General features: G+C 31.7%; 8 protein-coding genes and 2 pseudogenes across 13 annotated transcripts in view; 7 read left to right on the forward strand and 3 right to left on the reverse strand.

Moving 5' to 3' along the window:
• The first annotated feature begins 1,166 nt into the window (after positions 1-1,166).
• LOC105636726 (Octicosapeptide/Phox/Bem1p family protein) lies at positions 1,167-3,485 on the forward strand. Its single transcript, XM_012220068.4, has 2 exons — positions 1,167-2,362; positions 2,693-3,485. Exons 1-2 carry the CDS (start codon positions 1,188-1,190, stop codon positions 3,483-3,485), a joined length of 1,968 nt encoding a protein of 655 aa, XP_012075458.1. The 5' UTR covers positions 1,167-1,187.
• A 3,638-nt stretch (positions 3,486-7,123) lies between these two features.
• Positions 7,124-10,871, forward strand: LOC105636704 (UDP-Glycosyltransferase superfamily protein). 3 transcript variants are annotated; one of them, XM_089721182.1, is made up of 6 exons: positions 7,124-7,357; positions 7,434-8,294; positions 8,569-8,677; positions 9,398-9,533; positions 10,326-10,457; positions 10,671-10,871. In XM_089721182.1, the coding sequence occupies exons 1-5, from the start codon at positions 7,242-7,244 to the stop codon at positions 10,448-10,450; spliced, it is 1,347 nt and encodes a 448-aa protein (XP_089577308.1). In that variant the 5' UTR covers positions 7,124-7,241; the 3' UTR covers positions 10,451-10,457; positions 10,671-10,871. The 3 variants fall into 3 exon arrangements, with proteins under 3 accessions (XP_089577308.1, XP_089577307.1, XP_089577309.1); XM_089721181.1 differs by having other exon boundaries at positions 10,326-10,871; XM_089721183.1 differs by having other exon boundaries at positions 7,128-7,357; positions 10,329-10,871.
• Positions 10,872-17,371: 6,500 nt separating this feature from the next.
• On the forward strand, positions 17,372-21,061 carry LOC149496386 (uncharacterized). Its single transcript, XM_089721185.1, has 11 exons — positions 17,372-17,642; positions 17,728-17,808; positions 17,885-17,984; positions 18,056-18,181; positions 18,254-18,465; positions 18,581-18,683; positions 19,375-19,479; positions 19,576-19,746; positions 20,216-20,386; positions 20,485-20,585; positions 20,663-21,061. Exons 1-11 carry the CDS (start codon positions 17,424-17,426, stop codon positions 20,717-20,719), a joined length of 1,446 nt encoding a protein of 481 aa, XP_089577311.1. The 5' UTR covers positions 17,372-17,423; the 3' UTR covers positions 20,720-21,061.
• An 858-nt stretch (positions 21,062-21,919) lies between these two features.
• LOC149496387 (cytochrome P450 CYP749A22-like) lies at positions 21,920-24,426 on the reverse strand. The gene is made up of 5 exons (XM_089721184.1): positions 24,071-24,426; positions 23,764-23,990; positions 23,433-23,665; positions 22,940-23,327; positions 21,920-22,585 (listed from the first exon to the last, which is right to left on the reverse strand). The coding sequence occupies exons 1-5, from the start codon at positions 24,372-24,374 to the stop codon at positions 22,151-22,153; spliced, it is 1,587 nt and encodes a 528-aa protein (XP_089577310.1). The 5' UTR covers positions 24,375-24,426; the 3' UTR covers positions 21,920-22,150.
• A 6,072-nt stretch (positions 24,427-30,498) lies between these two features.
• Positions 30,499-33,770, forward strand: LOC105636707 (cytochrome P450 CYP749A22). The gene is made up of 5 exons (XM_012220047.4): positions 30,499-31,372; positions 31,452-31,681; positions 31,773-32,005; positions 32,118-32,496; positions 33,054-33,770. Exons 1-5 carry the CDS (start codon positions 31,075-31,077, stop codon positions 33,480-33,482), a joined length of 1,569 nt encoding a protein of 522 aa, XP_012075437.1. The 5' UTR covers positions 30,499-31,074; the 3' UTR covers positions 33,483-33,770.
• Positions 33,771-35,513: 1,743 nt separating this feature from the next.
• Positions 35,514-38,255, forward strand: LOC105636708 (cytochrome P450 709B2). Its single transcript, XM_012220048.3, has 5 exons — positions 35,514-35,796; positions 36,662-36,888; positions 37,004-37,260; positions 37,339-37,708; positions 37,793-38,255. The coding sequence occupies exons 1-5, from the start codon at positions 35,535-35,537 to the stop codon at positions 38,219-38,221; spliced, it is 1,545 nt and encodes a 514-aa protein (XP_012075438.1). The 5' UTR covers positions 35,514-35,534; the 3' UTR covers positions 38,222-38,255.
• A 2,323-nt stretch (positions 38,256-40,578) lies between these two features.
• LOC105636709 (cytochrome P450 CYP82J17-like) lies at positions 40,579-42,583 on the forward strand (annotated as a pseudogene). The gene is made up of 2 exons (XR_016320989.1): positions 40,579-41,752; positions 41,864-42,583. The product of XR_016320989.1 is annotated as a cytochrome P450 CYP82J17-like (transcript).
• Positions 42,584-43,016: 433 nt separating this feature from the next.
• On the forward strand, positions 43,017-53,189 carry LOC105636728 (LEAF RUST 10 DISEASE-RESISTANCE LOCUS RECEPTOR-LIKE PROTEIN KINASE-like 2.1). 2 transcript variants are annotated; one of them, XM_089721706.1, is made up of 3 exons: positions 43,017-44,033; positions 51,323-51,361; positions 51,934-53,189. In XM_089721706.1, exons 1-3 carry the CDS (start codon positions 43,256-43,258, stop codon positions 53,088-53,090), a joined length of 1,974 nt encoding a protein of 657 aa, XP_089577832.1. In that variant the 5' UTR covers positions 43,017-43,255; the 3' UTR covers positions 53,091-53,189. The 2 variants fall into 2 exon arrangements, with proteins under 2 accessions (XP_089577832.1, XP_089577833.1); XM_089721707.1 differs by lacking the exon at positions 43,017-44,033 and adding an exon at positions 48,881-49,872.
• A 128-nt stretch (positions 53,190-53,317) lies between these two features.
• On the reverse strand, positions 53,318-59,320 carry LOC149496388 (cytochrome P450 CYP749A22-like; annotated as a pseudogene). Its single transcript, XR_016320935.1, has 5 exons — positions 58,830-59,320; positions 54,935-55,149; positions 54,618-54,842; positions 54,121-54,507; positions 53,318-53,746 (listed from the first exon to the last, which is right to left on the reverse strand). The product of XR_016320935.1 is annotated as a cytochrome P450 CYP749A22-like (transcript).
• Positions 59,321-67,508: 8,188 nt separating this feature from the next.
• LOC105636712 (cytochrome P450 CYP749A22) overlaps positions 67,509-69,850 on the reverse strand; it is a 2,474-nt gene continuing 132 nt past the window's right edge. Inside the window, exons 1-5 of the mRNA XM_089721708.1 lie at positions 69,638-69,850; positions 69,318-69,547; positions 68,991-69,223; positions 68,494-68,881; positions 67,509-68,105 (exon numbers count right to left, since the gene is read on the reverse strand). The exon at positions 69,638-69,850 is cut by the window's right edge and continues 132 nt beyond it. Coding sequence (XP_089577834.1) covers positions 67,677-68,105; positions 68,494-68,881; positions 68,991-69,223; positions 69,318-69,547; positions 69,638-69,850 — 1,493 coding nt within the window. The 3' untranslated portion in view covers positions 67,509-67,676. The remainder of the gene's footprint in view (positions 68,106-68,493; positions 68,882-68,990; positions 69,224-69,317; positions 69,548-69,637) is intronic.

The raw sequence follows: 69,850 nt of genomic DNA on the forward strand, positions 1-69,850 counted from the left end.
AGATTTGACATGTCCGTTTTAATGGTGCATGAGGTATCTGCTCACCTTCCTTTGGAGATCTGACTAATTCCCGCTCGCCCTTGATGGAAAAGAGTTTACCTGAGGGAATTTACATTATGGAGGATCGAACTCATAATATAAATCATGGTGATTAATCCCGCAAATTCTCTTTGCTGCTTAGATATCCCGATTAGGTTACACACCACTATCAATTATGCTAATTATGAGAAGGGTTTATTATCTTAAGGGAGTAAATTTGAAAATATCAATAAATATTTACAGGAATTTTATAAACAAAAAAGATTAATTAAACCCCATTTTTTAATGTGTATCTACCATTGCTCCTGACTCTTTGAGAACCTCCGAATAGGAGATATATTTATTTTAAAAATCAGATATAAATCAAAATAATTATACTAATTCAATATAATTTTACAACAATTTTTTTGTGTAAATCACCGGTATCCGGATTCTATTATTAGGAATTAAATCCGAGAGCTCTTCCCACATGCTCAGTCTGCGTTGTCAACTGAACCATAACTCGTAGGTTATAATTTTACAATTTAATGGACGATAAGCTTATGTTTTTTATAATGTTGAGCTTATTGCACCTTAACTATATTCTTACCATGTAATTTTAAAAGTATATTGTCTGACATTCATCTCTTACTAAATCAATTTTTGATTAATAAAAAATTAATAATTTTCAACTTTATGAATTGGACTTGTATTATAAATTGATTTTTCATATATTTAACATCTATAAGTGATTTATAGAATAGAATTTTTAGCTAAAGATTCAAATTAAAATTTTCTTTTACAAATTATTAAAATTAAATATTATTATTGAATATAAATGGAAGTAATAAAAAAGAAACACTATGGTATAATATAATAATAATAATAATAATAATAATAAAAAGGGGATACATTAAGTTGATTGATGGATACACATCCTCTAAATTACTGGAAGTTGGCATTTAAATTGATGATGCATGGAACCTAGCAAGTGAGCCTCGAAATATTACAAAGCACAAACATTTATATATTTTTTTTTTCTCCAAAATTTGAAGTAACAAAATAAATAAATAAATCATTTAAGTATAAAACCATCAACTCTACTCTTTTTGCTTCCGATCTTCTCCTTCACTGTCCACCCAAACAGATTAGTCAAATCTCCACCGTTCATGGATCCTCCTCCCCTTTACCCTCCTGCCACCACCACAACCTCCACTACGCCGACCAGTATGCACCTGAACTATCCTGACTCCGTCGAGTCCTCTCCTCGGTCCCATACTGCTGAAATATTCAACGAGCCACTCCCACCAGTTCCCGGTGCCAAACTCCGCCTAATGTGCAGCTATGGCGGTCACATTATCCCTCGCCCACACGACAAATCCCTCTGCTACGTAGGCGGCGACACAAGAATGGTAGTCGTTGACCGCCACACATCTCTCTCTTCGTTAACCTCTCGCCTTTCCCGTACTCTTCTTGACGGACGTCCTTTCTCTCTAAAATACCAACTTCCACATGAAGACCTCGACTCTTTAGTATCGGTTACTACAGATGAAGATCTTGATAATATGGTTGAAGAATATGATCGTATAACTTCTTCTTGTTCATCAGCTTCAGCTCCTAATTCTCGTATTCGCTTGTTCATTTTCTTTACAAAGCCTGAAACCGCAGCTTCAATGGGTTCACTACTTGATGATGCCAAATCAGAAACATGGTTTGTTGACGCGCTTAACAATACTTGTTTAATTTCAAGAAATCTCTCCGACTCTGCTACCATTGATTGCTTAGTCAATCTTGATAATAATCACCGCAATCATGATTTGGAAGCGCAACTGGAAAGTAATAGCGATTTACAAGAAGCTATGCTGAATGAAATGACCATTCCTCGTGTTAATGAAATTCCAGTAGTACAACATGAACTGCCTGACTCACCTATGGTGGAAAATGGTTCCTCATCTTCTTCATCTCCTTCAATGTCGAATCTTCCACCTATTCGTGTTCGAGTGGAAGATTCTCTTCATAAAGCGGGAATAGAAGAACAATTTGCAAGGATGACTTTTGCGCAAGTTTTGCAGAAGCAAGATGATGGGTATGGTGGTGGTCTTATGTCTGCTGCTCCTCCTCCACTTCCTACTACTGTTGCCGTGGTTGGGACGGTGGCATCGATTAATCCGGCGGGTGGTTCTAGTGAGCATTTAAATAGGGTTTTATCTGACGATGATAGATCAGATCAGGGCACTGTGCCTGTTACATTTCGCAAACCACCATTGCCATTATTGCAGACCGTACAACACAAGGCTGTTGGTGCCTCTAGCTATAATCTGCCTTCGCCAGATTCGGTTGCAAGGTATGTACATAAATATCCAAATCTGTTTAATGTTCTTTTTCTTAATGATGGTTTCAAGATTAGGTAAAATCTTGAGGAAGGGAAACTTTGGTATGACTAATTGAATGAAACTGTATCAACACAAATTGTTCTATTTTAATATATATAAAGAAATTCTTGCTAAACGCACTAATTAATTACAAAAACAACAAAGCTTTATTGTCAAACTAGTTGGTATCGACTAAAATTCCTTTTATTTCCATTCCTATCTGTTCATAATTAAGTTTCTATTCCAAACTTCCCTCCAAGATCTATGATTGATCATCTCACTACATATATCTGTTTTTTCAGCGATACAAGCATAGCATCAGCTAATTCTTTCACAAAGCCTACGCATCATCAAGAACAAGCTCAAGTTGGATTAGGAGAAAACAGAAGTGCTATCAGTCCAGACACAAGATTAGACATTTCAGTTCCGATAACCTCTCAAATCCAAATCCAACAAGCTCAAAACGCCAGCTACACATCGCTAGCTCAATTTGATCAGCAACAACATTTAGTACACAACCCCAACTCCCATTTTATCCCACAGGCAGCAACAACACCATTACCAATGTCATCTTACTATCCAGTTTACGCTCCTCCTCCGCCGCAACCAATTGATCACCAGCAACAGTACCCTGTTTATATAATGCCCATATCACAAACGCAACCATACATGTCCATGCAGTCTAATATTATAGGTACAGCAACAACTTCTGCTACTGTAACAAGTAACAGAATTGCTGCATCTGCAGCTCATCCGCCGTTGTATCCCACAAAAGCTGCAGTTGCTACGGTGGCTAAGCCTGAAATGGCTGCAGGAGTTTATAGGACTGCGGTTACATCGACCCCACCATTAGTTCCTGCTCAGCAACAATATGTGGGCTATGCTCCATCGCAATCAATTGCTGTCGCTGCTAATTATGGTTTTGAATATGGTAAAGCTACAGCTGATCAAATGTATTACAATCAGATTCAAGCTGCTTCTCAATACCAAACTATGAACCCAGCTGCTGCTGTTGCGCTAGCAGATGCTTCAAATCAGTTGCCAATAACAAGCAATACCATGCACCCAATTGGAACCTCACAGCCACTGAATTAATACTATTATTATTTAATTTTTGAGGGGGATCAATATTCTGTACAATTAAATTGTTGGAAAATAATTAATACAATAATTAATAAATTTTACTTAATTGTTGTTAGACATTTATCTAATTACGTTTTTCAAATCACTGTTTACTGGAATGGACCAATATTTGACCTTTTAAAAAAAAAAAAAAAAAAAAAAAAAAAAAAAAAAGAGAGAATATTTGGGCTAAATTTGAGTAAATTATTTATTACTTAAATAAGAGAATATAATATGAATTTGTTTTTTATTCGTAAAGAGACTCAATCAGCCCAAAAGATAATTATGTGCTATAATCTACGTGATAAGAGTTAGCTCTTCCTTTATTCGGCGTATTAGCAAAAAATTTTGTGATAGAAAGGTCTTGAACCTGAAACCTTACACTTATCACGTAAATAATAAGATCAACTAGACACATTTGATAAAATTTCTTTCAAATTATATTAAAATAATTATATAATAAATTAGCTTCGTCAATCTACATTAACTAATCAGAATATTAAAATACTTGAATTTGCGTCAACTTATTACTTGAGCTATTAATTAATTTTAGTCAAGCTCAATTTTATTAAATTTAATTTAGGCACACAAAAATTTTCTTTTAAACATTTTATGTTGCAATTGAGTAATTATATATATGCATTGTATATGCAATTTTCTCATCTTCTGGATAAATGCGGAATGAGGATTTAGACTTTATTCGGCAATAATTTTTCATATAACATTTAGCGTTTTAATTAAGATTAAAATATTATTTCTACCATTTATAGTAATCGGTAATATAATATTTATATTAGTGTTTAGAATTTAAGGAAGCATATTTTGAAATATTATTCATTTTACCATTTGATGAGACGTTAGTTAAAGAACTGAAATCTAATAGTTAATTTTACCCAAAAGCCTTTAGTCTAGTTGATAAAGTTGAGGTTCTAAGACTCAAAGATTTTATGTCGAAATTCATGCTTTATAAAAAAGGAATAAATAGGTATCATGAGATTGTTTTCGGTGGAAAGAACTCGGGTCCCTTCAAGTGGGGAGCGCTTCCCCTTATACGGCAGATGCAGTAGAATTAAATAGGTGAATTTTACTTGCAAAATTGAACTGAAATGACAATTAACTCGAGTTACTTTTCAAAGAAAAATTAAATTAAAAACAATTTACAAAAAATAATAAGATGTTGATTGAAATGATAAGAGAATTGAAAGAATACCGATTGAAATAGTGAAAAATTTTTCAATTTTCGTAAGAGCAAAAACACAAGTTTTATTTTCGAAAAATATACTTTATTCAAAGAATAAAAAATCTTTAATCTTTATGGTCTAAAAAGATTATATATAAAAAAATAAAAAAGAAAAAAAAGCACAATTTACAAAGGCCATCTCGGCATGGGATATTTCAGACGTCTACTTCGTGGATAGACCTGCTTTTAGTCAGAACGCAAAAATCAAAAGGCAAATACTCCATGTAACGTTTGGTAAATGTAATACCGATTACATTAGATGAATATCTTTATAACTATTTCATTATGTTTTGCTGAAGGCCGAAGATATAATTAATTCATTCTTAAACTTTTAATTTTAACGTTGAATTTTATGGATGACTTAGTGTACATTTATGTTTATAAATTTTAGTATATCACATCTCTTTTTATAATATTAAAATAATAAAATTTCTTGGCAAATAGTATGATATTAAAATTATAATATTTATGGTGAAGTGTGTCTACGTCTATATATTAATATATAGACAGATTCACATTATCATAAATTTATTAAGTTTCTTTTTTTTGAAAGGAAAATTTATTAAATTTTCATATAACATGGAATCCAATCACCCACCAACATTTTCGACTAAAGGACAAAAATTGGTGTCAGATCCAGTTTAGGGAGCTGTTTCGATTTTCATTATGTACATTTTTTCACGTCTTCAAGAGTTTTTTTTTTTTGGCTGTATATGAAGTTTTAGTTTGCCATCAAAGAGTCTACATCCATCAAATTTAAATAATCTAATGACATGAAGTTATGATTTTCCACATTATTTTAATAAAATCATATTATTTATTAACTTACTTAATCTTATTCCATAATAAATTATTTTATTATTACTTTAAATAACTAATTAAGTATAATATTTTCTTAAACGGAACCACTTGTTTTATGCATGAGAGTATGTATTACTTCTCTTTTTATTTTTTTTTTATTGAGTATTTAGTTTTTGATCGGTATCATGGATCGGAGCATGGAGAAAAATAATGAAAATCTGGCTTTGGCTCATGATGAAGATTTGAGTTTGCACCTGTTACTTTAGAAGTACCTCAACATATTGATTATTCACTATGTCTAATGGACGCTTGCTTACTGATAGGCAAGTGAATTGCAGCGCAGCGACAAGTGCGTTGGCAAGTCTATGGAGATTGAGTTGAAGATACATTTATAAGATTGAGCCTAAGGTATTTTTATTTCAATTTTTTCATGTTGTGGATATAAGGAGAGTGTGGATTGGAGGACCTTGGAGGGCTAGTGGAGTATGAGTCTAAGAACAATAGTGGGGCTTAGAGACATTACATACAAATTAGAATTAAAATGGATGTTCATAAACCTATAAAGAGACGGGAGAAGTTCGAATGGTTCTCTGTATATTGTTTACTTTCATTTTAAAAAATTCTCAACCTTTTACTTCATTAGTGTTCATTTAAATGAGATGACCAATCAAATCACTATCTGATGAGTGATTATAAATTTCCTTAATCTTTTTAAAATATTAAATTGTATATTTGTGTTTAATGGTAAATGATAAATGTTTGGATACTATACGCTCGGAAGGTAATAAAAGCATCATCATCATCATCCTCGCCATCTTCGTCAAAAGCTCCTTCTCGTCCGTATCCATTCATACAGTATCCATAGGCATTGAACATCCAAAGGCTGTCTTCTTTCTTTTTCCCATTTTCGACTTACTGATTAGCACATACAATAAAAAAAGATCGATAACCCAGAAATTTTTTTTATTCCAAACGTTCATTATTGGCTCAAACATTGTGATTCAAATAGCCGATATTAATTTTTACAATGCAACAAAAACTAAAAACGAGTCAATCGTGTTCAAAGGCATAATTATAAATTATTATATATTACCATAAGTAATTTTAATTATTAGATTATAAAATTTTAAAAATTAGATAATATTTCATATATTTTTTAGTTTATAATTATTTTAGAGACAGAAAAAAATATCAATATTTTACTTGGCAACATATTAGTTACAATAAAAGTTTTTTTTATAAAACTTAGTTACATTAAAAGTATTAAAATTTAATAAAAATTATAAATATAAGCTAATACTTAATTAGTTTTTTAGTTTATTAATTATTTGTTTTATGATTTTTCTTTATTCGCTACGAATAGTAAAATTATATATTTGATTTATAAGCTTATTTTTAATTTTTGATATTATTATTAATGAATTATATTTTAATAAAATATAATAATCATCTATATAAAAAATTATTTTCATTATTTACTTTTCTTTGGAGGAGAGAAATTCTCTTTACTTTTATTAGAAATAGAAGTCCCGTGTTTTTTCTCGCGCGCACGTCAGCCACGTGTTGATCATGCGATTGTCAATTCTCTCTCTTTCCATTTTCTCTTCCACTTCCACTGACCAGTGAGAGATCAAACTTCTTTGTTTTCACACTAGACAAAACATAACTAATGCTCACTTCCATCTTCAATGGCCACTTTCCACCACCACTACAACCGCCACCACCTTCTCCTCCGTTCTCCTTATCCCTTCCCATCAAATTTTCCATTGTACCCTTCTCTTCTCTCTTTCCCCACCAAACCCAGGCAATTTTCTCTCTTTTGTAAAAATGTGTATATACTTTATTCTTCTTGTCTCTGAGATTATTTGTTTCTGTTGCAGGTCCCCACAGATTCTGTGTTGCATATCGATAAAGCATTCAAATGATACCCATGGCGTCGCCTTAAACGCTGCCCGAAGCCAACACCAACCCATAAGCAATCTCCGGGTGGTTTTTGCGGCGGGTGGGACCGGAGGACATATAATCCCGGCGGTGGCAATAGCAGATGAGCTCAAAACAGCAAAACCCAATGCCCAATTTCTTTTCGTAGGAACTCTGAACAGTATGGAAAGTGCCTCCATTCCTTCTGCTGGCTATCCTTTCTCTTCTATTCCACCTGTGAGGCTATATCGCCCACTATTTTCGCTGAGAAATCTTTCCCTTCCTTTTCATTTGATACAATCCACCATCCATAGCTTTAAGTTATTAAAGGAATTTAATCCCCATATTGTTATAGGGACAGGGGGTTATGTTTCTTTCCCTACTTGTGTTGCTGCTTTAATTAGAGGAATCAAGGTTGTGATTCAAGAACAGAACTCTGTTCCTGGCATTGCAAATTATATTCTTTCCTTTTTTGCTGAGATTGTTTTTGTGGCTTATAATTCTACAGTTGAGTGTTTTTCCAGGAAAAATAAGTGTTTGGTTAGTGGGAATCCTATAAGATTGTCTTTAAGGAAGTCCCTTTCAAAGGCAGTGGCTAGAAAGAAATTTTTTCCAAGTTCTGGTGGGAACGAGGAGGCTAAGGTTATTTTGGTGCTTGGAGGGTCTTTGGGTGCTAATACTATTAATATTGCTTTGTTGAACCTTTATAGTCAACTGTTGCTTGAACATGAGAATTGGTTTATTATATGGCAAACTGGGGTTGAGGCTTATAATGAAATGGAAAGCCTTGTTAGGAATCATCCACATTTGGTTTTGACTCAGTAAGTTCTTCTGCTTCTTTTGTTATGATTAATAAATTGATTATAATTCAATTAAATCTCTTATTTATTTATACACCATATGATATAATCTCTTGTTCAAAAGTGAAATCATAAAATAGGAGACCTGCAAAAAAGGTGAAATTCTTCAAGTTTTGTGCTTTAGCTAGTTTGGCAAGAAGTAGATTACTGGCTGTCACCCTTTTCTTATGTTTCAAGATTCAAAATTATGCATTTACACTCTCCTTGAATTTGATGTAGTTATGAAATTGTGTAGGTTCCTGCATTCCATGGATTTGGCATATACTGCTGCAGACCTTGTTGTGTCTAGAGCAGGTGCAATGACATGCTCTGAGATTTTAGCTACTGGGAAACCTGCTATTCTGGTAAATGAGAAGTTCTTCTCTTTTCTCTTTGGATTAGTGTTCATTGACATAACCCTCATTTTTCATTATGAGTAATGCAAATTAGCTAGAATTATGTTCGAGATGTTAGTATTTGGTGTTGTACTTAATCAGATGAAGCAAGATAGGTTTTCTAATTTGAAGGTTGAAACACAAAATCATCTAGTTTCCAAATTTTGCATACTTGTTGAGTCCATATAGCTGTAGAAATTGCTTGATAGTTTTTCTTGCTGTGATATTAATATAAAACTTCAGACAAAGAGGACGATGCAGTATACCAGATACTCAATTGCTCTGCTATTCTAAGCAATATATTAATTTAATAAGGACACTTCCTGTCAAATAAAAAGCTAGACTAAAGGATATCTTAGAACCTGCCAATCACATTGTTTATTATTTAGTATTAACTTGACAACTCATTCCACAATTTACTTTTATGGAGATGGTATTGCAAGAAACTGATGTAAGATGTGATTTAGGGGTAAGAGAAACTTAATCATCACCTGTTTGAAGTTCGTTGTATTCTTGTTACCAACTGTGACAGGTGTTCATTGCATTTCTAATGTGTTTAGATGAGGTAAAAATTCAAAACCTATTGACAGAATTCTTTATATAGTCATGTTAGGTAAAAGATGACATGGAATTTAATTTCAATGAGGACCTAAAGACCCCATTTATGCAATCTCTCTCTCTTCTTTGTAGATACCATCACCACTTGCAGAAGAAGGACATCAGTTGAAAAATGCTTCTCTAATGGCAGATGTAGCAGGTTCAAGGGTAATAACTGAAGATGAACTAGATTCAACCACCCTGGGAACAACAATTGAAGAGATATTAGGTAAGTTGAATATTTTTCTTATTGTGATGATACATTAAATTGTAGAGCCCTCTCAAGTCTCAATGTAATTGCCTGCTTGATCCTTTGTCATTCTTTCTAGAAGTTCAGGTCGTACCATTCCTTGATGTGATATCCTAAACTTTATTACGTCATTAATCAAGCTTTGTACTTTTTCGCCTTAAATCATGCCAAAGCTCTGGAATCCGTCTTGGTTGATAGCCACTACTTGCATAGTTGTTAGCCCATATATCATTTCTCAATCTCAACAAATAAATAAGTAAATTTGCATAATCTATAAATTGCACTTGTTAAGTTAGATTTGGTTACAAACACCTTATCAATTAATGAGAAAAATGAACGTATTCTCAAATGTATCTAGATGATGCATGATGAGATATAACATTAGAGAAATGGATTGAGGGACAAAAAATTTAGAGAAATGAGATAATATCTCATCAAGGTGCACTAGAAGGAGAAGAACGGAAGGATTACACTATCTTACCACTTGCTAAACAGCATTAGAGAAGTCCAAATCAATGCACTTGTGTGTTAGTTTACCTGCAATAGTTGAACTGTCTAACCAGTAACAAGCATCATATCGCATTCATATCAGTTGGCATTGAATTGAGTACAAATTGCTAAAATTTCTCATCGGTTTAACAGCGTCATTCAGTTCAAACATGTTTTTTTATGGAAATTTATTTATTCGTTTAAATTTGGCATTCCAGCCTAGTAAACTATAACTTGAATTATTTCTTTTTCTATTTGAAAATTGATCATATGGTGCTATAGCAGGAGATGAAACTGCAATGGCTGATATGTCAGAAAGGGCTCTCAAAGCTGCAAGGCCAGATGCCTCTGCAGAAATCGCACAGCGAATTCTTTCTCTAGTTGAGGCATCAACTAGGAGAAAGTAGCAATAAAGTTAGTTGGTGAATGAAAGAACTTATTCCTGTTTGATAAATTATCCTTGCTGTAAATCTTTCTTATGGTACAAGTACCTTCTCTGCTCTTAGCTTTTGCATTTTCAGACAGATCAAATGTTTGATGGAAGCTAAGAATGCATGATCGTCGTCTTAACAACGCTTAAGAGTTAATTGTTTCATTCGTTTAACTTCACAGTTGATGCTTCTACAGGCAGGTGTATCACAATTTCAGGCAGTTTGAAGAGAAAGAGGACTTGGTATTGGTTGTAGGGGTTGCAGTGCTTCTTTTCTCTGTTCAAATAAGCGAGATTGATTGGTTTTTCAGATAATTTTTATGATGCTTAGTTGAATATTTTTAATTTGTTCCTTAGTATTTTGTACTCTCTCTATACACCCGAGTTCTTGCTCGCTACTCCTTCCTTTCATTTTAATAGCAATATTTTATTTTTTTCACAAGATTTAAGAAAATGATTAGAATATATTAATTTTTTAAAAACACATATTAAAATGTCTAAATTGTCTTTTTCAAAATTAAAAATTTTCTACTTAATTTTACTACAAAATTAATGGAAATTGTATTTCATATTAAAGTACCACGACTAGAGTAGTGTAATTCCATTTCATTTTTACATGCATAATTAACTACACCTTTTAAATGTGCTATTGAAACTTCTGAAATAAATGGCTTCATATAATGTATGTGACTAAAATTTTAATTTAAGTACAATTAAGGTAACGAATAAAAAGAGAAAAATAAATATAAACGTAAAAATAAATTACATCTAAATAAATATAGATAAAATTTTAATAAATTTATTGATATATTTTAAAATTTTAAACAATCACTTAAATGGAATAAAGTAAAATGCCTCCTATTAAAGTGGAACGAGGGAGTTTCGTCGAAGCAAACTGGAGCAGAATCGAAAGGCCGAGTCTTATTTTACTTGTTATCTCCATATAGTTTGAAACTGAAGCCGGTCAGAATCTATTGTTCCAGCTGCAGCTCTAGTTAAAGAAAAGCCAAAACTGCACGATAAGCTCTAATCGTTCTGGAATTGTGAGAACCGGTTCGGTCTTGATTTCCAGCCTCATCGATTGAGAACTATTGGTTCACTGAACCGATCAATTTTTTATTTAAAAATTATTAAGAGTTTCTAAATAATATATTTATAGGGAATTTTTTAATATTAAGTTTAAAAGGAAGAATATGAATCCTTATTTTAGATTTCAGCAATTTACGGTCCATTTGAAATAAATAAATCATTATTGTAAAATTAATTTGTAAATAAATTTTAAATAGAATTTATTTAAAAATGAATTTATCATATTTAATATTCTATAATTTAAAAGAAGAAATTCAAACGACTTCTATAAAATTATATTTAGAATAAATTTTAAATAAAAATTAATTTATTTTTGTTTCATAAAACTCCTTTCACGTAATGTTGTGTTTAAAGTAAGATTTCTTTTACGAGACTTTCTTTCCAGACTTTGAAGCTTGACCCGTAATTTGTCGGCAGAAGCACAATGTTCCAAAAACTTACCTATTACTGTTATTTTATATCATTTTAGACACTCTTACACTTGTCTACTTGCACATTTATATAATGCCACGTTTATGCCCAACGCTTTACGCATTTCTATCACATGGCCTTTTACATTAAAAAAAAAAATACAATAAGATTTTTTTCTAATTTGAAAAATACAAATAGGTGGCCTTTATTTATATATATATCAATTTTCTCTATAGTTTAGTTTATTTCCGTTATATTATTAGTTGATTATATCTAATTTTGCATCTTTTATCGATAAAAAAATTACAGAGATTAAAATAGAGATATTAAAATATTGTATTAAAAAAATTGTGATAGATCTCTACAGTTTGAAAAATATAAAATAAAACAGATATCTTTATCATCATTGTATACTTTTTATTCTGATGGAAGTAAATTATAAAAAAACTTTAGTCAATTTTTAAAAGACATAATGGATATTATTGTATAAATAATCGTGATCATTGATTTTAAAAAGAAACAATCATCATTGTATTATTTGAATCTTTATAGTATTTCCATTTTTCAGCATTAAATGTCCTTTAGTTACGAAACTAATAAAAATTATCTAGATAAAAGAAAAAGATTTTTCATAATATCTTGCATGATTATATTTGTTAAAAAGAAAATAATGTAGTTTTAAAAATGTTATTTTTACACACAAATACGTATAGCTTAGTGGAAAGTGTATATACCGATAATAAATCCATTATTATTAGAAATATATAAATTGATCTTTGAACTTTGATAAATTAATCCAACGGCACCTCCAACTTTACGAGTTACCAATTATACATGTGAACTAAAAAATCTTGCACCAATTAAACATCTTGCCACACATTCCCATGTTGGCAATGGCGAGTGTATTATAAAGAAGCCCGAGTAGGATAAGTAAAGGAAAACGGGACCTAATTTCTTTTACACATCAACAATTTTAAAAAATAAGAAAATAATATTCTTTACAAAAACCTTTGTGAGTCCCCATTCTCTCCTCATACCCACCAAACCCATCCAAAAGCCTCCCCTCTCTCTCTCTCTCCTCTGTGTCTCAAACAACAATCCCATTCAGCCCTTTCTCTCTCGCCCTTTTTCCCTCTGTGTCGAAAGCAATAATCCCATTAAGTAAAAACAGAGCATTTTTTCAGGAAAATAATGCATTCTTTTCCCTCTCTCTTTCTCTCTCTCTCTCTCTCTCAAATCGACTCCAGCTTACTTTGACCCAAAATCCGATCTCGGAAGCGAAGCCATTTCTCATTCCTCCACTCCTCATCTCCCGCCATTGTTGACCAAATGTTCGCGAGCTATGTTGCCTTGTCTCGGATTCAAATCCTGCAATACTTTTGGATATTTGAAATGCTATATATAAACGAAAAGCTTTTCAAGCATATAATACTTGAAACGGTTGTGGTTTGTTGGTGAGAAAGCTATCTTCTTCTGTTTTTAACTTGATAAATAATTGTTGTTAATATTTTTGATAAATATTTATTGTTTGTCTGGATGCTTATACATGGCAAGGAACAGCCAAAAACTATTAATTTATTTGTTTATTTTGAGCCAAATGTATAAATATACTTTTGTACTTTAGGAAAAAAATCTTGGGTACCTTGAACTTTGGGAGACCTATTGTGTCCTTAAGTTACGAATTTTGCTAATAATGTATCTCTCTATACTAATAATAACAATTTTTTTTGTGTTTTTAGTATTTATGTGTAAGAGTTCACTTAATACGTGGTTAGTATAATTTTTAAAATAATAATTTCATATTTTTTAATAAGTGTTTGATTGATCTAATTTTAGAAGTTTGAGTATTCAATAAAATAATTTTTACAAATTAAAGTATTTGATCGATATAAATTTTAATAAATTAAAGTAAAAATTAAAAGTGTCATGAAATTTTTTATGTAAATACATAGATAAATTTATGCATTGGGCGTGCCATTTATTTCGATGCAATGATGAAATGCATGCCCGAATCCATAATTTTTTTTTTGAGGAATTACTCTGAAAAAGAAAAGAAAGATAGAAATTTGAGAAAGATTGACGTCTTGGGTCCCCTTTGGTAAAGGTCATGTTTTCGCTCCTCTCTTTACCCTCTAATTTGCATAGAACTACACATCCTGCCCAACATATTACATTGCATACTTGGCTTCAAGAGGCCTATCAAAATTTTAAACAGTAGCTCATGGGACCAGCGAGTCGAAATTGTGATACACGCGCAGTTGCCAGCGTGAAAAAAATATTTAATTGATGTAAAAGTTTTTACTTCAGTGCATAATTTGTCTTTCGTAAAATTAGAGATACTGTAAAATTAATTTATTAAAGTTTAGGAGACGATTTATGTATTTCACCATTATTATTATTATTTGTAGCTCTAAAGCGAATTTGGAAATATGAACTCATTACTGATATTTTATTAGATGATTTGAATCATGTGTTTTCATGATATCAAAGTAAATCAAATTTTATATTTCAAATAAAAAATCATAATAACTAGGAAAAATATTAGTATTAAAGTTTATTTAAGATAAATTATTATAAAATTCTTGAGATTTGATCCTAATTATTATTTTATTTTTACTGTTTAGAAAAATTTTAAAACTGTTACATTTTTAATCATGTAACTAATAAAAACAAAACTAAAAATGATATTTCATTATCTCAATAAAAGGAAAAAGATTTTTCACAATGTATTTCATGATTATATTTGTTAAAAATAAATACTTATAAAAATATTATTTAATTTGTTCTATTATTGTTTCTGAGCTTATTTCCCAGTAATAATATTTCTTCTTTTTTTTTTTAAATATATAGTTATTAAAATATAATTTTATATCATTATTATTTATACCTCAAACAACCATAAAGGCCAATTTTGAGGTAGGAATTCATTTCTAAATTTTTGTTAGATGATCTGGATAATGTGTAATTTAAATTTTATCTTTTAACATAACAACTTTTGAAAGATACTAGTTTAAAAATTTTGAAAGATACTAGTTGGTAGATTATGCAAAATCGCTGCATTTGAGCGTGTGGCATCATGGTTAGAGCTCTAGAAGACATAGTTGCTGATGCAAGCACTGCTTCAATTGCAGGCGCTGAAGTATTTATGTTTATCCTGACGCTAATTTTTACTTGTCAAAGTTAGCGTATCTTTCAATCTTCATGTTCATGAGCATATGATTATTTATCACGATTGTTTATTTGCTCACGCTCATAACCAAATAAGCAATCCGTGAAATTAGTTAATTTTACCTTTGAATTTTTGCTGTTTTTCTTTAATTTATTATGGATAATTATTATATTAGTTTTATCTCTGTATTATATTTGAAATTTTTTTTATTTTCATTATTCTATAATTTTATTAGATATTAAGAGGTAAAAATAAGCTAACTTCTGTTTTTTTAAGAGATACTTTGATATTTTCTATAATATTGATGTTTATTTCAATCAGTAAATATTGTATAATAATTAAAGTAAGCTAATTATTATTATATGTCGGCTTCTTTATATATATATATATATATATATAATAGATAATATTTTTATAATAATAATAATTAAATTATAATTTACCGTTAAGTAATTAAATTAAAATTAATATTTATCTATATGTACATTTGAATTGTTTGAATTGTAGATTTTAACTGAAACCTAGATAATTTTTTTAATTTAAGTAATTAAATTGAAAATAATATTTATCCATATTTATCAATATTAAATTATTTGAATCATAAACCTTGATGAGAAACAATATTTAAATTGTCTGAATTATAAACTTTAACTGAAGTCTAAATATGATTAATTGAATTTTTAATTATTCAAAATAAATTGATTGCATTATAATTTCTATAACACGACAATCTAATAAAGCAACATGCAATAAAATAGATCTTTTAATAATATAATAAGCACGATTTATAAAATACAACGATAGAACAATTCATAGAAAATTTTGGTTTTTGATTATTTTTTATTTATATTTATAAATTATAAATTACCAAAATAACCCACGCAAAGCGCAAACTTTCATCTAGTTATTATAAAATCCTTGAAATTTGATCAAAATTAATATTTTATTTTTATTGGTTAGAGAAATTATGACACTTTTGATATTTATGACTAGGTTTATAAATAAGCCGCACAGACCTAGAATTTGTCAAATTCAAAACTCACCTAATAAAATTAAGCTCAGCTCGAAGTTCGACAATTTTAGATTCGAATTCAACTTAAAAAAATTTTAAGCTCAAACTCAGTTCAATTTCGAGCTAAATATTGTTAGACTCAAGTTAGAACTTGATTCTAGCTGAGCTTAACAGCTCGCAAATCTGCTGAGTTTATTTACACTCTATTTACAACTATATAATTTTAAGGTTTTTTCAAAAGAAAAAAAAAACTAATTTGATGTTAATTTCCAGTGGAAAGATAAAACTCAAACTAAGAATGTCAAAATGAGTTGATGAGTTATATTCGTGTTGTATTTTGGCTTGACACGTTGATCCGATTAAAGTCAATATAAATATAGCTAAATACGAATACGGTGTGTTTTGTTAATTGAGTCAAATATCTAAATTTAAACATGATATAAGAAATTAAACGAGTTACATAAATACGATTTATATGAATATTTACTTAAATGGATGTATATCTGAACGTGAATACAACAATATATATAACATGTTTAATTAAACGGATTACACAAATATAATACATATTTTAATATTTTATTGAGACTATATATAGTAAGATTATTTTCTCCTTCATCAAACAAATTAAATATGTTCCCTAATAAATTCATAAGATGTCTGTTTAAAATTATGCTACAAATGAACCAATTCGTTTACAATATCAACCCGTTTGACTTTAAAGCTTAGTTTTAATGTGTTTATTTTATTTGTTAGATGAATAGTATTCTTGTGTAATGACTGATTTTGACACCTCAAGAGTCCCTTCTTAACTCGGCACACACTTATTAATTTCTCTACCAAATTTCCCTTAACTTTTGAAACCTTTAATTGCAATCTAATTACACAATTGCAAATATCAGATTTTGCAGTAAATTTTCCAAATCGTACAGATGGAGTAAATTCAGTTGAGTTTAAAGGACTTTATAGTAAGTTGGCTACTTATTGTTTTTTTAAAAGAAAAAACAAAAATATTTTTATTCAAATAAATTAGGCAAACGAAAATAAAAATCTCACATTGATTTTTATAAACATCTGTCAAACGAAAGCTATGCCACCGCGTCTCACGCCTACCTTCCCCACTAATACAACCCGACGGCATACCCTTCGCAAGGGCCCACACTATCCATTCTCCTAGAAATATACATTAAAAAATTATATATATTAATATTATTCTATTATTCTATTATAAACCAAAAACAAGAGGAAACAGAAAATAAAGAAACAGAAATGGTGGTTTTGCATTTCGATCTTCGGGTGACAACCTCCACATTTTCTTTCCTAAAAAACTCCGCCTACTCCAAACCGTGGCCACGGTCGCCACGGACGCTGAGGTTAAGAGCAGCGACGAAGAAGCCTGAGATCTGTACGGCCGATGAGTTACACTATGTTCCCGTTTCAACTTCCGATTGGAAACTTGCTCTTTGGCGCTACCTGCCTTCACCTAATGTATTAAATTTTAATTTCTATTTGAAATTTCTTTGCGATAGAAAGTCAGTTGAACGATTTTGATTCGATTTGATTTGTTTATCAGGCGCAGCGGCAAAGGAATCATCCTCTGTTATTATTATCAGGAGTTGGAACAAACGCTATTGGATATGATCTTTCCCCTGAGGTAATAATACTTTGGAGCCAAAATTACTTCGTTTTTAGCTTCTAAATCTTACTTTGATGATGGCCATTTGGTTCAGTCCTCTTTTGCTCGCTTCATGGCTGGCCAAGGATTTGACACGTGGATATTGGAAGTGCGAGGAGCTGGTTTGAGTTCATTGGAAGTGGAGTATGGTGAAGGTATGTAGAGCCTTTTGGCTTTTGTTTGTGATTGTAAGTGATCAATGACTAAAATAAGGATATTTCTGCAGATTCCGAGATTTCTTCATTTGAAGATGAAGGAGCTGATATAATTTCAAAATCTAACAAACCGACGTCAAGGTTATCAAAAAGATTTGTCCATTTATTTGAAAATCTGTCGGAGGCTTTTGATGAAGGTAACTGTTAATAGTATTTGGTGATTTAATTATGTATTACGAAGACGTTAAAAAGTTATTTTTACAAAGCAGGGGAAAAATCTGCTATTGCAATCCAGATTAAAGATTTTAGTAGAAAGATTGTGAATATTATTGAAGAAGGCCAGCAATCTGAAAAACCGCAATTTTTTGACTTCCAAGAACGGTTTTCTTCTACAATAGAGGATTTTCTCAAACAGCTCGACTTGATTGTGAAGTATGATTGGGATTTTGATCATTACCTGGAGGAGGATTTTCCTGCTGCGGTGAGGTGACATTTCTTGGTTGTGTTTAATTCAAATATTTATCTTTATTAATTATATGCATTCATCTAAATTGCAATTTGGATGGATATTAAAATCTTTAGCTGTTTCATCTCAGATGGACTACATAAGAACTCAGTGCAGACCAAAGGATGGCAAATTGCTTGCAATTGGGCACTCCATGGGTGGTATTCTGCTGTATGCCATGCTATCACGATATGGTAAGATGCCATGCCAAACCTATCCTTATATTTGCATGTTAATATTCATATCCTGTATTGCATACCGCAAAACAGAGTGCTATATAAACCATTTGCTATTGTATGTAACTTTTTTGCATTAATTTTTATTCTTTCTCTCTCAATTTTCCGGTTATCTTACTCTTCCATTTTTTTTTTCGTTTATAAATCATAGTTAAGAACTGTAGTCTTTGACTACAGTATTATTGAGGGATTAAGCATCTTTAACCATATGAATACTATACTCTTAGGTGTTATTAAATGAATATGTTTATGGCCTGTGATAGAAATCTTCTAGGTTCCTGAAATATTTTCTAAACATGTTTTCCACACATTAATGAGGGGTTGGCTCATCAAAATACTTTAGATCAGCTAAAGGAAAGTCATGGATGACAAAAGTTTGACCTGTAAAATCGAGCGTTTTATAGTGCGTATGAGTTTATTCTTAATGGAAGATACCATTTCAATGAAGACTTTTATATACTTTTATGCATCGAGGAAATTTGTGGTGAATGGTGATACCATAGTTTGAGAGTGTCTTTCGCAATGCATGTGTTGCATTTTGGTTTACTTTTGAAGTGCCTACAGTTTTATCTAAGTTGTTTTCTGTAATCATTTAGCTGTCTTGAGGTAGCATTGCTTCTTGTTTGATAAAACAATGTTATTTTACAAGGTTTTGAGGGAAAGGATCCGGGGCTGACATCTGTTGCAACTTTGGCTTCATCACTTGACTATACACCTTCAAAATCATCACTTAAGCTGCTCTTACCAGTGGCAAGTGATACTAATTGTTTGAAATAACCTTTTTTTTTCCCTGCATGCTGTAAATGAAAACAATGGGCAACTGATTTCAGTTCATTATGTCTGCAGGCAGACCCTGCAAAGGCACTCAATGTTCCTGCTATTCCAATTGGAGCATTGATGGCTGCTGCTCATCCTTTTGCCTCTCGTCCCCCTTACATATTGTCTTGGTTAAATCCTCAGATTTCTGCTCCAGGCATGATGCATCCACAATTGTTTGAAAAGCTTGTTATGAACAACTTCTGTAAGTACAAAAATCGATTGTATTTGACTTAATACATTTGTGAAAAAAATTACGTGGGAGTGTAAATGAACAATTTTCTTGTTGTAGCCAGGAGAGAATGATTTCCCATAACTACTATATTTTTATAGCATAATCATTAATTGGCAAAACTATTCCCAATTGGGTGGTGAGGCCTGACATATTATGAGTGCACAAGGCAGGTGCATGACCTTGAACAGTAAAATTAGTATATTATTGTTCTACTTAATTTGCAATCCTCAGTGGGATGCTATATTCCGCCTTAATCCTTTTGTTTGATCATCTTTAATACTTTCTAAAAGTGTTCAACAAATATCACTAGCTTAAATAATCAGATTCAATCTTCCAGTTAGAATTTAGGCCTTTTGCATGGAAATAATAAGCTAGCATTGCCATTTTCCAATGCTCCTTCTCTCTAACTACTGTGTTGCAATCTTATTGTCATCTACAGGCACAGTGCCTGCTAAGCTTCTCTTGCAGCTAACAACAGCATTTCAAGAGGGTGGATTAAGAAACCGGAATGGATCTTTCTTTTACAAGGATCATTTGTGCAAAAGTAAGGTACCAGTGTTGGCAATTGCTGCTGATCAAGATCTCATCTGTCCACCTGAAGCAGTATATGGTAGTTTGTTGCCTCATTTTATTTACATTCAACTTTCGATTTTTTAAGTCATAATTTCCATTTCTTATTTTCTGGCTATGGTGATGTCAATGGAGCAGAAACTGTAAAGGTCATCCCAGAGCATTTGATTACTTACAAAGTTTTTGGAGAGCCTTGGGGTCCACACTATGCTCACTATGATCTAGTGGGAGGTCGTATGGTATGAGTTAGTTTTATGATTCATTTTTGGAGATATTTAGATTTCGGAGCATTTTTTAACAATGTACGTTTCTGCAGGCTGCATATCAAGTGTATCCATGCATTATCAACTTCCTGAATCGTCACGATAAATGACGGATTTGTTCGACATATTCTTGAATTTTTGCTTCATTAGTTATTAATCCTTTTATAGGCAAAGAAGGATACAGATTTAGTGAATAATCTCTTAACTCCAGGCAAGGAGTCTCTTCAAAATTTATACTGCATGATCTGAATATAATCATGTTGACGCCTTATTGCAAATGAAATAGCAATAGTGATAATAGAGAACATAGAAGAGTCTTACATGTATGTGTACACGATGATTGCAGTAGGCTAGTAATTAGAAATGATATCAATGAAAAGGTTTTTGTACGTTTGACAACTTGTCTGTTTCAAGGGAACGGAAATGAGAAAAGTGAAATGCAATTTGCTTTATTCTGGTGCCTCGACAAGGAAATGAGAAGCAAAGGGAAATGCAGTTTATAATACAATTGTCATGACAAGAGCAATCTTTTGAAAAATTGAATCAGACCAGTTGATTGGATCAGTTAACTCATGAACCAACGGTTGGTCCAATTTGGTTGGACATTATCAGAAATGAAAAAACGAGGTCTACCGAGAAAAAAAGGGTAACCAGATTGACCATGAACTCGGTTTTCACTGTTTTGGGGAAAAAAAAAAAAAAGAAAACGGCTAAATCGAGATAACTGAGACTGGTACAGTAATCATTTGCTAAGTATGTCAACCATGGTTATTAAATCTGGTCTGATCTGGCAGATTACCTGAAAAACTGGTGAACCGGCTTCAAAGAGATCTTCTGATTTTTTCAATCGATAATTTAATTTATCATCAGATTTCAAGGTCTATCAATGCAAATTTTACTTGTAAACGCTGTGTTTTTGTAGCTATAATCCTCACTGTTAAATCCCAAAATGTAATGGTCACTTACGGTATTACAAATGGAAGACTTTTTTTACCAGTAAACAGTGCAGTAGCAGCCAAAAGAGCAGGGGCTAGTTTGGAGTCCAAATTAGGGTATTTATAGTGCATAGTAAAAACTTGCCTAGATGGGGTCTAAGATCCTATTGGACCAAACTAATGATATAGAAGATTTTCTAAAAAGTGTTCCAATTTTATCATTTTTTCCTCAACATTCGATCAAAAATACTTTCGTTTCAATAAGAATCCTCTGTTTTATTATTTTATTAGTAAATATATTACGTGCAAATGTTTTGGAAACAACTTAAGCCGAAGAAGATAATAACATTCGAACACCAAAGTTACAGCCAAGTATCACAGGTAAGAGCTTCATAGCATATAGAAGAACAACTTAAGCCGAAGAAGATAATAACATTCGAACACCAAAGTTACAGCCAAGTATCACAGGTAAGAGCTTCATAGCATATAGAAGAGTACACTACAAACATCTAGTTTACCAATTACGAAAGGTTGTAAATTTTAATAGCATTATATACCCAGAAACACTTGCATTTATTTAGTTACATGCTGGACAGTATATTCTCATTAAACTTGTAATGGATGGAACATGATTTTCATTCCATGTTCTGGGTATATAGTTAAGAGGGGAATAGGCGAGTGAACATAATTTGGTGATAAATTAAACCGGAAATGTTGCAGAATCATTGACAGTGTAATCTTAGCCTCTGTAAGTGCAAATTTGTCTCCCACACAGTGGCGGGGTCCCAAACTAAATGGAAGATAGCCATTGACATTGTTGTTTGTAGCTTTGGCCAAGCCTTCTGCAAATCTCTCTGGCTTGAAAAGATAAACATCTTCTCCCCATATTTCAGGATCATGGTGGACTGCAACGACTGGAACTTCGACTACTGTATTTGCAGGAACAACCAGATTCCCTATTTTGACTTCTCTCAGGGCTTCTTTTGCGATTGTAAGAATAGGAGGATATAGCCGGAGAGCTTCATTGTAAATCATGCTTACCTATAATGACAAAAGAGAATCAACAATTGAATCTTAAAGCTTCTCATACGATGACTAAGAGCACACTTAGTTATATTTGGTGCACTTGGAAATGAAACGAGAATGGAAATAGAATGTTTTGGTTATATTAAGAACTATACTTACGAGCAGATATTATTTCAATATAAATTCAAATTATTCAAATATTAAAATATAAAAAAATTTTAGATTCTTTGTGCACCAAAAAGAAAAGAAAAGAAAAGAAAAGGAATCCTAATATTTCAAGAATTGCAGTCATTTCCAGCTCCAAAGAAAACGAAAAATCGCATGTAAGCTTGAGGATATAAAAGCAGTTTTAAGATTTCCAGCACTTACAATTTTCAATTTTGAGAGGCTATCTGGGCTTGGATTTTTCTGGCCAAATAATTCAAAGACCTCTTTCCTGGCTTTCTCTTGCCAATCTGTGTGAATAGATAGAAGATAAAGAGTCCAGGTAAGTGAGGTTGCAACTGTTCCTTGTCCAGCAGCATAAAATATTTTACAGTCATCAATTATTTCTTCAACTGATATTCTATTTGTCTCATCAGAATCATTATTATCATGATGTGCCTTTAACAGTATTCCAAGAAAATCACTTCCAAAGCCATTAGATTGACTCATCATTGCTTCTTCTTCTCGTTTCTTTATCATATTCAAAATGGCATTGTGTATCCCGATATCTATCTTGTCCGATTCTATATCATCCCTGTTTTTCACAAGATATCTGGAAAGACAGAGAGTGAAATATATACATATATCAAGAAATTGAAAAGCATACTCAAAACCGACCAAATAAATTCAAGAACTGGCATATAGCAGAGGCAAGCACCTGATTCCAGGAATTCTTATTCGATATTTGTTTCTATCAATAATGAAAATTAACTGAGTTAGCATGTCAAATATACGCTGCCCTTCCAAGTAGCTGCTTCCAAAAGCAGTCCTGGAAATGATTTCTGAGGATAATAATATGAATTCTTGGAACACTTCATGTTCCTTTCCTTCATGATGTTTCCATCTTTCAATCATCATTTCCACACTTGTTATCATCGCAGGAAACATATTCTACAAAAGAAACCCACAAACACATGTATAGTTCATATTTATACGAGAACTTGAAAATTTTCTCTGTTATAAATGAAAAAAAGAAATTGATTATTTACTTTCAGGCATTCTGCATGAAAGGCATGATTAGATATTTTGCGAAGCTTTAGCCACTTTTCTGGTACCCTAGTTATTGCAATTCCATCCCCTAGTAGCTTCCGATTGTAATCATCGGGTATGGGTTTGTGAAATACTCCATATCTATTTTCCATCATATCTTTAATTAAGTTCGGTTCTGATATTTCCAAGAAAGCTTGAGCACCTTCCCACCAGAGGAAATTCTTCCCTGCAATAATTTTCTCAATAATTGAACACGCATATAATGATTTAGAAAAAAACCTTCAAGTAATGGAAAAAAATTGCTACCATAAAGCTTCATCCATGAATGCAAGTGTGGCAATATAGTGGGAAACACTTGGTGTGATGATAATTCCTTTTTTGTATCGGTCAAAGCTTTCTTGTTCATACGGAGAATCTCTTTGGTGTTGCCGTAGAAGAGCTTGTAAGAAGGGCCTTTTATTCCTTGAGACCTCATCATGGATTGTATGCGCATAGGAGTCCCCCATACTTTGTTAAAGAACTTGATTAAAAATGAGAGCAAGATCACACACGCAGTACAGCTTGAAATATAAGTTACCTGCAGGGTTTCCATTACAGAAGAACAAAGCATGCATTGATCATAAACTAAAAAACACTAACTATTATTTATAAACTCACTAGCTACTCCATATTGTAAACGTGTAATATAACTTGCTACGGACTCGTGGTATATATGAGGATAAGATAATAGTATGGATAAAATGATATTATTTCCATATGAGAGGTCACCGTTTAAATCACAATTCTTTTCATGATATAACGTGATATTATAACAATTCAAGATTTTATTCTTCATCGAAATCTATGTTTCTTTTCCATAGATTTTAGATATTTTTAAAATATCCATTTTTAACAAAGAATCAATTTTTCTGTAGTTTGGTTCATGAGTGGGCTTAGAGATGAAAACGAGAAGGGATTATAATAAAAGTATGGATAGTTATAAATGGATTAAAAATACAAATGGACCGATATTTATTTTTCAATTTATTTAGTTATATATAAAATACTTGTATCATTTAACAAAAATTAATAAAAAAAAATTTATTTATAACAACAAAGGAAAAATAAAAAATGGATGAAAATACTTTCATGTCATTGTCTCAATTAAGTTGTATCATGTCTTTAATGCTCATTCATGAACATTTTTTCCTTAACCGGAATCTTATTTATAAGGATAAGATCTTGTACACCATTATTTTAATATTGTTGATCAAAGAAAACAAATATATATAAAGGTGAAAGTTAAAAAGCTAGCACAATTAAATAAACACAACAACTAAAATTTACAAAAAACAACTAAAAAGATAACACAATATTCAGAGGAGAGAGCTCCACATAGGAGGAGAGATACTAAAGGTCTAATATTAATATCAAAATTAAGTTAAACTTTATTTGTTAAGAGGCTTTTACTATGGTACATAATTCAAAAATTCTGTACATCAAGTAAATATTTTACAAATAAAAGTTAAAAATTTTAAAAATTATTGATATTAGTGTCGAAATGTGTGTAATATTAAAATTTATAAGTTCAAGTGCACAATAGGTCATTCCTAAAATTCAGAGTACCATAAAATTAAAGTTATATAGTTAAGGGGTGAATTTATGTATTCAGCCATATTTGTGTGCATGATAACTTATTATAACAAGTAATATAACCTGTTGTATATGGATTTTTTTCATCCTTTCGATTTTTTTTAAATGTAATTCATTAATAATAATATTAATAATTACAAATAATCATATAGATCAAATATAAAACTTTATTATTAGTGACTAACAAAGTTCGCTGATCTTTAATAAACTAAAAGAATTCATATTCTTTTGAGTAATAAAACTAAAAGAATTCATATTCTTTTGAGTAATAAAACTAAAAGAATTCATATTCTTTTGAGTAATAAAACTAAAATTAAAAAATATAATATTAAATCTTTCGGCTTGGAGCTGATCTTGACAAAAAAATATAAATCTTCATAGCAGTACATAATCCTTTAATTGATTTGGATGTCAAAATAGTAATTCATTTGGATATTCTATAACTGTATTGTTTTTCTGAGAATTCATAACATACGATAAACACAGATGAGTTTTTGCCACTATGCATCAATAGCATCAATGGAGGAACATGCCGCACTACTAGACTCTATTGGTCGAAGATCCACACCTACAAATCAAGATCTAAAGTATCCAACCGAATAAAATCAAATATTATAATTTTATTTATAATAAATTATCATAAAGAACGGACTACCCTCATAAAGGAGGAACAAAAAAACTCTAAATATGTAGACACACCAATAATAATAAAAATAAAAATAAAAAAGACAGATCTATTATATGGAAAACAGATTTAAGTTTATTAAAGCAAAAGAAAGCGAAAAGGAGAGTAAAAAGTATGAGAGCGGTAGCCCCAAACTAAAAACTAGCTAGGGTTAAAATACTAGAGAGAAAAGAGAGAAAAATTAATTTTATATGTTTTTTTTTTCTCTCGTGAAAACTTCTTCTTGGTAAATACATATAAAACAATGTTATACACTATTATTTTTAATTATATTTATTTTCTAATTGTTTCTTCGAAACGTTATCTTTTTAATTCATACAAACCTGTTATTTTTCTCTCTATTCTTTCTCTATAAATTATTTATTTATTTATTTTAATAATTTTTTATGAAATTCATTTCAAAATTTTAGTGACATTCTATAGTTTTTGAAATATGTTATAATTTTAAAAATCAAGTGAAAGAGAACTTTAAAAAATAATTAAAATAAAAGGTAAAAATACATAAAAAAAAATTGTCCATGTATGTGATAGTATGTTAAGTGAGAGTCTAAATTATAAAGTAGTTACATACTAAGGTATAGTCTAGTAGTCTGGCAATAGATCCTGGAGGTTCGAACCCCTTAAATCTCCTAGTACTCAAAAAAAAAAAAAAAAAAAAAAAGATTACAAAGTCGCTAATTGAGGTCATGTCATTTGAACAGTGATAGTATTAAAATTATCTTTTACAATTAGCTTATTTTTTTATCTTTTTTATTTTGCGAAGGTATATTTAGCTTGTTTACAATATGAAAGAGAAAAAAGAATTATATATATATTAGATAAGAGAATTAATCATTTTAATTTATATTTTTGAAAAATATTGAATTGAAAACTTTTTTACTCATAAAACTAATTCTATATCTAATAATAATAAATTAAATAAAAATAGTAATGTTGTTATTTCTTAATACATTGTTGGCCTAACTTACAACTAGCAAGTATTCTTATTAGAATTAAATTCAACGGTTTATCTAAAAAAAATACTTAAATCCAATGGTTATAAAAACTTCTTTATTGACAGAGAGATATATATTCTATTCTCTACTGTAGTGTTACCCTTCTTAAGATCATAAATCTAACTCTTATGTTTATTAATTAAAATATACAATAACTAAAACATATAGAAAGGGAAAGTTACAAAATTATAGCACAATTAAACAAAAAAAGTTCACAAAAAAAAAAAAAACTAAAAAGATAAGTATTCAAAGGAATTATAACGCCCAATACTACTGCTTCGTTTGGGATAAATAAATTCAAATTATGAAATTCATTTGTAAATGAATTATAGTAGAATTCATTTATGAATTGAATTTTCATATTTATATTTGGTATGATTAATTTATAATATAAAATTCAATTGAATTCTATATAATCATGTGTGGAATAAATTAATACGTGAAAATTCATTAGCTTTTGTTTCCTAAAATATTCTTAAAATAATAATTTCATAAAAATAAATGGTAAATACCAACTATATTTATGTTTATCTTTTTTTTTTTTTTTTTTTTTTTTTTTTTTTTTTTTTTTTTTTTTTTTGAATACAAAGGAGGGCTTACACCCGGAAACAAAACTAATTAGAACCAACCAGCTGGGCCAAGTATAATACCCTGCATATCATCTCGTAGAACAACAACAACCTCATCAGGAGGGACATCAAAATACTGAAAATGCACCGCAGCAGAAACTGCCATGTTAGTTAGAACATCCCCTATCCTGTTCGCTTCTCAAAAATATTGGCTTAATTGGAGCTGCCAAGATCGCTGAAACGTGTCTTTAATACGTAAAATTAAGGAGTACCTAGAATTTAACAGAGAGTGCCCAGCACCATTTGCAAAATAGCCATCGAATCCATATTAACAATAACCTTCCTATAGCCAGCATCTCAAGCCATCCTAAGACCAAAAAACAACGCAGTGATTTCTGCAAGCATAGAATTATTGGTACCCATCCGTACAATAAAACCTAAAATCAATGATATAGCTGGAATGTGGATGGGTGGTTTGCCCGGTTTCATCAGTTGGAGCTTGTATGTCCTGTTGCAGCTTCTCCTCACCAGCTTTTGTTTATTACATGTTAGTGGATTTGGAAATGGAGAAATGAGGATGTTTTTCGAGGTCAGTATTATTCTTTGGATGCGAAATATTATTCTATTTCTTCCTATTTGGATAATATTTTATTTGCTTGGGATAAGAATGTGCGTCCTCTCCCTTCTTTACCTAAAACCATTAGGCATGTTGGATTGTCTTTTCCTAATTTAGAATGGGTGAAATTAAATGTGGATGAAGCCCTTTCAAAAAAAAAAAAAAAAAAAAAAAATGTGGATGGAGCTCCTAAGGGTAACCCAGATAGAGGAGGTGGGGTTAGATATGACCACTTTTCCAGAATCGCCGGTTTTGGTTCTAAAATTGCTGGTTTCGATTTTAAAAAAGGTGAAACTGAAACAAATCGCTTTTAGACAGTTTAAAAACCGCCGGCTCTAGTTCGGTTCCGGTTTGAACCGAATTTAGATAACTTTTTATAACCTTTTTAGTTTTCTTAGCTAAATAAGAAAATTTAGAACAAACAATAGTATTAAATTAAAAAAAAAAAGACTAAAAGAGTAAATTAATAGTTTTAAAATTTATTAAAAAATTATAACCGCACTAAACATAAATTTAAAATTCTTTACTAGTATTTAATTTCTATAAATTTAAACTGAGAGATATGTCAAAAATTGGACTTGTACTTAATTTATATTAGGAGAAAAGAAATGATAGGAGAAATTCAATGGAGTTTAGAGAAAAAGAATTGATATTGTGAAAAAAAGGAAGATTATTAAGGTATTTATAGTTAACATATAAATTTTTATTCGTAAAAATACCCTTCAAATTTTCTGTTTTTTTACATTATTGTTTAATTTATATGTAAAAAATATATATTATAAAGGGTAAAAAATTAAAAGTATTAAATGAGTAATTTTTTTTCTCTTTTTCAACTTATAATTTATAAGTTATATTTATATTAATAAATTTTAAGATGATGGTAAAGTTACTACATTTAATGATGAAAAATAAATTAATTTAACAAACAAAAATCATGTGTGAAGTGTGATATATATATATATATATATATATATTTTTAACGGTTTCAAATCGAAACCGCCGGTTTTAATTTCTAAATTTAAGTAATCGCAACAAAACCTTAAACTACCGGTTTTAATTATGGTTTGAAACTTTGAACCGTTGACCACGGTTTAGTTTCAATTTTGATCAATTTGATTTCGGTTCAATTCCAGTTTTGATTGATGCATTTTTGGTTCGGTTCCAGTTTGGAACCAAACCTTGTTCATGCCTAGGTAGGGCTGGGTTCCAGTTTGGAACCAAACCTTGTTCATGCCTAGGTAGGGCTGGGTTCTGCGCAATGGTGTTGGCAGGTGGTTAAAAAGGTTTTGCTGTACGAATATTTATGTTATGCTATATAATTTTTTATATTTTATTAAAATAAATATTTAAAATAAAAATAATATTAATAAAATTATTGCATTTAATTTAGTGATAAATGATATTTAACTTGAATCTTTCTTATCAATATTAAAAAATGTTAAAAAATATTAAAATAAAAGATGAAAAATATTAAAATAAAAACACAATAATAAGAAAAAAATTTTGTAAACAAAATAAATTTTTTAAATGGTTTTGGTCAAGTTTGATAAAATAAATAATTTAAATAAGTAAAAAAATTAAAAAATTGACTTTGTAGATAGATAATGGTAGTTTTGTCATAAAAAGTTAAATTGCTTAGTTTGTGGAATTCATTCTGAAATTCCACCTATTTTTGTGAAATTTGGTGTAATTATGTCTAATTCTAAGGAATTGAATTCCTAGAATTGAAATGACATTTTTTTTTTCATTTCAAACATAAAAATATGGATTTCTAAATAAATTTCACAAAATTTTGTGGAATTCAATTCTTCCAAACAAAGGGCAAAAGTAAACCTATATCTGTTATTGCAAAAAAAAAAAAAAAAAAAAAAAAAAAAATATATATATATATATATATATATATATATATATATATATATATATATATATATTTTGTAGATAATATTAGCCAAAAACATTGCTTGAAAGAGACTGGATTAGAGAATCTTTGGAATACCATTTCACATTAGCTACAGTACAATATAAGAAAGAGATAGTACACTTGCCAAAACAAGAAAGAATCAGCAATTTTCCAGCCACAAGTTGAGATACTAAAAAGGAAGTCTAGACAAGAGAGCCACCCCAATTCTTTGATCAAGAAGTGAAATTTAACACTTCATTCTTCTTGTCTAGAGCTAACCAAGCTTGTTCTTAAGTTAGCAGTAAAAATTAAATGGCCTTACTCTGTCTTCTTGTTAGCAGTAAAAATTAAATGGCCTTACTCTTTCTTCTTGTTGTGGACAAAGCAATCATTGTACCCAAGCTTGTGGATTTGCTGTAATGGATAGTGAGTACGTAGTTTCCTTTTGTTAGTGTTGGGTTGAAACCCATTAAACTGATTGAGTTTGTAAATCAAGGTTACCTACAGTAAATTGTATAAGTAAACCCAGAAGTCCTGTCAATAATTATCCTTGATAAAAAAAAAAAAATTGTTTGAATTTCTATTCTGATTTTTGAGTAGCGAGGAAAAGAAGCATAGATTTCAGTGAAGAAAAAAAAATCTTGAATTGTTATAAAAATTTTTCTTTCCTGACTTAAAAGAATTCTTATAACATTTGAACGGTGACCACTCACATGGAAATGACATCTTTTTTCCAATATCTTCTTGTCCAAATGTGTACCACAAGTGAGCACCAAGCTATAGGTTACACATCTGCAATATGAATCACATCTGAAATCTGTTTAATTGTCATTATGCTTAAGCCCTTCACACATCATGGACTAGCTAGCGAGTTTATAAATAATAGTTAGTGTTTTTAGTTTATAATCAATGCATGCTTGGTTCTGTCGTAATGGAAACTCTGCAGGCAATTTATATCTCAAGCTGTATTGTGTGTGTGATCTTGCTCTCATTTTTAATCAAGTTCTTCAACAAAGTATGGTGTACTCCTATGCGCATACAATCCATGATGAGGTCTCAAGGGATAAAAGGCCCTTCTTACAAACTCTTCTACGGCAACATCAAAGAGATTATCCATATGACAAAGAGAGCTTCGAGCAATTCCATGGAATTATCACACCAAGTGTTTCCCACTGTATTGCCACACTTCCAATCATGGATGAATCTTTATGGTAGCAATTTATTCTATTTCTTGAAGGCTTTTTTATAAAACATTATTTATGTGTTTGATGTTTGAGCAAATTATTGTAGGGAAGAATTTCCTCTGGTGGGAAGGTCCTCGAGCTCACTTGGTGTTCTCAGAACCTGAGCTTATAAAAGAGATATTTAACAATAAAGATGGAGCATTTTACAAACCCCAACCCGATAATGGTTACCTTCAGAAGCTATTAGGAGACGGACTTGCAATGACTAGGGTATCAGAAAAGTGGCTTAAGCTTCGTAAATTATCCAATCATGCTTTTCATGCAGAGAGCCTGAAAGTAAATAATCAAGTATTTGTTTTCATTGATAACAGAGAAATTTTTCAAGTACTCGTTGAAACATGAGTTGTGTATATGGTTTCTTCTGCAGAGTATGATTTCTGCAATGGTGACAAGTGTGGAAATGATGCTTGAAAGATGGGGACATCATGAAGGAAATGAAATTGACGTGTTCAAAGAATTCTTAGTCCTAGGCTCAGAAATTATTTGCAGGTCTGCCTTTGGAAGCAGCTACTCGGAAGGGCAGCGTACATTTGACAAAATAATCCAGTTGATTCTCATTATTGATAGAAACAAATATCGAATAAAAATTCCTGGAATTAGGTATAGTTCTTGCCTCTGCTATATACTAGTTCTTGAATTTATTGGGTTGGTTTTTTCTATATGCCTTCTAATTTCTTGATATAATTATAGATTTCGTTTTCTGTTGTTCCAGATATCTTATGAAAACCAGGGATGATGTCGAATCAGACAATATACAAAACGGCATACGAAATTCCATTATGAATATGATTAAGAAAAGAGAAGAAGCAGCAATGTTCAGTCAATCAAATGACTATGGAAGTGATTTTCTTGGATTGCTGTTAAAGGCACATCATGATTCTGATATGACAAAGAGACTAGCAGTTGAAGAAATAATTGATGAATGTAAATCCTTTTATCATGCTGGACAAGGAACAACTGCAACTTTACTTAGCTGGATTGTGTTTCTTCTAGCTGTTCACACAGATTGGCAAGCTAAAGCCAGGAAGGAGGTCATTGAATTATTTGGCCAGAAAAATCCAAGCCCAGATAGCCTCTCAAGAATGAAAATTGTAAGTGTTAGAAATCTTAAACCTTGTTCAAAGTAAGCTCGTTGCCTTTTTGTTTCCCTATGATTTTAATCGTAGGACTCTATCCATTTATTAACTCGACTGAACTTCCCAACCACGATTTTTTCTTTTTTTCGAGGTATTTTGCCTCAAAATAAGAAACTGTATTGATACTAGGTATCAAACAAAAATTGAATAAATAAATAGCATCAAAAAATAAATAGCGAATTTCATCATTATGGTTACTTCTTATGCTTTTAAATCCTCAAGCTTAAACGCCATTTTCATTTGCTCTGGAACTGGAAATGAATGCAATTCTTGAAATAGAATTCTTTTATTTTTGGTCCGCAAAGAATCTAAAATTTTTATATATTTTAATATTTGAATAATTAACTTGAATTTATATGAAATGATATCCAAGTATAGCTCTTAATATAACCAAAAGATTCTATTTCCATTCTCGTTTCATTTCCAAAGTGAACCAAATATAACTAAGTGGGCTCTTAGTCATCGTATGAGAATTTTAAGATTCAATTACTTCTCCTCTTTTGTCATTGTAGGTAAGCATGATTATCAATGAAGCTCTCAGGCTATATTCTCCAGTTGTTACCCTCCCAAGAGAAGTACGAAGGCAAGTCAGATTGGGGAATTTGTTTCTTCCTGCAAATATAATAATCGAAATTCCAGTCATTGCACTCCACCATGATCCTGAAATATGGGGAGAAGATGTTTATCTTTTCAAGCCAGAGAGATTTGCAGAAGGCTTGGCCAAAGCTACAAACAACAATGTGAATGCCTATCTTCCATTCAGTTTGGGACCTCGAAGCTGTGTGGGATACAACTTTGCAAATACAGAGACTAAGATTGCACTGTCAATGATTCTGCAACGTTACCGGTTTACTTTATCACCAACTTATGTTCACTCTCCTGTGCAGATTCTTGCTATGTGCCCACAACATGGAATGCAAATCGTGCTCCATCCAGTATAACTGAACCCTTGAATTGAGGCCTCATATATGGCTTAGTGTGGAATTAGATTTTTGGGTATCTAATGAAAATCATGGATCCATTAAGCCAAAAACAATAGTAACTGTTTCTGGGCGTCCAATGCTGTTGGAGTTGCTGAGATTTTCTGGGTGTCCAATGCTGTTGGAGTTTCTCTACTCTGTCCTTCCTGTTCTTTTAATATCTATGTTTTGTGATCTTGCGAAATTCATCGGAATGTAGTAAAAGAAATTATGACGGTTATCTAATAATATGGATTTTTTTATCGATAATTATCGCTATATTTATATTAAAAATCTGACAAAAAAAATTTTCATCAGTAATCCATCAAAATATTCCTTTTACTTGTCTTTTTAAATAAATCTCAAGCACTTCCATCGAAAATCTGTTGCTATATTTGTTGGTAATAATTTTTTTTAAAAAAAATTTTTGAACACACTGAAATTGTGCTCGTTAAAAACATATCAAAGCAGTGTATATTCTACAAAACCTAGACTAAACAGAATACAAATTTGATTCAAAGTTATTAGCAACCAGGGGTACAAATAACTAGAGTCAATCCGAGTATTAATGAGCTCAATTTGAGTTTAATTCGAATTTAGAAAATCGAGCTCGAGCTCGACTCATTTAAAAATTTTTGAACTCGAGCTAAGACTCAGGTTTGAACTCGAAAGGTTAAGAGTATTTTATCTATTTAAAGGACATTTTTAATAGACAAAATACTCTTTCTTTGTCAATTGATATGTTGATGGAACAAAATATTAGAGGGGAAGTAGTATATTTTAAAAAAAGCGAGGATAAATGATTAATTTTGACATAATAATAATTTTTCTTTTAGTTTTTCGTTCTTTATTCGTCCTTTGTCAATTCATATGTTGTTCTTTTTTTACTTTTGCTTTCTTACTTAGGCATATGCTAGAAGAAATATAAAAAGTGCAATTTAATTTTTTTTTTTTTTATTTAGACATTGTATCAATAGGGATAAAATTCCTAGTAAATTTTATTCTTCTTTTATCAATTCATACTTGTCCTTCATCGTCTTTCACTTTTGTTACTTTGCTATGACAAAAAAAATTAAAAAGTGCAATTTTAATTTATTGCTTAAACTGTTATAAAATAAGTGGATCTACTATATATGCTAAAAGTCTGTATTCTTTATTATTGCGAACACTATCTTTTTGATTTGTGTAGACTCTATTAGGGTTCTACTTATGTAACTTATATATATGTGGCTTCTTATCAATAATAATTATACTCTCGTATTCTCTTTCATATTTTACTTTCTATTCCTTTTCTTTCTTCTCTCTAGTTTTATATTATTTTATAACATAGACGTTGTATTACAGAGATAGAATTTTTAAACGCTCAAACTTAAAAAGAAAAAGAAAAAACCATGAAATAGCTATGGAAAATAGCTGCAGACATATTTCCGCAGCTATTAGGATGGATTTAAAATTCAAAAAATGTTATTAATTGAAGCTATAGAATCTAACTACGGATTTGATTTCTGTAGCTAATTAAGAGCAAATGTTAGCACCACAATTAGCTATGGATTAGCTACGGATAGGTGAACAAAAGATGTTATGCAGCTATCATAGTTCAATAGTTACTTATTAGCTGTGGGTTAAAAAAAAAAAAATTAAAATTTTACGCTGCATTACTGGATAGTTATAAATTTATAGTGTTTGTAGAAAAATTACTATCCAAAAGATAATTTCCTAAAAATCAATTTTTTATTTTTTAAAAAAGCTCTCCAATATTCTCCGTATAGATATTTTTTGTTCCTTCGATTTTATTACTTATTTTCATAAATTCTATAACAACTGCAACATTATCTCACAGACAATGACAACCAACTCCACAAAGGCCTCAAAATGGTGCTATGACAACATGTGAATTATCCTGTTGGGGGTCCATGAAATTATCTCACTTTTATCTAAGCAATTAATGATCTCATATATATATATATATATATATATATATATATATATATATATATATGGCATTCAAATAGTTTTATTAATCAAAAACACAGAATGAGCTATTTGGTAGCTTTTGTAGTAGGTTTAGTAGTAATTCTTGTTACAAAGATATGGAAAGTGTTGTGGAAACCATATGCATTGACAAAAAGGTTTGAGAAGCAAGGAATCAAAGGCCCACCTTACAGGTTCATCTATGGTTCTATCGAAGAAATGAAGAAGCTTGTAATTGCAGCAGCTGATATTGTTTTAGATACAAATTCTAATGACATTAATCAGAAAGTCATTCCCTATTATCATAAATGGTCCTCTCAATACGGTTCGTTTTCTTTTTCTTTCCATTATAGTTTAATTATTTCTTTAGTTTTAATTTTTCAATGCTTAGTTCATGGGCTTAATTATAATTTTCTACATTTATTGTAGCCATTTACTAATAAGATCATTTTTATTTTTTTGGTAATTAAGATCGTTTTTATTAGTATATAGTTAAATGCTTTTAAAACTAAAACGGTTCGAATTGGCTTTAGAATTAAATGAAACATAATATTATATATTGATCGTCATATTTATTTTTCAAGTTATTCATCGTTGATACCTAGTATAAAATCATTTATGTATTGGAATGATTCTGATTAATCCTAGAATGAAATTATAATTTTTCTATTATTTTATTAATTAAGAAAATCAGTGAGTTATTAATTATGAAGTCTAGGATAACTATTTTTTGACATTGGCCACATAATACAACAATATATATATTTTTTAAGAAAAAAAATTTAGATTATTTATTTATATCTTTTAGACTTATGTTTTATTTCTTGCAAGTTCTTTTAAAATTATATTGAATGCTAATGTCATGATTAAATCCTTTTCCTTGAAAGCAGTTTTGAAATTTGCTTTAATGCTTTAATCATTTGACCCACTCAAAAGTATTAAAAAGATAAACCTTTTTTTAATTTAAAATATGGCTGTCAGGTTTATTGAAAATGACATGATTAAATCGGATTCGACTCGTTACTGGTCTGTGAGTAATTTATCTGACAGATCAGTTTGGTCCAATTTTAAAAACACTAAATAAATTAGGATTATTATATTTAATATTAGAAAATTAAAAAAATGAAATATTGAATTTAATGTTAATTCAGATACACAGTTCTATTTATAAAAAAATTAAGTTTTATCAGGTGAGACAATGTACTTTTGGTATGGGATGGAGGCAAGAATGACGATTACAGATCCAGAGCTGATTAAAGAAGTACTGTCCAACAAGTATGGTTTCTATGTCAGATCTTCAGTAAGGCCCACCCTCAAGACTCTCGTTGGCAAACAAAGTTTGATTTTTGTGGAAGGACATGATTGGCTCAGACAAAGAAAGCTACTCAATCCCGCCTTTTCCATTGACAAGCTAAAGGTTAAACCCTGTACTTAAATGGCTAACCTTTCTTTTTTTTTTTTTTTTTTTTTTTTTTTTTTTTTTTTTTTGATTATTGGTAATTTATTGTCCTCATTGGCTTTGGGTTCAACAGATTATGACAAAGAAAATGGCGGATTGCACCATTGCGATGCTTGAAGGGTGGAAGAATCAGCCTTTGGAAGCTTACAAGGAAACTCAGTGCATGAAAATAGAAATGAGCCAAGAATTTATAAAGCTCACTTATGATATAATTGCTCACACTGCCTTTGGCAGTAGCTATGGTCAAGGAAAAGAAGCTTTTAATGCACAAAAGGAGCTTCAGAAATGCTGTGTAGCTGCAAATTCAGCCTTTTTCATTCCTGGAAGCCAGTAATTAATTAACCAGATCTTACTCGAAATAATAATATGTATTTAATTTGAAATTTTTGATTGATCTGATCCTCTCAGGTATTTACCTACGCCATCAAATATTCGGATTTGGAAGCTAGACAGTTTGATGAAGAGCACATTAAGGGGAATCATAGAAAAAAGATTGAGGTCAAAAGATAGTACTAAAAATTATGGAGACGATTTACTAGGTACAATGATAAATGGATATTCAGAAATTGCAGGTGAAACCAAATTGAGTGTGAACGAAATCTTGGAGAATTGCAAAGCATTCTTCTTTGCTGGGCATGAGACTACTTCCAGTTTACTGACATGGACAATCTTCATGTTGAGCTTACACCGAGAATGGCAAGAAAGACTTAGAATAGAAGTCTTAAAAGAATGTTCAATGGAAATTCCTGATGCTGACATGTTAGCCAAGTTAAAATGGGTTAGTCTCTCTCTTCTTTTTAACTGGCAGGTTATATTCTGAAATTGCTTTTATATGTTCTTCTTATCTTTAATTATTTTGCAGATGAATATGGTTCTTCTGGAGACATTACGGCTGTACAGTCCAATAATAAATCTTCTCAGGGTTCTAGTGAAAGATACCAAATTGGGAAATTTGATGATCCCAAAAGGTACATGTATACAAATTCCAGTGACAAAAGTTCACAGGAGCAAAGAATATTGGGGAGAAGATGCAGATGCATTTAATCCATTTAGGTTTGGAAATGGGGTCTCAAAGGCTGCGAAGCACCCAAATGCTTTCATCGGCTTTGGAATGGGTCCGAGAGTTTGCATTGGCCAGAGTTTTGCAATGGTGGAAGCTAAGATAGTGCTTGCTTTGATTCTTCAAAGATTTTCCCTTTCCCTCTCCCCTGAATATAAACACACTCCAATTAATCACATTACATTGCATCCTCAATACGGCCTACCCATTATTGTAAAACCTTTATCTTAATCTAATTAGTTATAAAAAATTATAGCTTATCGCTAGCCAGATGTGGTCTGGTTTGTGTTTTTATTAGTTAAGTAGTGGAAGCTCATGTTATTCTAATTGGGAAATGTGACACATTTGTTATATATATATTTCAAATTTTAAAGAGTATCTAATTCACAATCATAAGCCAACAATTAATTAATTGAGATAGTAATTAAGCCATCATAATTTTTTATAAAAGTGGGAATACAAATTTAATCTCCGGATCTGAAGAGACTGTCCTCTTATTTAGAACAAATGAATTTTACAAAATTTAGAAATTCAAATTTTTGTGTTTGGAATGAAAAAAAAAATATAGATTTCTATTCTAGGAATTTAATTCTATAGAATTGAACATAACTAAACCAAATTCTACAAAATCAAGTGGAATTTGCAAATGAATTCCACAAAACTAATCAACAAACTTTTTATGACAAACCTACCCTTCTTATTTTACAAAGTCAATTTTTCATTAATTTTTTTACTTATTTAAATCATTTATTTTATTTTTAAAATAAAATAAAACCATTTAAATCATTTATGTTATGCTATTTTTACTAAAACCATTTAAAATTTTATTTGTTTAGAAAAATATTTTCTTGTTATTCTGATTTTTTATTTTAATATTTTTTTATCTTTTATTTGAATATTTCTTAGCATTTTTTACTATTGAAGAAGGTGATTCAAGTTAAATATACATTTATCACTAAATTAAATGCAATAATTTTATTAATATTATTTTTATTTTATATATTTATTTTAATAAAAATATAAAAAGGTTATACAACATAACATAAATATAATTGTCATTTATTATTTATTTCTGTAAGGTTACTATTTTGAGGATATTTTAGAAAACAAAAGCAAATGAATTTTCAATTATGAATTTATTTCATACATGATTATATAGAATTCAATTGAATTACATATTTTAAATTAATCATATCAAATGATGAAATGAATTTTGTCAAATTTATTTATAAATGAATTTCATATTTTGAATTCATTTACACCAAATGGAGTGCATATCTCCTTTTTATACCAAAAAAAAATTCACAACAATAAGCATTTAGCATTATCTTATCCATTTTGTTTTTTCTGTTTGTCTCATTTTTAAGTTAAAAATTATTTTCAGAATACCACAACCATGGATATTATATCTTAATACCACCCGCAGTCTATCTTATAATTTAAATTTATGCCTTTGTATAAATTAAGTAAGCTGATTATAAAAATTAAAAACGATAATAAAACATTTAATCATAAAAATGAAAAATAAAGTTCAACTTAAGCAAAAATTTATGTTTATTAAATAAATTCCATCATTCTTTATGTTAGCCATAGAATTTTTAACTTTGTAATTTTCTTAGAATATAACAAGTTTAATATAGTGTTTAGCATTTTGACTATCAATCAAAGGATACCTCTTTTTTTTTTTTTTTTAATATCTATATGTACTTACCACTAGACTATATACTTGTGTAAAACACTACGTCTATAATTATTATATTGTTTAGTATCCTAATATTTATAATAGTGCTTACACATTAAGAATGTGTTTGATGAAACGTTACTTCCTCTAATATTTAGCTTTTAGCAATAATTCTTTGAATTTTTTAAAATTATTTTATATTTAACAGTAATCAAACTTACATCCTTACCAAATATTTATGCTTTAAATCCCTATATAAACAATTGAGAATAAATATTTGGTCCGTACTGTTTACTGAATTTGCATTAATTTTTGTATTCACCGAATAAAAAATTTACATAATTACTGAATTGTTCATGGAATGTTACCGCTTAACGAATTGATCAATTTACTGTACTACAGCTGGATTTAAAAAAAAAAAAATTAAAAAAAGACACCATTTGAGTAAATGGGTAGATAGAAATGTCAACTTTTTTACTTAACCGAACCTTTGTTGTTTAAAGTTTATTTTTTTCAAATAATTTATTATACAAACTCAATGTACTGTTTTACTGAATCATTTGTATCAGATAACCTCGGTTCACTTTACTTTGTTCATGCATATAAAGATTTAACCACTAATAATTAATATTTAAATATCTAACAAAGCAGTTGACGGCAATTGTAACAATTATAATATAATATACTACAATATAATATAATATCAAATTGAATTGTTTAAATATATTTATCTAGGTTGCTTTTTAATATCTACATTATCTAGGTTAATATCTAGATATTTTGAACAATATCTGGATTTTTCAAGGTTATTTTTTAACAAGACAAAACAACCAAAGGACCAAGATATGTTATAATGGATTGAAAGCCAAATTTATGTTCAATACTATGCTCATTTTATCTTTCATAATCTGTAGATAGCAACCCAAGGCTATTGATATTTTATACCTGGCACTCTTCCAACAGAACTATCCACACATACCACACTTCAAAAACTTAAAAGCCACATAAAACCAAAAGGATATCTCAAACATCGTCGATAAAGCCATGTGCACCTCTACCACCAAGCCGGAACTCCATACCACAAGACATAAACAAAGAAATATCAATGGACATCTCTTGTCATCTACAAGCAATTTTAGGGGTTGTAGCATTTTTACTTTTATTGTACAAGTACAACCAATGGAGGTTAAGAGATCATAGCCACAGAAATAAGGGCCTGTTTCCCCCAGAACCATTTGGAGCTTTGCCAAATCTAGGTCATCTCCATCTACTAGGCACTGAGAAAACCCTTCCTCGAACTTTAGCTCGCCTAGCAGATAAGTATGGTTCCATCTTCACAATCTGGTTCAGTGTTCACCGTATGGTTGTCTTCAGCAGTCATGATGAAATTAAAGAATGCTTCGCAACAAATGACAAAATCTTGGCTTCCAGGTCTAAATCAAGCCTTGGAAAGTACTTAAGTTACAATTATGCAGCTTTTATTTTTGCACCCTATGGTCCTTATTGGCGAGATATGCGAAAAATAGTGGTTATCCAACTCCTTTCAAGCCATAGATTGAAGTCAATGAAGCACGTTCAGATCTCCACAGTGAACACCCTGATTAAAGATTTATACTTGCTTTCCATAAGAAAAGGACAAAGCTCAAACAATGTTGTTATTAGTGAATTTTTCGAACATTTGACTTTGAATATGATTATAAGAACAATTACACGGAAGAGATGTTTTAATTTTTGCTAATGGTGAAAATGATGAAGAAGAAGGGAAACAAATAGGGAAACTGATGAAGGAATTTACGTGCATTTCAGGTGTTTTTGTTCTTTCAGATGTAATCCCATTTTAATGGTGGTTGAACTTTTTAGGAAATGTGAAAGCTATGAAGCGTCTATCAAAAGAATTGGATTTTCTTATGCAAACTTGGATTGATGAACATAAATTGAAGAGAAACATTCAGACCAGAGTTGGCGATGATGATGCCGATTTCAAGAACATGGAGGACGACCTCATTGATGTGATGCTGTCCATACTAGAGGACAATTACGTTGGTCCCTCACGGGAAGACACAATCAAAGGAACGGTCCTGGTAAGTTTCGGCTAATCTAAACTTACGTTGCATAAGACAAAGTAATAAAATGCTAAACTCATTTAGTTTATTCTTAACTTCAATGTAATATTTTCAATTTTATGCTTGCAGACTCTTATAATAGCAGGAGCTGATACAACATCCATAGCCCTAACATGGATTTTGTGAAATTTGTTGAACAATAGACGTGCACTGGAGCTTGCCCAACAAGAACTAGACCTCAAAGTTGGAAGAGAAAGATGCGTACAAGATTCTGATATTGAAAAATTAGTATACCTTCAAGCTGTTGTTAAAGAAACATTGCGATTATACCAACCAGGTCTACTTGCAGTTCCACGTGAAGCAATAAATGATTGTTACAGTTTCAAGGTATTATATTCCAAAAGGAACTCGAATATTTGCAAATTTATGGAAATTACATAGAGATCCAAATATTTGGTCGAATCCTGATGAGTTCTTGCCGGAAAGATTTCTAGGCAATGGAGCTAATATGTTGATTTTTCTGGTCAAAATTTTGAGTATTTGCCATTTGGGTCGGGGAGAGGGTCTTGTCCAGGCATTAATTTTGCAATAGAAGCAGTACTTTGACTATTGCTAGGTTATTTCAGGCATTTAACTTGACAACAACATTTAATCAGCCCGTGGATATGACTGAAGGTTTGGGTATTACCCATTTACCCTGCCTAAGGCTACTCCTTTTGGAAATTCATATCACTCCACGTCTTTCTTCTGAATTATATGAATGCTAGATTGTGGATATAAGAAAATTTTGTCATTTTTATGGTTTACGAGGAACTGTACTAAAGAGAGTATTCTTACTGAAAAAAAAAAATTGAGAGTATTAATAAATTACTACTTGAACTCTCTCTCTCTCTCTCTCTCTCTCTCTCTCTCTCTCTCTCCATATATGTATTTCAATTTCCTTTTATGTACAAATCAAATTTGGTCCAATATTTACTATACTTTTTTCTTTTTCTTTTTTTTTTTTTTTTAACTATTGGGTAAGAGAGTAATTCTGTTTAGAGTTTTTAACTAATTGTCTTCATAAGTATTATTTTCATGAATGGAACTCTTAACTTTGTAAAGATAATTCATTGAATTCAAATCTAGCTCGTTGTTTCAGCGTTCTTTATGGGTTATTAAAGTTAACTTTTACAACTATAAGATTGTGAGTTTAAAGGAGTACAATCTGATTATTTATAGTCTTTGTAAGCTATTTCCCAGCAGCTTCAAACGGTCAAATATTAGAATTTGTTTTTCGTCTGTCGCCCGCCATCATCATCTTCTACCAAACAGAATCAAAACTATATTTCCATTTACTTAATACAAAAGTCTTAGTCAAATGTCTTCTCGTGCTTCATAATCGAAGCAAACAAAATAAATATAATCACTTTGCATTTAATATTGTAATATTTAATTCTTCAATTCCTTAGTTTCTGTTATTATTACTTATCATCTTCTTCTTTTTCTTCTTTGACAAAAAAAAAAAAAAAAAACACATAAATGGATACTCATCTGTTCTTGCCATCCCATGTACACTCCATGATCACCCTCTTCTTTCTCTTACTTTTTGTTTCATCATCTTACTGTGAAGATGATAAGCACTATACAGAGTGCAGGAAAACCTTTTCATGTGGAAATTTACATGGTCTTTATTATCCTTTTTGGAGCGATGAAAGGTCTAAAATATGTGGTGACCAAAGGTTTAAGCTCCGCTGCGAAGAAGATCAATTTCCTGTTCTAAGTATCACAAATCAAGATTTTCGGTTACTGTCCGTTGATGACTTCGGACGAATAACGATTACAATCGTTCGAATGGATTTATTTGAAAGTATTTGTCCGGTGAATATCGCTGAAATTCGTCCGATTACTATCGACAATGCTCTCTTTTTAGATGAACAGGAGGTTCAAAACGTTACTCTATTCTACAATTGCTCAGCGGAAAAACCTCCTTTTCCAAACTACAGATTTTCATGTGATGTAAATGGAGAAGAAAGGCCTGCATATTATGCGACTGGTGAGTGGGAGATAGACCACCTTTCCAACTATTGTAACATCGAATTGCAGGTCCCGATTTCTGCATATCGTATCGAAATTATTTGGAACGGGCTTCGAAATTTTGAGAGAGTTTTGAAAGCTGGATTTAATGTTGTCTACAAGCCCGATGAAATGTGCGAGAGATGTAGCGATTCAAGTGGGATTTGTGGTACCAACTCCACTACTTCCAGATTCACCTGCCTTTGCCATGATCGTCCTTATCCTATGAATTGTCCTAACGTTGGTACGCTTATTCCTTTCTCTTTGCCATTAATTTATCAATCTGTTCACTGCGTTATAATTTTAAATAATTGAGCAATTCATTACTTGGAATTTCAACTCACGCTCATTCAAATATTAACTCGAGATTATAAATAAATTGTCTAATTTTTCAATAATAATCAATCCAAAATAATTCGTCTTAGCTGGATTATACGCCTAAACATCATTGGTGTTGTTGTTTATGTTCTCTTCAGTATTATAGCTCAAGATTATAGCAAAAGGAAAAGCTAAAAATTGTTGACTGGTCAAAAAAGCCGAACAATACATCACTGATTCCTGGACAAGTGTAGTTGAGCGTGTAGTTCACTCCTCGTTTACTTTTGAGTTTTGACTTGTCATAGGTTATAAATAAGAGAAAGAGATTGGAAGTTGCCCTTTTTGTCTGATTTTTATGTATTCTCAAAGTCAAGTGTTTGATACGTTTAAAAATGTCGATTTCAATTTCACAATTCCAATAATTAAAAAGAATTTCCAAATGGAAAAAGGGGCTCTTTTACCACACTTTCGGTTCAGCAATCAGCAAATCGGAAAACCAAATCATCATACGAACACTCAAATTACTAGCAGTGTCTTTCAATCTCAGATTTTCCCAAAATGCCCTCACATAATCTTCGCTTCTTTTCCTAACGAATCTCAGTTAGCTAGTCAGTCACGCTTGCGCTTATTTTCCTATTCCTTCTTCTTCCATTCCTAATGAATCTCATAAACTACTCCTTGATCTTCTTCCTATTGAACCTCTCTATAACTCATTCAATATATTTTTCCTGTAATAACCATAACCTACAGGACTTTCTGTCTCGGATAATCTCCATTCCGAGAATTCGCCTTGCCGATCCCAAATCCTTCATATCAAATGCTTTTGACAAATCACTCTTTAACTTGCTAATCATATGTGCATCTGGTCCAACGATTAACATATCATCAACATATAAGAGAAGGATGATAAATTTACTATCAGGGAATTTTTGGACATATCCACAAGGATCTGCATTTGTCCTTTTGTATCCTTGATTCACCATGAAAGAATCAAACTTTTTATACCATTGTTGCGGCGCTTGTTTCAATCCGTACAAACTTTTCTTCAAGCAACAAACCATGTCATCTTTTCCCTTGACCTTGAATTCTTTTGGTTGTTCCATATAGATTTCTTCTTCTAGATCCCCATGCAAAAATGCGGTCTTTACATCAAGCTGCTCCAACTCAAGATTCAAATTGGCTACAAGACCTAGCACAACTGGTGAAAAAATCTTATCAAAGTCAATACCTTTTTTTTTTAGTAAAGCCTTTGATGACCAATCGAGCTTTGTATCTCACTAGGTTGCCATCATCTTTCTTCAGTTTGTACACCCATTTGTTCTTGAGTGTTCTCTTTCCTTTTGGAAGTTTCACCAGCTCATACATGTCATTCTTTTTCAAAGAATTCATCTCCTCTTGCATGACCTTTGTCCAGCAATCTTTGTCTTTGCAAGATTGCACATCATGGAAGCTCTCTGGCTCCCCCTCATCAGTAATCAAAATGTAATCAGAACTAGGGTACCTTGTAGATGGTTGGCATTCTCTAGTTGACCTTCTTAACTGAGGTTAAACTCCTTCTGGTGGAATGGGGTTCTCTGGCTCCCCCTGCTCAACACCCTCTGCATCACTGTTATCATCTACAATCGTCTCTTGATCCCCATATGACTGGCTCTTCTTCTTCTTCCCGTTCTGATTCTGGCATTTCTCCTCTCTTGACATCATCTGTAAGAATGCTTCCTGGTGTAATATCAACAACATCATCACTTGTTGATTCTTCACAAGTTGTATCTGCCACGTTCTCATTCTCGTGGAATACTACGTCTCGGCTCTGGACAACTTTCTTTTTCACTGGGTCCCATAACCAATACCCAAACTCCTCGTCTCCATAACCAACAAAAGTGCAAGGAACAGACTTGTCATCAAGCTTTGATCTCTGCTCCTTCGGAACATGCATAAATGTCTTGCAGCCAAATACCCTCAGGTGAGAGTATGAAATATTTCTACCTGTCCAGACATTCTCCGGGATATCAAAATCCAAAGGTGCTGAAGGTAGTCGGTTGATTAGGCAGACAACAGTATTGACAGCTTCTCCCCAAAATGGCTTAGGTAAGTTGGCCATTTTGAGCATGGATCTGACTCTTTCAACGATGGTGCGATTCATCCGTTCAGCAATGCCGTTCTGTTGAGGCATACCAAGAACTGTCTTTTCATGCCTGATACCGTGCTAACTACAATAATCTCTAAACTCCCTAGAGATGTATTCATCGCCATTATCCGTGCGCAAACACTTCAATGCCACTCCAGTCTCCCTTTCCACCATCGCATGAAATTGCTGAAAGTGCTTGAATACTTGGTCTTTGTGCGAAACAAATATATACATGTTTTTCGCGAGAAATTACCAATGAAGGTTAGAAAATACCTACTTCCTCCAAGTGATTCTACCTCCATGGGACCACATACGTCAGAGTGTACCAACTCCAACTTGTTGTCTCTCCGTCTAGAGCTTTTCAAAAATGAGGCACGATGTTGCTTTCCAAATAAACAATGATCACAATGGTTTATTTTACCTTTGGCTAATGGTATGAGGGACTTTTTAGCCAACATATTCAACCCTTTCTCACTAACGTGTGCCAGCAGCCTATGCCACAAATTTGTTGAAGCATCATCTGCAACTGTATTCAGCTGACCCGCACATATTATTACGTGCGTCTTATACAGTGAGCAACATAATTTTCCTCTCGCCACCACCAAAGACCCTTTGGTGAGTTTTCAATTACCGTCACCTGTATAATGGTGATAGCCTTCTTTGTCCAGTACACTGACAGACAACAGGTTCAATCGAAGATCGGGAATATGTCTCACATTTTTAAGCGTTAATGTGCACCCGACACTTGTCTTTATGCAGACATCACCGATTCCACCACTTGCGAGACACTATTATTTCTCATTCTAATAGTGCCAAAAGCTCCTGCTTTATAAGTGGAAAAGTATTCCCTTTTTGGAACACAGTGGTATGAAGCACCGGAATCTACTATTCACTCGGTATCTGCATCTCCAATATGACAGCAATCTGCATCATGAGTGACTAAAGTCACCTCACCATCTTCTGCTGAGACTGTAACAGATGTATTTCTGTCATTTTCCTGTCTTCGATTTGCTTTATCCTGTTTGAGTAAACGACAATTTCTTTTGAGATGACCCTCCTTACCGCAATAGTAACACTTTCTCATCTCTCTGGACTTAGATCTACCACCTGACTTTTCATGCCTTGGACCTCTACTCTTGCTTCGGCCCCTATTCTCTGTGACAAGGGCTTATGAACTAGTACTGGCAACGTCTCTTCTTCGTAGTTCTTCATTGAGTAGTCTATTCTTTACTATATACATTGTTACCACACCATTTGGAGCCGAGTTACTCAATGATACCATAAGAGTATCCCAACTATCCGGTAGAGATCCCAACAGTAGGCATGCTTGCATCTCGTCCTCCAAGGACATAACGCTAACTGCTAACTCAGTTACAAGTCCTTCAAAATCGTTCAGGTGTTGTGTAACTAATCGCCCCTCTGACAGCTTTAAGTTCATGACTTTACGAATCATGAACACTTTACCTTGAGCGTTTGTAGCCTCGTACATATTCTCTAATTTCTTCCAGAGAACTTGGGGATCTTTTTCATTTCTCACGTCGTTGTACAGGCTAGCATCTATCTATTGGCGTATTATACCCAATGTCTGCTTTTTTAATTTCTCCCACTGCCTTTCTTTCATTTCTTCTGGCTTTGCACTGTCACCTTCAATTGGATCGTACAGATCTTTGCAATTGAGGTAGTCCTCTATTCTGAATTTCCACATTGAATAATTCGAATTCGTCAATTTAATCATCGCCCCGTCGTTAGCCATGTCGAATTCTGAATATGACAAATTTCACTATTCACGTGAATAGTGACTTTGTAGAAAACTGACAAAATTTACCAATTGAGTTCTGATACCAATTGTTAGGATTATAACTGATCCCGAGTGGGGCCCGCGGAAAAATGCTCCAATAATTATGTATTGGATATTAACGATCGAATTCATCAGAAATAATAACCATGGTAAAAATTAAATAATTACCGTAAAAGCCATATAAAAAATAAGAATACCGAGATTTACGTGATTCACCCTTCAACTGTTATGGGCTACGTCTACGGGACAAAAACGCGAATAATTCTTCCACTAAAATAGTAGGTACAAAAGATATTACAAAAATAGTAGTACTCTAAGTGTTTCCCAAAAACACCCAAAAATTATAATCTTTACTATTTTCTCTCTTTTATAATTTTAGGAACTCTTTCCTAAAATTCTCTACACTTTGTGTATTTCGATTCCTTTTATTTTTGTACATAATGGTTGAGGAAACCTTCTCCTACACGTAATTAACGCGTCCACACAGACTGACGCGTTAATTAAGGCATCCATCCTCTCTATTTTTTCTTCATTCAAACGTGTATGAGTCCCATACGTTTGAATCTCATTGACCAACAAAAAAACACGTTTATTGTTTTTTTTTTCTTTTTCAAATGGGTATGGATCCCACATGTTGAAGGGACCCACACAACAAATTGTTGACTGGTCAAAAAAGCCCAACAATACATCCATCGTTGATTGCTGGACAAGTGTAGTTGAGCGTGTAGTTCACTCCTCGTTTACTTTCGAGTTTTGACTTGTCAAAGGTTATAAATAAGAGAAAGAGATTGGAAGTTGCCCTTTTTATCAGATTTGTATGTATTCTCAAAGTCGAGTGTTTGATACGTTTAAAAATGTTGATTTCAATTTCACAATTCCAATAATTGAAAAGAATTTCCTAGCTTCCGGTTCAGCAATCAGCAAATCAGAAACCAAATCATCATACGAACACTCAAATTACTAGCAGTGTCTTTCAATCTCGGATTTTCCCGAAATGCCCTCACATAATCTTCGCTTCTTTTCCTAATGAATCTCAGTTAGCTAGTCAGTCACGCTTACGCTTATTTTCCTGTTCCTTCTTCTTCCATTCCTAATGAATCTCATAAACTACTCCTTGATCTTCTTCTTCACCTTAGCTAGTCACTCCTCATCAATGGAAGATCAAAAGTTCCAAGCTTGTGCACCCACAACCTGTGGCCAAGGCCCTAAAATAACATACCCTTTTTACCTAAGTCAAGTTCAAAAACCATTTTGTGGGTATCCGAATTTTGATATTATTTGTAATGATGATGATTACCCAGTTCTTAAAATCTCTAATGATGATTATATCATTAAAGATATTTATTACAACAATCAGTCTTTTCTTGTGGCTAGTGCTAGTGTCTATAAGGAAGAAGGGGAGGACTCATGTCCAATTCCTTTACATAATTTGACTCTTGATAGAACTCCTTTTAATATCAGTCCTGATTATATTGATTTTTCTTTCTTGTATAATTGTACTTTGAAGCCAACAAAGTTCCTTTCCTACTCGATAACTTGTGCTACTAATGCTTCTTTTTTATTCTTTCGCCGCTTTTCATGTTCAAGAATTAGAGTTGTACTATAACTATTCTTTAGAGTCATGTCATTACTTAGTTAACTCTCCTTTACATCCTACTGGTGATTTTGATAATAGTATATTCCAAAAGAATTATACTGAGATTTTGAAGATGGGGTTCATGTTGAATTGGACTATACATAATTGCAGTAGTTGTGAAAGAAGTGGTGGTCGCTGTGGATTTGAGAATAACGAATTTGTTTGTTTTTGCCGTGACCGGCCTCATCAAAATTCATGTTATGGTGGTAACTTCAATTTCTCAGCTTATAATGTTCATTACTGATTTTACATTAGCCATATCTAGGTCAGCTTGTAATTTTGTAGATTTTGTTCATTATTATTATTATTATTATTTTTTTGGCTCTTCAAATAAAATCAGCCGCATAACATTTTTGTTTGTTAAATTCGCTCTGGATGAGGTTCAAACTTGTAACCCAGAGATGACTTTAGTACCATTAAGTTGAAACTCATTGATAGTGCATAATTTTTATAAGAGCATGTATAGATGGTTAGAATCTAACCAGGTGTAACTGAATTAAAACTATAAAAGTGGATCATGGTATAATAAATTGCAGAGTATATAAGTTCACATAATTAATTTTTTACGTTAAAAGAATTAGTTGAGTCGTGATTAGAGTCTAACCATGCATATTTTCTCTTTTTATAAATGCAATTTATTTGATACATAAATTGCATCATATGGTTAGAAACATATTCTGCAATTTTCTAGTCAACAATCCTTAGTCAAGTTACTCCATCCTATGTTTGGTAGGCTCGTTGCTGCATACTGCACTTGATCTATTATTTCTTTGTCACTTGACCTCTTCAAAGACTACAGCTTGTCACTCTCAATTGTTATTGCACTAACCATAGATTCAAAAAGTGAAGTTGTGACTTTGTGCTGAAGAATTTATTTCATTTGAATAGTTAAAACGTCATCCTATTCAAGCATATTGTCTTTTCCAACCATAAATTGCATTTGGTCATTTCCTAATGTGTTGAATGTTTCACGATTTTATCAAGTGGGAATTTATTTTATTTTTATTAAAAGTTAAATTTTTTTTAGGGAAATTAGAAGTGACATTTTGAATCCTGCAACATTTCCTGTTGAATCTTTTACTATATACTCATTTTGTGAGTATTGAAGAGAGGGAAGCCTGTATCTGTTGTCAAATTATATATGTACTTACGTACCATATTATGCATTAGTGTGCCTTTTACCATATACTCCTGTTTTGACTTGCTAGCAATAAATATTACTCCTTTCGTTCATAAATACTTATCATATTTGGATATTTCACATCCCTTAAAAAAATCATTCAATTTTTCTTAGTTACAGTAAATTATTGAGTGAATCGACTATACTACTCTTAATTTACAATATACAAAGGGTTAAAAATATTTATTATTTGTTAAATACAAAGGGCAAAGAGGGAAAAAATAATTTATTATTTGTTAAATCAACAAATGTAACAACTATTTGAAAACATAGTATTTTCTCAAATGTGACACTTATTTGGAAACGGAAAGATTAATTTAAAACAGAATACTAGCAACATGAGAGCAGCAATAAGCCAATTCAAAACATATACATAAATTTTTCATGATCCTTAAAAAAAACCTATAAAGTTTAATTTTTTACTTTGTTTTAGTTTTGTAAATGTTCTAACACCTCTGCTTATTCTTCAATCGCAGATAGTTCAAAGGTGGGACTAAAAGTCGGTATTGGTATTGGTAAGCTGCTCCCCCTTCATCTTAATTTCTCAGTTCCTGGATGCAATTTGTTACCTTATCGTGTCTAAATGGCAAAGAAATAAATTTCTTGCGTACTAAAATGTCAGTGCGAATGTTTATTGCTTCATATCTATGATTCTTTTCTCAACCATTTTCAAAATAAATGCTTGCTAGGGTGACTTCAAGTAAATTGAAGTCACCTAAAATTACGAAAAGCAGTCACTTGTATAGAATGGTGAAAAATTTTTATATAACAGCGATAAAAATATATCTTATTTTGTAATCGGCTGCCTTAAAAAAAAAAAAAAACAGTCAATTTTTATAAAAGGATGATTTCTTTTACAAAATCTTTAAAAAAAAAAGTACATCTTACTTTATAACTCAACAACTTTTAAAGAAAAATATTCACTTTTTTATATTTTATTTGACCATATTTGAAATGTACCTTTCATGATTCAATCATTTTCTTAATTTTTTGTAAAAAAAAAAAAATTAAGGATTGGAAGGAGTAATATATACCAAGTTTCTATTCTATTATATTGATTTTCCTATATGATCATCTCCCGTTGCAGTGGCAGTCGTTGTGGTACTTGGAATTTTAGTCACTTGCGGTAGCCTCATTTATCGTTGGAAAAAGATTCCAACGGTTTTCCTACGGAATATTAACCAAGATTTTGAGGCCTTTCTAGAAATTCCAACGGTTTTCCGACGGAATAATAACCAAGAGTTTGAGGCCTTTCTAGAAAATCATGGGCCTCCATCTGTGAAAAGATACAGCTTCTCAGAAGTGAAGAAAATGACCAATTTTTTCAAAGATAAACTTGGCCAAGGAGGCTGTGGAATTGTGTACAAGGGCAAGCTAAAAGACGGACATTTTGTAGCGGCAAAGGTCTTGAATGCTTCTAAAGGAGAAGGAGAAGAATTCATCAATGAAGTTGCAGCCATTAGTAGAACTTCTCATATTAATATTGTCACTCTTTTAGGGTTTTGCCTCGAGGGTCAAAAACGAGCTTTAATTTATGAATTCATGTCTAATGGGTCTCTTGAAAATTTCATATGCTCGCAAGGTATTTTGAAGACTGATAATCATTTAGGATGGGAAATTATGCTCGAAATTGCAATTGGAATAGCTCGAGGATTAGAGTATTTGCATCGTGGGTGTAACACAAGGATTGTGCATTTCGACGTAAAGCCTCACAACATTCTTCTTGATGAAAATTTTTGCCCAAAAATTTCAGATTTTGGACTCGCAAAACTATACACCAAAAAAGAAAGTATACTATCAATGTTAGAGACTAGAGGAACTATTGGGTATATAGCACCGGAGGTTTTCAGCAGAAACTTTGGTGGAGTTTCGTACAAGTCTGATGTTTATAGCTATGGAATGCTGGTCTTAGAAACGGTTGGAGGGAGAGAGAAAGATGAGGTCGGGACAAATGATAGTAGCAATGAGAAATATTTTCCATACTGGATTTATAAGCGAATTGAGTTGGGAAATGAAAGCAAATTGTATGGAGAGATTTCTACAGAAGAGAAAGAAATTGTTAGGAAAATGACATTGGTTGGTTTGTGGTGCATACAGACAAATCCATCTGATAGGCCATCAATGAGTAAGGTTATAGAAATGTTAGAAGGAAGCACAGAATCCCTTAAAATCCCACCAATGCCTTTACTCTTTTCTACTCCAGAATCTCCTCCACTCTGTTCATTCACTACATCAACAGCCTGATATTGTTATGCATTTTATTTATGTTTTCTTTGGGTTGAATAAATATACAAACTTAAACTGACAAAAACACAGCTTGAAATATACAAAACTCATTTTATTTATCGTTCATTAATTATTTAATTAGTAGTTATCACATTAAACTTTGGTTATAAATTCCACACAAAGCCATATATGAGGCATCAATCCAAGGGCTTAATTACATACTGAAAAGCATATGCTCATTAAACTTATAATGGATGGAGCACGATTTGCATTCCATGTTGTGGACACACAGTAAGAAGGTTCACAGGAGAGTGAACATAAGTTGGTGATAGAGTAAACCGGTAATGTTGCAGAATCATTGACAAAGCAATCTTGGTCTCTTAAATTGCAAAGTTGTATCCCACACAGCTTCGAGATCCCAAACTGAATGGAAGATAGGCATTCACATTGTTGTTTGTAGCTTTGGCCAAGCCTTCTGCAAATCTATCTGGCTTGAAAAGGCAAACATCTTCTCCCCATATTTCAGGATCATGGTGAAGTGCAATGACAGGAATTTCGATTATTATATTTGCAGGAAGAACCAACTTCCCCAATCTGACTTGCCTTTGGACTGCTTTTGGAATATTAAGAACTGGAGGATATAGCCGGAGAGCTTCATTGATAATCATGCTCACCTATAATGACAAAGGAGGACTAATAAATTGAATCTTAAAGCTTCTTGTACCGGGACAAAGAGCATATGTAGTCATAATTGGGTCATCTTGGAAATGAAACGAGAATGGAAGTAGAATCGTTTGGCTATATTAAGAACAATACTTAGAAATAGATATCATTTCAATATAAATTCAAGTTATTCAAATATTAAAAAACCAAAAAATTTTAGATTCTTTGTGAACCAAAAAAAAAAAAAAATGGAAGAAACCTATTTCAAGCATTGCATTCATTTCCAGTTTCAGAGCAAACGAAAAATGGCTTGTAGGCTTGAGGATATAAAAGCATAAGCTTGTAAGCGATAGCATGAACAAGTTTTAAGATTTCCAACACTTACAATTTTCATTTTTGAGAGTGTATCTGAGCTCGGATTTTGCTGGCCGAATAATTCAAGGACCTCCTTCCTGGCTTTATCTTGCCAATCTGTGTGAATACCTAGAAGAAAAGTGGTCCAGGTAAGTGAGGTTGCAGTTGTTTCATGTCCAACAACATAAAAGGTTTTACACTCATCAATCATTTCCTCAACCGATATTCTATTCGTCTTATCAGAATCATTATTATCATGATGTGCCTTTAACAGTAGTCCAAGAAAATCAGTCCCAAAGCCATTTGATTACTGATCATTGCTGCTTCTTCTCTTTTCTTTATCATATTCATAATGGAATTTTGTATCACGTGATCTATCTTTTCTGATTCAATATCATCCCTGGTTTTTACAAGATTTCTGGAACACAAGAAAATGAAATATATAAATATATCAAGAAATTAAAAGGCATACATAGAACCAACCCAATAAATTCAGGAACTAGTATATAGCAGAGGCAAGCATCGTACCTAATTCCAGGAACGATATCTGTTTCTACCAATAATGAGAGTCAACTGGTTTATCATGTCAAATATACGCTGCCCTTCCAAGTAGCTGCTTCCAAAAGCAGTCCTGGAAATGATTTCTGAAGCTAAGACTTTGAATTCTTGGAACACTTCAATTTCCTTTCCTCCATTATGTCTCCATTTTTCAAGCATCATTTCCACACTTGTTATCATGGCAGGAATCATACTCTGCAAAAGAAACCCATTCACACATATATAGCTCGTATTTCTACGAGAACTTGAAAATTTTGTCTGTTATAAGTGAAAAATTGATTATTTACTTTGAGGCACTCTGCATGAAAAGCATGATTAGATAATCTACGAAGCTTAAGCCACTTTTCTGGTATCCTAGTAGTTCCAATTCCTTCTCCTATTAGCTTCTTGGTGTAATCATCGGGTTCGGGTTTGGGAAATGCTCCATCCCTATTGTTAAATATCTCCTTAATAAGTTCATCAGGTTCTGAGAATACCCAGTAAGCTTGAGGACCTTGCCATTGTTAAAGTTACAGCTACAGCTCTATTGAAGTAAAATTGATGCAAATGTTGTTGACAGTTTTTGGAGAAATTTTGTTAAAGTCATTTAGATTTTGTTGTATTTTGTTGAAGTCAAGAAGTAGTTGAACTACCTTGTTTTTAGATAAGTTTGGTGAACAAACTTCCTTGACTTATAGAAGGTTGGTGAACAAACTTTAGAATAACTCTAGTATAAATGTTTACATTATGCTGTAATGGAAATAATGAGATGTGAATATTTGTTTCTCCACACTTACAAAATCTGCAGATTTTTCCTTCTCTGCAGAATTTTCCTTCTCTTTCTTATTTTTCTACTCTTTTAAACCATCAAGTGGTATCAGATCAACCTTGATCTCAAAGGGTTGTGTGTGTGTTTGAGTGAAAATCATGAGAAAGCCACCAAATAAACTAGAATTTGTGAAGTTTTTTTGTTTATTTGCTTTTCCTCAAATGGCTTCCAGTAGCATGTCTCTTTCACCAACTCATTTTAATGGGGAAAACTACCATGTTTGGGTTGTGAAGATGAGAGCTTATTTCAAGGGGCTTGGATTATGGCAGTATGTGGAGGAAAACAGAGTACCTCCACCTCTTAATCAAAATCCAACCCTTCAGCAGATTAGACAACATGAAGAAGAGGTTGTTAAGGCTCCAAAAGCTCTGTCTTATATCCATGCAGCTGTTGCAGATCCTATCTTCACCAAGATTATGACATATGAGACAGCACATGAAGCTTGGGAGAAGTTAAAAATTGAGTATCATGGATTTGAAAAAACTAGACAGATGCAGGTATTTAATTTAAGAAAAGAATTTGAAATGTTGAAAATGAAGGACAATGAAAAGGTGAAAGATTATGTTGATAGAGTTATGAAAATTGTAAACCAAATTCGATTGTTGGGAGAAGAGTTAGAAGAGAAGAGAATTGTGGAGAAAGTTATGGGGACTCTCCTTGAAAAATTTGAAGCCAAGATTTCTTCTCTTGAAAATACTTGGGACATGTCACAAATATCATTGAATGTGCTTTCAAATGCTCTACAAGCTGTAGAACAAAGAAAAGCCTATATGGAAGAAGAAACCATTGGAGAGAAGGCTCTTGTAGTGACTCATAAAACAAAAATGCAAGAAGGAGGTTCAAGAGGCCAGCAAACTGATAGAAAACCAAAAATGAAGAAGAATTTCAGAAAAAATTGGAGGAAGGACAGATTTCCACCATGTCCACATTGCAAAAAAACAAACCACACTGAGAACTACTGCTAGTTCAGACCTGGAGCTCAATGTAAGTTGTGTAAGCAATTTGGTCACACCGAGAAAGTTTGTTCTACAAACCAGAATCAACAAACACAAGCCCATCATGCACAAGTCACCGAAAATTCTGAAAAGTATGAAGAACAACTATTTGCTGCAAATGAAATTGAAAAATGTGGTGTCTCAATTGAATCTAAAAAAGCATGGCTTGTTGATAGTGGATGCACTAACCACATGACACCAAACTTGGTGAATTTTGATAGCTTGGATACAAACTATTCTTCAAAAGTCAGACTTGGAGATGGTAGGCTTGTTGATGTCAAAGGCAAAGGAGATTTGATTGTACAAACTCCTTTAGGTACAAAGCGTGTTTCCGATGTTCTTTACGTACCTGAGCTAAATCAAAGCTTGTTTTCGGTTGGTCAATTGCTGGATAAGAATTATAGTTTGCTATTTAAAGATAAAACTTGTGAAATAAGTGATCCTTCTGGCTCAAAGTTATTTGCTGTCAAAATGAACCGGAGAAGCTTTCCTCTACATTTAAGAAACTTCGAAGAAGAATCTTACTTGAGTCATAAAGAAGAATCTGATTTGTGGCATAAGAGACTTGGTCACAATAATCTCAATTCATTAAAATTGCTGCAATCTAAGAAGTTAGTTGCTGATTTGCCATCTGTAGTTGAAGACAGCAGTATATGTGAAATATGTCAGTTAGGCAAACTCAGCCAAACACCATTTCCAACTGATCAAGCATGGAGAGCTTCTATGAAACTTGAATTAATACACACTGATGTATGTGGCCCTATGAGTGTCTCACCTTACAATGGCAGCAAGTATTTTCTATTGTTTATTGATGACTACACTAGATTCTGTTGGGTATATTTCCTCCAATTCAAATCTAAAGTTTTCAAAATGTTCTTGAAGTTTAAATCAATGGTAGAGAATCAAGCTGGCTCCCCAATCAAGATTTTAAGATCTGATAATGGGGCTGAATTTACATCCAATCAATTCAAGCAATATTTGCAAGAAGCGGGCATTCACCATCAATTAACAGTAGCTTACACACCTCAACAAAATGGTGTAAGTGAAAGAAAGAATCGATCTGTGATGAATATGGCGAGATGTCTCTTGTTTGAGAAAAATCTACCTAAAGTTCTTTGGGCTAAAGCTATAAACACTACTGTATATCTTCAAAATCGGCTTCCAACCAAAGCTATTGATGGAAAAACTCCTTTCGAAAGCTGGTTTGGAGTTAAACCATCGGTAGGTCATCTCAAAATCTTTGGAAGCTTATGTTATTCATTTCTTCCAAATGCAAAAAGAGGGAAATTGGATCAACGAGCTGAAAAAGGAATTTTAGTAGGCTACAGTAGTGAATCCAAAGCCTACAGAATTTTGAATCATGTTACTAAACAGGTGTATGTCAGCAGGAGTGTCAAATTCGATGAGAAAGGTGAATGGGATTGGAGCAAAATGGAGCCAGGAAATTCTAAATCAGTTCTTGAACAAGATCATTTTCAGTAAAAGCAAGAACTTCCAGTTGACAATGAAGAAGCATCAGATGAAGATGATTATGCAATTAGAGGAACCAGATCCCTAGAGGAAATTTACAGCAGATGTAATGTTGTCTCACTTGAACCAACTCAAGTGGATGAAGCCTTAAAATTGCCTGAGTGGAGAGCTGCCATGGAGGAGGAGTTGAAGATGATTATGAATTTTCATCAAGAGAATCCAACTAAAATACTTTGTGACAACAAATCAGCTGTTACTATGGTTAAGAATCCAATCTTTCATAGAAAAACCAAGCATACAAAAAACAAGTATCATGCAATTCGTGAAGCTGAAAAGCAAAATGAAATTCAGATTGTTCATTGCAGTTGAAGACCAAAAAGCAGATATTTTCACCAAGGTATTGCAAAAACCAAGATTTGAATTTCTTAGGAATAGACTTGGTGTTTGTCTCAACTCTTGCATCAAGGAGGAGTGTTAAAGTTACAGCTACAGCTCCATTGAAGTAAAATTGATGCAAGTGTTGTTGACAGTTTTTGGAGAAATTTTGTTAAAGTCATTTAGATTTTGTTGTATTTTGTTGAAGTCAAGAAGTAGTTGAACTACCTTGTTTTTAGGTAAGTTTGGTGAACAAACTTCCTTGACTTATAGAAGATTGGTGAACAAATTTTAGAATAGCTCTAGTATAAATGTTTACATTATGCTGTAGTGAAAATAATGAGATGTGAATATTTGTTTCTCCACACTTATAAAATCTGCAGATTTTTCCTTCTCTGCAGAATTTTCCTTCTCTTTCTTATTTTTCTGCTCTTCTAAACCAACAGCCATCTAAGGAAATTTTTCCCTACAAATAATTTCACAAAAAAAATCAAACACACAAGTATAGTTTAGAAAAAAAAAACTTCAAGTAATGGAATAAATTGTTACCGTAAAGCTTCATCCACGAATGGACGTGTGGCAATACAGTTGGAAACACTTGGTGTGATAGTTCCATGGGATTGTTCGAAGCTTTATTTGTCATATGGATGATCTCTTTGTTGTTGCCGTAGAAGAGTTTGTAAGAAGGGCCTTTTATTCCTTGAGACCTCATCATGGATTGTATGCGCATGGGAGTCCGCCATACTTTGTTGAAGAACTTGATTAAAAATGAGAGCAAGATCACACACAGTAAAGCCTGAAATATAAATAACTGCAGAGTTTCCATTACACCAGAACCAAGCATGCAGATTAGCAACTAGAAAATACTTAACATATGTAAACCGAATGGCTAATCCATGATATGTAAACCCAATTGCTAAACCCAACTGTAAGGATGAGATTGCAGTGGACAATCAATAATGTATGCATTGGTCATTGAAAAGTATAAAATATGGGTGTGTTGACCTGTAGAAAACTGGAGGTTTTGTAGAAAATTTTTCCAATAAAATAGAAAATAAAATTTTATGTTCAAATCAATCAGTTTTATATTTAGAAACCTAGAAAACAATTTCAGCTTTTAAACATTTAATTAAGATTTGGAAAATTTGTTTTTCAAAACTTTCCTTTATAACAAAACACGCGTTTTTAAATTATTTTCTATTTTTTAAAAAATGAAATTTTAGTAATTAAAATTATAATGTCTATAAATAATTTTTTCTATAAAATATTTTCATTGAAATTTTTAAAAAAATTTTAAAAGGATAAATTTGATATTATTATTATTATTATTATAAAAATCAATAATAAAAATTTTAAAAATTTTAAATAAAAAATTTCTAAATTTTTATTTTATAATATTTTATTTCTTTTAATTATTGAAAGTCATGAATAATATTTGTGAAGTTTCTAAATTAAAAATATAATTTTTTATTTTTAGCAAGTGAACTCATTTTCTAATTTCTAATTTCTATTTTTTAGTTTTCACTTTCTAAAAGAACTGTTTTAATTTCTTAGAAAATAGAAAACAGGAAATTACTTTCTTTAAGTAAAAATACCCGGCTTTTTATGTTAAAATATAAAAGCATTGTTTTGTTTTAATGAAATTCCTTTTTTTTTTTCTTTAAAAAAAAAGTATAGAATGTTGTTAAAAAAACATTTAGTGGATGTCCATTATATATATCCATCTATTATGTTAATTCATATTAGGTAAATGTCAAATCATAAACCACTAAATTAGTTGATATTAATGATAAATTATTTAGTGGCAAGGGTTTTGTGGATGGTGCTGTCTTATGCAGCTTACACATGGCAATTATAGGGATCCTTTGATGGTGAAAGACTGGAAGCTCTCGCCCTCAGAAAATGCTTAAGTTGAGTCGAGAATAACATCTCCTCCCCTGCTGCTATTTTCACAGACTCTCAGTCCTTAGTTCTTGCTCTTATTTCTACTAAGAAGGATTGGTCGGAGATGGGATTAATTATTTTGGACTGCAAAATGATTTTAGAACGTATATCTAAGGTGAGTGTTAAATGGATTAGGAGACAAGTGAATGTAGGGGCACATAACTTGGCCAATGCTACCTATTTATATGCTCGCTTCCAATGTTAGAACTATATTGCCAATGTTTAATTACCCTATTATGAGTCTGATTAATGCAAGTTCGAAGCATTTCTTTTCAAAAAAAAAAAAAGATAAATTATTTAAATCCTGTGATGAATATTTTATTCATACTTTTGTAGAGGCTATAAAGAGTCATTTATACAAATGAAATACCTCATTTTCAATTCCATCTTTTTTCCCTCAATTTTGTATCTGTATAACATGTAAATTGGTACCATGAGAACATAGTTGTGGTATTTTCATAATTATATTTCAAGGTTTGTTATTATTCCTTTTTATAAATATTTTTTCTCATATCAACCTTTAATTTTAAACTCAAGCATACTTTTGAGCCACTTCTTATAAACAAATCTGTCTTGTATATATATGATTCATATTTTTGTATGTTACGTCAATAAAAAATTTACATCATATTTCTTATTGCTGTTTTTTACTTGATTATTATTTTCCATTATGCAACAATCCTACTTTGTTTGGATGAGATTTTTATTTTTTTGAAGAAAAGAAAATTAATATTGGAATATATCTAAAGAAATAAATTTTCTGCTGTTTGGAAGAATAAAAATCCTTATCACTATGTCCCCTAGAATATGATTTACTCATGAAAATATCAAAATCAGAAAGTAAATTATATGAATTTTATATATAAATCAGAAATTTTGTATTTAAATTTTATATTAGAAGTTGTATTAAAATTGTAGGGGTATGTATGGGACTACAGAATCCCAATCTATTATCGAAAGCTGTCCCGAATTTTCTGTCTCAAGAACAATCTGATATTAATTTAGTAGTCTCGTGAAATACTCTAAATTTTTATTTTTGAAACTTTCAAGTTTAATTTAAATCAAAAATTGAAATTTTTGACCGTGTGGGCTGCAAATGGAATACAGTCTCAATTTAAGCCCAAATTTTTGAATTTGGGCCAAGCCCAAAAACTGATTATCCAGAATGTTCGATCGGAGAACAATAAATATTTTGATGAAATAAAATGGAACACTAATTATTAATTGATTATAAATGTATGTATACGTATATAACTAATATAGAAATTTATTATCCTAAAATCAAAAAAAAAAAAAAAAATCATGAACTGTTCATATTTGATTAATATTGAGTAAATGGAGAAAATATTATGAAACCGAACTAAATACCCAAAATAAATTGAACCGGGCCAGAAAATCAATTTAATTTTTCGGAAACCACACGAATACTCTGAAAACCAAGTGAAAAATCTGAAACCGAGCAAGAATCGAGCCAAATCATTGAATCAGATCAAACCGATTCGAATCGAACCGGAATGATCTAGAAACCGACATTCTTTCTTTTCTTTTCTTCTTCTTTTCTTCTTCTTCCTTCTCCAGCGCGCGACAGCTCTCCCTCCTCTCCTTCCCGTTTGCCGGCCAAACGACCATCGTCTCAGGCAAGCAAGCACTCTAATCGCAAGAGCTCAACGAGACAATCACTCCGGTGGCCTTGGTTTGAGCGATGAGAGCCTGAAGCGAGAGAGATCGCAACTGGCAGGCCGCGTCACCATGCGATAGCGTTTTCAGGCGAAATCTCATCAATTCTGTCGACTTCAAGTGCTGGGGTTGGTCTCAAACGACTCCTCTCCTACATATGAACCTTTCCCCTCCATTAATTTGTGATGTTGCTTGCGTTTTGATTAACCACCATGGACGGCGGCTTGAAGGTGGTTGTGGAGGTCGATCCGGCCAAACGAGCCACTAGCTCAACAAAGTGATAGCAGATTTGGATTCCTCATGAAAATTGGAGTCGGGTGGTGGTGACCTTGCAATTTTCTGGGCGGTTTAGCTTTTCCGGCCACCGTGCACGGCGGTGGCGGCGGCGGGCCGGCGAGACTCCGGTGAGGACTTTAAGAGGCAGAATGATCTCCTCTTCGCGCGGGTCACGGAAATCAAATCCGAGTTTCCATCGGTACATTGTAAGGCTTAGTTGTCCATTTTTCGGTATAAAATTTACAACTTGAATTAATTAATTAATTGGATATAAGATTAATTGAATTATTAAAATTGGAGATTTATGAAATTAAGTTGCAATTTTTGAATAAATCCCAAATTAATTAATTAATGAATTAATCGAGTAATTAAGTGAATTAAATTGAATATTATTAAAAGTAACTACAGTATTGATATTGAAATATGAATTTTAACTAATAATTATATATGTTAATTTTCGGGATTTTAGGAAGTATAAATAGGAAAAATTATTAAATAATTAATGATATTACGAAAATTAAAAATTTATTGGTGATAGAATTATCAAGTGCCTACGTATGATGGATGACTAATAAGTGATAGTTATGATGGACGGGATCGGTTAATGTAAATTGGATGGGCTGTGTGTTGATATGTGATAGATGTAAAAATTTGGCTAGACCAGTTTATAGAGGAAATGCTGCCGAATTTTTAATAAAGCATTAAATGGAGAATTAAATTAATCATACTCTTAATAAGTAGTGACGACTAAAATTTTAGGTATTAAGAAATATTATACAATATTATAATTATCATTATACAATATTCCTCACCGAATAACTAGAGATTTTATTTAGAGGTTATAAATTAGAATAGTTATATAATGAGAAAACCCCGATATATATGCATATTAACAAGTGAATTAAATGACCGGTAACCAAAATAAATAAACGAATGTGAAATATAAGTTTTTGATTAAAATTCTTATTTAGAATTTTCTTGTTTATTTTAAAGGTTTATAAAATACCAAAATGCGAGGACAAAAGCTGGAAGCATGTGGCTAAAAAGGCAGTCCTTTTTTAAAGGACAATAAAGAACTGTGAGTAGTGTTAGATAATTCGCCTCATCCGCCTGCATTCATGCATTCACAGCTAAATGTTATCATGCATTATTGCCATATTGTGATGCACTATTTGTTGATATTAAATATTGCTTGATTACTTGTGATGTGATATTACTGTGCCTTGTTTGTGTGGAATTGGGATGAAGTGGGTCACCATGGGTTTGTGAGACCGTTACCGTTATATGGATCCTGATTAGCCAGGTAAATGGGAGATTGGTGCCTCCGTGTGCACCTACCGTTACCGTTACCGAAAACCACAGGATGGCTTCTTGTTGTTGGCACCTGATAATCTAGATTTGATTGAAGCCCGCAGGGTGGGCTCCTATTGTGAGCACTTGATGATCTAGATTGGATGGAGACCACCGGGTTGCCTCCTTTTGACATTTAAAAAAAAAAAAAAAAAGAGAAAGAGAGACTGGAAAAAAATAATCAGAGGACCGGTAGTGTGAGGCTTATACTGGTCAGCCAGAATAGGGGATTGGCTCCCTGGTGCACATGTGACTGGATGGGCCATATGGGAGGACGGCTCATCGGGTTTAGGTGACTCCACTGACTAATTTTCACGTGATATGATTATATGAAGGTGATAATAATTGTGATTGCTGTTGTATTGCCATTCGTGTGACCAACTGCATGTTCATAAAATTAATCGGTGACCAGGTAAAAATATTTTTAGCATCTGTGTGATTGTATGGGGTGAGAGGGTTATCTAACCCTACTCATTGAGTTTGGCGCTCACCCCTGCCTACCTATTTTTTTTAGGTAATAGAAGAAAGAAGAGTCCTATGGAATTGAAACAATAATTATCAAGAGTTGTTAGTGAATGAAATAATGAAGTAAATGTAAAGGTAGAGTTCCGCAATTGTAGTCCAGTTGGGTTGTAAATGAATAATAAAAGGCCATATTAAATATATGAACTGTACTAGTCATATAGAATTGAAATAAATTATTGGGTCTGTATCCACAATTATGAATAGGAAATGAGGTTTGCACAATTTAAGCTTACTACAGGCTTCGGGGGACTTAAGCTCACCCAGGTCCTAGTGCCGGTCCGACTCGTGGAAATGGGTCGTGACATCTTGTTTTCGATTTCGGCCAAAAATAATTATGAGATGAGACTGTTTATTTGATTAAAACTGATCCATACCAATCCAAATTCTGCCCCATACCATCCCGAAAATTGAGTATTTCTGTTCCATTTTTTCTTTAAAATTCTAATTTTTTATATAAATTTCAAATTATCCATGAAAATCATTTCATTTTTTTTATTTTTAGTTTTTTTATGATATCAATTACTTGCTAAGATTATAATATTACGAAAAAATAATAATATGTATTTTTTTTAAATATAAAACAATTCAATTAATTAAACATGTTTTTCAACATAGATTTTTCTCTGTTATTCTACGGTATGTGTTAAGTAAATCTTTTTGAATTATTTTTTTATTAAACAAAAAATAGAAAGACTAATTAATATAAAAGAAAATTTTAATTTTAATTAATCTGATTAGTGAATTATTGGTTATGCTTAATGTTATCATTATTTATTTTTCAGATGATACTCATGATTAAATTAAATAAATATTAAATTTAAATCAGTTTAAAGATAACCGTAAAAAAAAAAAAACAATACTGAGTAATATTAAATTATATATAGTTTTGAATTATTTTATTTTATTATATTTAATGCCCTTATCAACTAAAAAGTAACTGCTTAAGAATTTTATATTATAACTTTAGTAGTAGATCATCAATGATTGAAATTAATTATGTAATTTATTCTTTTTTTTAATTCAAATTTATATAAATGAATTTTATTTGATTGTAATGATGAATATAGTAATATTATCTTTTTTTATGAAAAATAATTTAGCAAAACTACAGAAAATTATAATTAATTCTCTATCTGACTCATTCTGTCTTGTCAAATAGACCCAAATTGGGACGAGATGGAACGAGACTATATATCTATTGAAACAGGATTGGAATTTCATTTTTTATGTTCCATTATTTTAAGATGAAAATTATTTAATTTCCGTACCAATCCCATTCATGCATACCCCTATAAAATTGTATTGGAAGTGTAACCATATGTTTGTTTGTTTGTGTTTATGTGAGAAAATTGCACCGTTGGACGGTGTAACTATATGTTTTTTTATTTGTGTTAATGTTGTAAGAATATTGCATAATTAGACTCATGTCAAAAAAAAAAAAATATTGCATAACTAAACCGGAGTGGATAACGATGTATCTGTTTGTCATTATCAAAAAGTTAAAAAAAAAAATTTCTAATAATTTTGCTGAAATGAATAGTTTATATACTTATCACGATCGATCAACAAAATATATATTTTGAAGAAGAAGAAGGATGAAGTAATACTATTTAAAGCCATTATTGGTTCATTCAAAATAAATAGCCACTAAGGAACCAGGTGTGGTAATACTAAACCCAACCACCCTTAATCAAAATAACTAAATGCTGAAAAATATGCTAATCCAACAAAACCGAATAAGTATGATTAATTAAATTTAATTGAACTAAATTGAAATATTTAGGTTTTATTGATAGAAAATTAAACCAAATTGAAAGAATTCAAATACAATTTTTACCTTTCCTAAAAAAATTGATTTAGTTGGAATGTCGAATTGAATCAACTAAAAAATAACGTTTGTTCAATTTAATAATTGAATCAAATCAAATAAGGATCATTAATTGTATTGAATAAAAATATTTCAATTTCACTTATACAAAATCAATTCATCAAAATAAATCAAACAAGACAGCTTAAGCAAACTGAACCTCACCGCTAATGTACATAAATGCATTGTTATATTATTTATGAAAAAATATGTGGCACCATAAATTTTTATTTTGATATATTAAACACTTTTATTTATAGAATTATATTTATTAAATATTTTAACTTAACACCTCTGGTTAGTAGTGATTCCTTTTTATCTATTTCATTTCTTTATTTTATTTAATTTTCTTTTTAATAATTTCTAAGTTTGTGTTCTTTTAGAATAAATTTTGAATTTACTCTGTCATTATTGATAGATCTAGAGTCTTTTAGCACCTTCTTGGTGTGGATGTTTGTTTTACTTACTTTTGTTTTCTATCTTTTAATGGAATTTGTCTTGTACTAGTGAAATTTTGTGTTTTTGTGTTTTTTATTTTTTTTGGCACTTCAAAATACAAAATAGATTATTACTTCATTGTGATTAGAGACTTTAATTTTCAAAAAAAGATAAATTACGACTTCCTTGTGATTGAATACTTTAATCTATAAATTCGCAATGGAACCTTATAATCTGAACTGCTCCTCCATTAATATGTTTGATATTTAAACTATTTTGTGCATATCTAGTATATTAAAATTTCAGAAAATTTTTTCATCGTCATATTTAAAAAATGACTAATTTTTATCCCAATATTAATATCTTTTCAAAATCGTCTCTAAATATTTCTTTTAAATATAATTCATTGATAATAATATTAAGAATTAAAAATAATCATATAGTTCAAATATAAAATTTATATTAGTAGTTCGCTGATCTTTTAATAAATAAAAGGAATTCATATTCTCTAAGTATTTGTATTTTTATTTCTATGGAATTTTACATTGTCCATTTTTATCTTTGATTGTAAGTGGGCTTGTAAATGTGTATTGATAAATAGCATTAGGTTTTCTACTTGGGCTCGATCTGTAATTGAATATGTGAGGCCACACTATCGACAACGCTGAACTAAACTAATTATGTTTTACCTTCTCTCTGCAATCCATCTTCTTTTTCTTTGTTTCTTTCTTTTTTCTCTTGTTTATTTCTGCCTTCTCATTTTCTCACCGATTCTTAGTAAACGAACACGCTTATTTGTGGAATGCTGATTTTCCTCAGCTGTGGCTAATATTCAGTTACGTTATTCCTTCATTTCTCTGTTTCACCTAATTGCCTCTCTATATAATATTCCTCTAATTTCACCCTTTTTCTCTTTGAAATTACTCGTTTACTTGCTCCAATTAGACCGACTAATCTTCAAATTTACAAATTCTGGTTTTAGAAATGGTTGGAGGAAGAGAGAAAGATGAGGTTTGGACAAATGATACTAGCAGTGAGAAATATTTTCCTAGCAAATTGTATTGATGTTACTCATTTTTATTATGTTTTCTTTGTTTTCAATTGGTATACAAACTTAAAACTGAAAAACACACAGCTTGAAATATACAAAATCATTTGATACCCAAAAATACTTACTTTTCTTTTTGTCTTAATGGATTCATACTTTTCATTAGATACCCAAAAATCTAATTCCACACTGAGCCATATATGAGGCATCAATCCAAGGGCTTAATTACATAGTGGAAAGAATATCCTCATTAAACTTATAGTGGATGGAGCATGATTTGCATTCCGTGTTGTGGGCACACAGTAAGACGGTTGACAGGCGAGTGAACATAAGTTGGTGATAGAGTAAACCGGTAATGTTGCAGAATCATTGACAGTGCAATCTTAGTCTCTGTAATTGCAAAGTTGTATCCCACACAGCTTCGAGGTCCCAAACTGAATGGAAGATAGGCATTGAGATTGTTGTTTGTAGCTTTGGCCAATCCTTCTGCAAATCTCTCTGGCTTGAAAAGATAAACATCTTCTCCCCATATTTCAGGATCATGGTGTAGTGCAATGACTGGAATTTCGATTACTATATTTGCAGGAAGAACCAACTTCCCCAATCTGACTTGCCTTTGGACCGCTTTGGGGATGCTAAGAACTGGAGGATATAGCCGGAGAGCTTCATTGATAATCATGCTCACCTATAATGACAAAAGAGGATACAAATTGAATCTTAAATCTTCTCGTACGATGACTAAGAGCACACCTAGTTATTTTTTGGTTCACTTTGTAAATGAAACAAGAATGGAAATAGAATCTTTTTGCTATATTGAGAACTACACTTAGAAATAGATATCATTTCAGTATAAATTCAAGTTATTCAAATATAAAAAAACCAAAAAATTTTAGATTCTTTGTGAAAAAAAAAAAAAAAAAAAAAAAAAAAAAAAAAAAAAGGAATCCTATTTCAAGAATTGCATTCATTTCCAGTTCCAGAGCAAGCGAAAAATGACTTGTAAGCTTCAGGATATAAAAGCATAAGCTTGTAAGGATAGCATGAACAATTTTTAATAAAATTCTAAAACTTACAAGTTTCATTTTTGAGAGGCCATCTGAGCTTGGACTTTGCTGGCCGAATAATTCAAGGACCTCCTTCCTGGCTTTATCTTGCCAATCTGTGTGAATAGCTAGAAGAAAAACTGTCCAGGTAAATGAAGTTGCAGTTGTTTCATGTCCAACAACATAAAAGGTTTTACACTCATCAATCATTTCTTCAACTGATAATCTCTTTGTCTGATCAGGATCATTATTATCATGATGTGCCTTCAACAGTAATCCAAGAAAATCAGTCCCAAAGCCATTTGATTGACTCATCATTGCTGCTTCTTCTCGTTTCTTTATCATATTCATAATGGAATCTCGTATCTCCTGATCTATCTTTTCTGATTCAATATCATCCCAGGTTTTTACAAGATTTCTGGAACAACAGAAAATGAAATATATAAATATATCAAGAATTTAAAGGCATACACAAAACCAACCCAATAAATTCAAGAACTAGTATATAGCAGAGCCAAGCACCGTACCTGATTCCAGGAATTCTTATCCGATATCTGTTTCTACCAATAATGAGAGTTAACTGGTTTATCATGTCAAATATACGCTGCCCTTCCAAGTAGCTGCTTCCAAAAGCAGTTCTGGAAATGATTTCTGAGGCTAAGACTTTGAATTCTTGGAACACTTCAATTTCCTTTCCTTCATTATGTCTCCATTTTTCAAGCATCATTTCCACACTTGTTATCATGGCAGGAATCATACTCTGCAAAAGAAACCCATGCACATATAATTCGTATTCCTACGAGTACTTGAAAATTTTCTCTGTTACAAATGAAAGCAAGAAATTGATTATTTACTTTGAGGCACTCTGCATGAAAAGCATGATTAGATAATTTACGAAGCTTAAGCCACTTTTCTGGTATCCTAGTAGTTCCAATTCCTTCTCCTATTAGCTTCTTAGTGTAATTGTCGGGTTCGGGTTTGGGAAATGCTCCATCTCTATTGTTAAATATCTCTTTAACAAGTTCATTAGGTTCTGAGAATACCAAGTAAGCTTGAGGACCTTGCCACCTAAGGAAATTCTTCCCTACAATAATTTCACAAAAAAAAAAAATAAAATAAACAAATAACTAATAGTTAGAAAAAAAAAAATTCAAGTAATGTAATAAATTGTTACCATAAAGCTTCATCCATGAATGGAAGTGTGGCAATACAGTTGGAAACACTTGGTGTGATAATTCCATGGGATTGCTCGAAGCTTTATTTGTCAGATGGATGATCTCTTTGTTGTTGCCGTAGAAGAGTTTGTAAGAAGGGCCTTTTATACCTTGAGACATCATCATGGATTGGATGCGCATGGGAGTCCACCATACTTTGTTGAAGAACTTGA

Source organism: Jatropha curcas, chromosome 5, assembly GCF_041381405.1.
Source record: "Jatropha curcas cultivar XTBG-Jc1 chromosome 5, XTBG_Jcur_1.0, whole genome shotgun sequence".
Taxonomy (NCBI): Eukaryota; Viridiplantae; Streptophyta; class Magnoliopsida; order Malpighiales; family Euphorbiaceae; genus Jatropha; species Jatropha curcas.

What these genes read in the sequence shown, in the direction of transcription:
- LOC149496387 (XM_089721184.1), bottom strand. Translation starts at nt 24,374, where the DNA reads ATGCTTTGTTCTTCTGTAATGGAAACCCTGCAGGTAACTTATATTTCA. An exon ending in TTCATGCAGAATGCCTGAAA is followed by an intron (nt 23,666 to 23,763) that starts GTAAATAATCAA and finishes TTTCTTTTGTAG; the next exon opens with AATATGTTTCCTGCGATGAT. An exon ending in GCCTCTCAAAATTGAAAATT is followed by an intron (nt 22,586 to 22,939) that starts GTAAGTGCTGGA and finishes TTGTCATTATAG; the next exon opens with GTAAGCATGATTTACAATGA.
- LOC105636707 (XM_012220047.4), top strand. Translation starts at nt 31,075, where the DNA reads ATGCTTGGTTCTGTCGTAATGGAAACTCTGCAGGCAATTTATATCTCA. An exon ending in TTCATGCAGAGAGCCTGAAA is followed by an intron (nt 31,682 to 31,772) that starts GTAAATAATCAA and finishes TTTCTTCTGCAG; the next exon opens with AGTATGATTTCTGCAATGGT. An exon ending in ATAAAAATTCCTGGAATTAG is followed by an intron (nt 32,006 to 32,117) that starts GTATAGTTCTTG and finishes CTGTTGTTCCAG; the next exon opens with ATATCTTATGAAAACCAGGG.
- LOC105636726 (XM_012220068.4), top strand. Translation starts at nt 1,188, where the DNA reads ATGGATCCTCCTCCCCTTTACCCTCCTGCCACCACCACAACCTCCACT. An exon ending in TCGCCAGATTCGGTTGCAAG is followed by an intron (nt 2,363 to 2,692) that starts GTATGTACATAA and finishes CTGTTTTTTCAG; the next exon opens with CGATACAAGCATAGCATCAG.
- LOC105636708 (XM_012220048.3), top strand. Translation starts at nt 35,535, where the DNA reads ATGAGCTATTTGGTAGCTTTTGTAGTAGGTTTAGTAGTAATTCTTGTT. An exon ending in TAAATGGTCCTCTCAATACG is followed by an intron (nt 35,797 to 36,661) that starts GTTCGTTTTCTT and finishes AAGTTTTATCAG; the next exon opens with GTGAGACAATGTACTTTTGG. An exon ending in TGTTAGCCAAGTTAAAATGG is followed by an intron (nt 37,709 to 37,792) that starts GTTAGTCTCTCT and finishes ATTATTTTGCAG; the next exon opens with ATGAATATGGTTCTTCTGGA.
- LOC149496386 (XM_089721185.1), top strand. Translation starts at nt 17,424, where the DNA reads ATGGTGGTTTTGCATTTCGATCTTCGGGTGACAACCTCCACATTTTCT. An exon ending in TCCACCTGAAGCAGTATATG is followed by an intron (nt 20,387 to 20,484) that starts GTAGTTTGTTGC and finishes TCAATGGAGCAG; the next exon opens with AAACTGTAAAGGTCATCCCA. An exon ending in ATCTAGTGGGAGGTCGTATG is followed by an intron (nt 20,586 to 20,662) that starts GTATGAGTTAGT and finishes ACGTTTCTGCAG; the next exon opens with GCTGCATATCAAGTGTATCC.
- LOC105636704 (XM_089721181.1), top strand. Translation starts at nt 7,242, where the DNA reads ATGGCCACTTTCCACCACCACTACAACCGCCACCACCTTCTCCTCCGT. An exon ending in TCTTTCCCCACCAAACCCAG is followed by an intron (nt 7,358 to 7,433) that starts GCAATTTTCTCT and finishes TTTCTGTTGCAG; the next exon opens with GTCCCCACAGATTCTGTGTT. An exon ending in CTGGGAAACCTGCTATTCTG is followed by an intron (nt 8,678 to 9,397) that starts GTAAATGAGAAG and finishes TCTTCTTTGTAG; the next exon opens with ATACCATCACCACTTGCAGA.
- LOC105636728 (XM_089721706.1), top strand. Translation starts at nt 43,256, where the DNA reads ATGGATACTCATCTGTTCTTGCCATCCCATGTACACTCCATGATCACC. An exon ending in TATGAATTGTCCTAACGTTG is followed by an intron (nt 44,034 to 51,322) that starts GTACGCTTATTC and finishes CTTCAATCGCAG; the next exon opens with ATAGTTCAAAGGTGGGACTA. An exon ending in AAAAGTCGGTATTGGTATTG is followed by an intron (nt 51,362 to 51,933) that starts GTAAGCTGCTCC and finishes CTCCCGTTGCAG; the next exon opens with TGGCAGTCGTTGTGGTACTT.